General features: G+C 42.6%; 2 protein-coding genes across 3 annotated transcripts; both read right to left on the reverse strand.

Moving 5' to 3' along the window:
- Window positions 1-416: 416 nt before the first annotated feature.
- On the reverse strand, window positions 417-26,626 carry PPM1F (protein phosphatase, Mg2+/Mn2+ dependent 1F). 2 transcript variants are annotated; one of them, XM_082066318.1, is made up of 7 exons: window positions 26,355-26,626; window positions 15,894-16,024; window positions 12,328-12,527; window positions 11,522-11,710; window positions 10,218-10,361; window positions 9,658-9,751; window positions 417-8,548 (listed from the first exon to the last, which is right to left on the reverse strand). In XM_082066318.1, exons 1-7 carry the CDS (start codon window positions 26,528-26,530, stop codon window positions 8,175-8,177), a joined length of 1,308 nt encoding a protein of 435 aa, XP_081922444.1. In that variant the 5' UTR covers window positions 26,531-26,626; the 3' UTR covers window positions 417-8,174. The 2 variants fall into 2 exon arrangements, with proteins under 2 accessions (XP_081922444.1, XP_081922443.1); XM_082066317.1 differs by having other exon boundaries at window positions 15,894-16,027.
- A 1,469-nt stretch (window positions 26,627-28,095) lies between these two features.
- TOP3B (DNA topoisomerase III beta) lies at window positions 28,096-42,485 on the reverse strand. The gene is made up of 18 exons (XM_082066615.1): window positions 42,441-42,485; window positions 41,982-42,155; window positions 40,596-40,727; window positions 39,469-39,575; window positions 39,024-39,098; window positions 37,956-38,152; window positions 37,366-37,522; window positions 36,178-36,291; window positions 35,208-35,298; window positions 34,744-34,898; window positions 34,399-34,504; window positions 33,615-33,761; window positions 33,017-33,190; window positions 32,107-32,235; window positions 31,711-31,860; window positions 31,145-31,245; window positions 30,696-30,897; window positions 28,096-29,839 (listed from the first exon to the last, which is right to left on the reverse strand). Exons 2-18 carry the CDS (start codon window positions 42,049-42,051, stop codon window positions 29,358-29,360), a joined length of 2,589 nt encoding a protein of 862 aa, XP_081922741.1. The 5' UTR covers window positions 42,052-42,155; window positions 42,441-42,485; the 3' UTR covers window positions 28,096-29,357.
- Window positions 42,486-72,089: the final 29,604 nt, after the last annotated feature.

The raw sequence follows: 72,089 nt of genomic DNA on the forward strand, positions 1-72,089 counted from the left end.
CCAAGGAAAATCAATAGTGATGTCCACTCCTGTTCTCAAATGCAGCTGGAATGGGCTCAGATCTACAGGAAGACAACACCTTTGTGAGGAGGTGCCCAAGATGCTACAAGACTGATTTGGTTCAGCTCTGTGCTGTTATCAGCAAAGAGCAGCTGTATTTGCCTTCGGATTGTGGAGGTACCTGGACAATGGATTCCCATAGTTGCTTTCCACAGTCATGAAAAAGCAGCAGCAGTTAGTTGGTCATTGTGCTCCCTGGTGAGCTAAGTACTGTACTTTCTCAGAAAGGCCCTATGGAGGAAAGTAATATTTGATGACAGGGTAACCACTCAAAGATGTGCAATATGACCACTGTGGATCCAGCTACTTGTAGTATTAGAATGAAAAAGACATTTAAGAAAAGAAACGAACAATGCTTCAACTCACTATACTTTATTAATACTTCAGAAACATCAGATCCTACAGTGGAGAGTTCTCATCCCCACCTGTTTCCAGTCACTGCTTTGAAACAACTTCTTGCAATATGCAAATAGATACATGAGGCACTGTGTGAATACAAAAGTGACAATACAAAAAAATCCCAACAATTAAACCTCATGCAATACATACATACATATATATAAAAATATGGTAATGTAGCATAATACACACAAGCACTATTAGAACAATCCGTGTAAATGAATGTACAATATGCACAGCATTTAATGATCAATGACAACAGGTTTCTGACCTGTGCACAAAACCAGTCAGCTTAAATAAGAGTTTTAAGATACTAGATAACTGGTTAAGCCACAGCTTATAAAACCTGCTGTACTGCAGCTTTTCTGCTCAGGGTCACAAGTGCAGATTAGCATACAAAATAAATAAGGACTACGATTCTACAACACTTGGCTAACAGTTCCTATTTCAAAGTCACTGGCCCTCTTACTTTCATTCAAGGTTCATTAGCCAACACAGTGGCAAGAAATGTGCCTAAAGCAACAGTTCTGCTCTTGTACTATTTTAATACTGATAAGAACACATACTTTTAAGTCAGCAGGAGTAGTTATGGAGATCTAACTTAGCACTAAATAAGCACAGGATTGAAGTTATCGTACAGAGCAGACACTGCAGAATGACAGACTGAGGGTGAGGAGCCCCATGGTGAGCTGCCCTACCAACCTGTCTGTTCAGCCTACCAGGGCAAGAAAGAGAGAGAACTGAAGAGGTGAAGGAAGTCAGAACGCGTTTTTCCCCACTCTAAACAGTGTAAATGTTTGAAAACACAAACAATCTGCAAGAACAAGGAAATACAGAGACAAGAATATTTCTGAAGTCCTGCATTCAGGATGAGAGCTACTGTTACCTGAAATAAGCATAAGTATTCCTATGGAATAACATGCAACTAACAGGATTTTCTTCTTAGACATCCAATATTGGTCAATGCCAAAGACACAACAGGAAATCAAACACCAGCAACATTAATCATCCAGTATTAAGCAGAATGCTTTTTAATGAAGTTAGAAAGGGCAACGTGAAAAAGAGGAAGTCATAGTATTTAATTGCCCTGAGAAGGTCCCCATAGGATCTCTCTAGTTTCCTAGTGATTATCTCTTTATCCTTAGACATCCAAAAGGAACCATCATTCCTTAGATAAAAGGATAAATACTTCCTGTGGGGACTGGTGGTCACACCTTCCAGCTCCATTTGCCAAAGCGACAAACCTTCCACATGCCTAATGTATTGCCACACAAATGATAATAAACTTCAAGAAGTGATCCGCTAGATCAGGAAAGACCGTGGAAGTTCTTGTCCATGGAAATCCAAAAGCATTTAATCATTAATAAGTTCAGTACTTGCTATATTAATATCTCCTGGGAATCAGTAAGCAAGCTTAACAGTTGAGAGACAATTCGATAATCATAATCTAACTAGTCACAAAGCCCAGATACATTCAGTTCCTTAACACGTTAAATGTATCTTCTATCTTTAGACTAAAAAGCACGTATCAACAAGAAGACACAAAACCCTGACTGAGAGGAATTTGTTAACAAAATAAAACAGACATTACAAAGCAGCCAAATTAATTTGCTTAAAACAGTGGTTTTAAGCTGACAGTGCACTGCCAATTCTTCTAGGTTGCCTTTTTTTTTTTTTTATTATTATTCCATTGTTTGCATTCCAAAAAGCTTGAAAACATTTCTTTTCCTATTGATTTTGTCCTCTTCTGTTTGACAAAAGCTGCATCTTGCTAAATTTTCTGTGCTGCCAACACAGCTGCCTTTTGTTTATTTTTGTACACACCAGCAGCAGCGTGCGCAGCCTGGAAAACACAGCAAACCAGCAACAGCAAACGGCTTGTGGGAAAGGATTCTGAGTGCTCAGGTTCTGACGGGTCACAACACAACAAAGGTTTAAGTGATACTTTGTAAGATTTTGCTTTCCTGCTCTATTCAGAGATAAGGTTATCACAAGAGCCTACCAGCCCATTTTACGGTAGTATTTTAAGAACTGTCTATGACAGATCAGATCCTGCTCAGATCCACTCACTCCCTCATGTCTCCATTTGATTACTTTTCAGCTGACATGACTGAAATCAATAGACATAACTTTAGATAAAGTAAAATCCAATAAATATATTTAAACCAACCAAAGCATATGCAGAAAGCGGCTGGCTTAGCCCTTAGAGCTGTCAGCGCTGCAGAACACTCACCAGGGCTCCTGTGTTAGTGGCCAGTTCAGGAGGGCAGGCAGGACCAGCCTCTCGGGTTTGGTGCCGTCAGTTTTACAGGTCATGACCGGCTTGGCAGAAAACCCACTGCGTTCCAGCACAACTATTCAAATGCAATTGAACCTGCTATAAACATGCGTTTAGACAGAACACATAACTTAGCATAGATTAGGAAGTTTTGCACTCATTTGAAAGCTCATTTTTCTCCCTCTCCACTCCTGTCTGAACAACATTTTGTCCATCAGGAGTTGTTTGCTCCTCAAAAAAAAGGGAATAGACCATTATTTCCTAGTAGGATTTTGCTTGAAGGCACAGGCTCAATTGTAAAAGGGACAGTAATAGAATTAAGCAGGGAAATTTAATTCAGGCCTAACTAGAGCTCAATCACATGTGAATCATCTGCAGTCTGCTCTGTTGTGGCTAACATTTCCCTACCTGCTCCCTAAAGCATTTGATTGATACTTCACTGTAAGAACAGAACTAGCCCGTGGCTGGTGCTGTGCAGTAAGTACCTGCATTCACAGGAATCTGCTAACCGGAGTATCACTTACACAAAGAGTGAAGCTGCAATCTTAATTTAGACTTTAAGGTGCTCAACTGTCTGTGCCCTTTACACATTGAGGGTCGTTGCAATTCCTTAAAGCTATGGCCTTTTGTGGAATGCCATTTAGAAACAGCTGCCTTCCTCGGCCCTTGTTTTGGAAGCCCCTTTTTGTTGGTTTTTAAAGGACTGCCTGGGAGGGAAGTTTCAAACCTCAAACAGTGGTTTTAAACTATCAACTGAAAATGGGTTTTCCAGTGCAGACAGCCAACTTTTCTTGCTTTCTGAATTCTGGAGATAAGCACTTTTCCCAACACCCAACAAAAAAATGGAAATTTTAGTGGCTTTTCATGACAGAAAGCTAATAACACTGGAAATGCTTTTTAAAAAGAGCAGTATCTCATCTGACTTTGAATTCAGATAAGTGTCTATTAAATGCTATTAAAGTCATCACTGTGATTAACACTATTCAACTGCCAACTCTGCTGTAACCACTCGGTGCCCAATTACTCATCTTCTGAGAGCTCACCAGCCGGATCGATTCATTAACGCGCTTCACGGCATTTGCTCACGGCAGCAGTTGCACAGTGACCAGTAACTGTGTATTCTGAACGCTCCCCCGCTTAGCACTACCTTATACATAAGGACATTTAGAAAAATCCATTTAGTAGCATTAGCTTCCAAGAGAGTGTTGAGGGGTCACATTAAGTCACCTCAGATGCTTTTACTGTGATTCCTTCCTTGGCTGCTTGAAGACTTATCTGAGTTTTGCCTTTTTAATGGGTGTGTTTCTAATTCTTTCAAGCACTGGTATTTCACTCTAAAGAACTGACATTTGTAGCGCTATTTTCCAGCCCACTTGCCTTTTAAAATAGGCGTTAATAATACTTAAATGCATTCCTGTCTCTCTCTTTCACTCCTCCATCACTCGAGAGGGTGGATTTTACTTAATCTCCCTCTGTTATAAAAATTTTCCTACATTTCTATCCTCTGTATTCTCAAAAAACCCAAAACCTCAAAAAATATTATTTGTAAAATTGTAACCTTGTCTCTGTCAGACCCAGAAGACTTCACTGTCTTAGGTATGTTTCATTGTAGGAGAGGGTGGGTAGGGAAAGAAAGGCAGAAGTATGAATTACCCTTAAGTAAAAGAGATGTTGGATACCCACTAAGCAGCATGACTGAAGCTAGTTTTCAGTGACGCACAATGTAAGGATTTAAGCGTGCTCTGTTTTAAAAATGCAGGCTCCTTTAAAGAACAATTTTGCTGACACTGGGTGGTGGTAAAATGCAGTAGCAAATATTCATTTGGAGTTTAGTAAAATATGAAAACACTTTCATTTGTCCTGGATCCTCCAGCTAACTTCTACAGCTTCGAAGATTTTGGCTGGACTACAGAATTGATTTTGCTGCAGGCCCCTGAGAAAGGCAACAATTAAACAGGCAAATTAGTCAATTTGACATAGGTAGACCAACGTTAATATATGGCACTGAGAAGGCCCAGAGAGGCAAGATGATTCTCTCACCAAAATTACATATTATTTTTAACCAAAGGAGGGAAGGAAAACAGAACAACCAACACAAGAAAGCCAGGAAGTTTTAAAGAGGAAAGATAAGAAAAGCTAATGCAGCACATTAGTATTGCAAATTCAAAATATAGCACCACTCCATATTTTGGACTATTTAGTTGAACTTCATAACGTTCTGCTGGAGCCCCTTCCCCCCCCTCCCCACCACCCGCACTGGTGACACTTGTAACAGTGTTATGCATTGTAGCTCGTGGCTTCTAAAAGTAATATCCAGGTCATGAGTGAAACTGAATTTGGAGGCTGCCTTGCCATCCCCAGGGTAAGACCATCCTGATGACCATTTTCAACTGAACGCTCAAAGTGCACTTAACATCTATTCTTGCATCCTGTGTCATGACTGATGTAACTTCAAAGTTGAAATGTTGGGGTTTAAGTTTAAAAAATGGAAATTTTGAGGATAAGACATCTCCAAAACAATTTTTTCCCCAAAATCGTACTTGAAATTTTACTGTAGATGACACATTAAGATTTATTTATTCCACTGAGAGGATACAAACTGCTGGTTTTGACCTAGTTACAACTCTTATAGACCTGACTAAATTTTTTAAAGCTAGTAAGAGGGTCTTGGAAAATTAGAGAAATATTTTGTATCTCCCCTGAAATCTGTACAAGTTCCCAAAGACTATTCCTCTCTACTTCCACCTCTAAGAAATGAGGCACTAGGTCATTCAGAATGAAAACATCTATGCAGAATTTCTTCCCTACAGTATACCTATCAAATTTGAAACAAATAAGGATATTCTCACACAGCTGTAAATATTCATTGAAAGGCTTAAGACTTTTTTTCCTCCATAATACAAATCTGCCACAGAAAGGTTGAAGTAAAAGACCATTACCAGGAATTTGGCTCATTCAGTTCCCTCCATGTTTCAGGAAGTTTGGCAAATTTCAGAAACTAAACCATACTACAAATTTACCAACATTTCAAACTTCAGGAATACAATAGCTTCCCCCTCTCCCAATAAACCTCAGATAGCAGAAATCAAACAATTTTGTATGATTCTTACTATATTAATAATGAGAACTCTTTCCAAGACACAAAGAGGCACTAGTGGTTATAAGAATTTAGCACGACACTGAATATCTGGGTTAGAAATCAAAGAGATGGGTGATGGTAAATCGAAAGGGATTACTTGGCAAGTCTGAAGGCTTCCTTAGCTGAAGTAGGTTCACTACAAAAATTAACCAGGTTGCCATCACTGAAAGATCTCCACAAATACTTTTGGACAGCAAAATAAAGGGTAGAAAAGTGCTTGCAACCTTCTCAGAGGAAAAGCTCCCATTGTTGCACAGCAAAACAAGGGAATCACTGTCCGAGCTGCTGTGTAATGAGATGGCAGCTCACTGAGGAGTTTCTATGTCAAACCGCACAATCAACCATAGTAATCCAGAAAAAAGAAATTAAAAAATCAAGTTGCTCGGGTAAGTGCATTGCTGCACACCAGCTAGCGGTTCAGAGACACTATGGACAGAAACAATCCTGCTCTGCTCTTCCTTCTAGCCATCTCGTCTCTTTTACCTAAATCTTCTCCCTAAGCAACATTAGCACTCAACACATTTTAATCAACAGGACTGACATATTGCAATCCCATGTGCTTCTAAATCAGGCATACAATCTTGCTGCCACATGTAAAGCACTTTTTGTTTAGGTACAAAAATTACTAACACATTTACCACTGAGCCTTCAGATCTTGCTGAGTCCTGTGGGGCAGGTCAGCAGAGCAAGACAAAACACCACCAGAGGCTCCAGCATGTAATGGACATAACAGTCACACAACAACATACATGTTCATTAAGATTCTTTCATCCTCACCTTAGTTTCACATCTCCTTAGAAAGTTATTCACAAAGTATGGCCCAATTAACCATCTATTAATCAAAAACTGTTACTAAACTGTTTCTAGTTTGTGTTATTAAATTTTCTTGTGAAGGTCAGATGTGTATTTGTTTTTAAATGAAAGTCATGATGACTCATTGTTACTTCACGATTAAGTAACTCGTGCTTTATGCATGGGGCAGGGGGTAAGTCACAGTAAGTGTTGTGAAGCTTTTACTACAAGCCACAAGATTTGGCAACAATGAACAAGATGTTTTCTTGAAACCTAGTTCCCACTAAAATAATTCACAAAAATGAAACATTTAAGTGCATTAAACATTAGTATCAATGAAATTAAAAAGTCACATTCTAAAAACGCTATAAACTGGCTCACCAGAACACAACAGGAAGCCAGCAATCCTTGGGTGAAATATTTAAGGCACTTGAGGGTAGTCAGTTTTAAAAATCAGATAATAAAGACACAACTACTTCAAAATTCTAATTTAAATAAAAACCACAACAAAATAAAGTAACACTGCAAAACATTACTCCAACTGTAAATTCAGTAAATAAACAGGTAAACCCTTAGAATAAAAAATAACATTCTCCTTTTGTTATAGTACACAAAAAAGTGGCAGAAACAGAGCATATTTAACTGCTGGAGCATACATACTGTAAGCATCTCTGTCAAATACAACACTAAGGGTCCTTTCTTTTCGGGTTGCCAAATAGCCAATAAAGAATGTTTGTTAGGGAGAAATAATTCAGTGCAGTTAAATATTGGATTCCAGTTTATAAACCAGAACATTCCCCCAAAGCAGCTGATTTTGTATCAGTTTTGCCTGGGATATTTCTAGTTAGCTCTCTTGCTCTTTTTCTGGAGCATTCAGCTTCATTTTCTCCACTCCATACACACAAAACTAAATGCCTCTGAATAAAGAGACCACACCATCCTTGTAATATTATCTTTGGTACAAAACTGAAGCAAGTTACACAGCATAATGGCATCAGCCAGTCTCTCGCACACCAAGCCTGTTCCTACAGACCACACGCAGCAAGAAGCTTTTCTGCGATGGCGACAGCTTCTCTCCTCTCAGTCTCCAAAGTAACATCACTATTAAATACAACATACAGCATTCTTTTTAAGCACTAATTTAAATTTTCACGCAGAATTCACAAATGGGTATTCTCGCCCGTTAGCTTATACATCTTACGGTTTCTTACCACCTCCAGGGCAGAGGGATATGACCAGCAGCCCCAGGACACACTTTAGAAGTCTGCTCCCAGAGACGAAATTGCTGTACAAATCCCAACATCTGCTCAGTGTTTTTTGAAGGGAGGGGGATGGAAGGAAAAGACAAATAGGAACTCAGTAAAAGGAGTCTTGCCTTTCTGTTAACAGTATGTCCATTTGTCATTTTTTTCCTAATATGTTTTGCCTGTTGCATTAGAGGCTTCTTCAGTGGAAAGCAGTTCCTTATGTGAACTTACTTGAACGTTTGGGACTAGGCAGATTTTGTCACTGTGTGGCCGCTGCCTCACAGCTAAGGAAATTAAAGGGTGAGCTCCGAGCATCCTCACCGGCCCCATGGTTCTTAGGGTCTCTGAGACAGTCTGCCAAGATGTCCTGAGGATCCCTCAAGAACACCACTAGAACAGTGATGTTATCACTGGATCCGTTTTCCTTCGCAGCAGCCACCAGTCTTTCTGCTGCTTTGAGACCCACTCCTTTGGTTTGCATTAAATGATCTAGGACCAAGTCTACAACCTCATATGGCTTGATCACGTCAAAGAATCCATCGCAGGCTAGGAGCAAGTAATCTTCAGAACCAGTCAGCTCAAATGAGTCTCCATCTGCATCACCAGAGATGTAGGGTTTCTGACATATGTCACCTAAGACAAACAATCAAAACAAAGGCTTTATTACTTCAAATGTAAACAGTTACTTCACCCACCACTTGCTCTTAGCATCCTCGAGGGCAGCCAGACCATATTCCAGAGGCATCTGATGCAGGACAAGAGGAGTGAAAAGCTACGGAATAAACATGGAAGGCCTTTGTTTCTTTAAGAATGTTTGAAACCTACCTAAATCCAGTGAGTTCCTAAGGAGTCACTCTAATTTATGCTTTCCTAATTTTGCTGGGAAACTAAGGAAATTCTTTTGAAGGTTTTTTTCCTCTCTGAAATACATTTGTGCAAGGAGATAGTCAGGCCTTCATTTTGCAAGCGTGCCTCTTGTACAGCCTTCAGAATGCTATGAAAATGTACAATAATACAATGCCAGAAAAATCTGCTCATTGTGTTTAGTTAATCAGCTTCATATGGACATACTTAGTAAACATGGGTTGCTATTGATCCAAATAGTATTTACACTCATTTGCTTCCGTGCATACATTACAGTTATCTACTGTACTTGCCCAGGATCTTTTCTTTTTTTTGCCCTGATGGGCCAGTAGTAAAGTAAGCTCATTTAATAACATTCTGGAATACTACAATTAAAATGCCCTAATTTGCTGGATATGTGTGACTTGAAAGAGGATGCAGCAATTTGACTTAAGAACTGCAGTCAGGAGAAAGATATATTAATATTAAAGTGGACAAAAAACCCCATAATATAACCACATAAAGGCTAGATGAAAATTTATTACTTCCTCCACTTATTACAAATTAAATACTCTACATTTGTTACTGTAGGACACCACAGTACCAAAGACATTTATAAGAAGTAAAAGACTTAGAAGTATAAAATAATTAGGACTGTTATGGCTAGTATATAAAATAAAACAATATTCTATGCTTACGGTAAAACCAGTGAGATTATGTACCTGCAAGCTATGTGAGTTATCTAGCTGTAAGCTAGACTTATGGCAAAGACAGTAAGAGTAGTTTAATATTTGATTGATGCTGAGCTAAATGTCATTTATAGTAAACCTACAATTCCAGGTGGTGTGTTTTAAATCAAATTTAATCTGAACAATACTTATTCTGATGGTTTGTCTTACCAATTGCTCTGGAAACGCCCAAGGTACCATTAACCCGCCAGCAGTCCATATAGGTTACGCAACCACCCAGAGTCTCAATACGTGCTCTCTCATCCTGCAAAACAGTAGAATACAAATAAAATAATAAAATACCTGACTATTTAAAATATATAGAAAGTGCTGTATGCTTTAAGCCAGTTAGGATACTAGATCACCATTAGCTTTTGAATGACAGTAATCTCAAATTAATAAATTAATTTATAGCAGGCAGTTTTAAATTCACACACACAAAAAGTGCTGTGAAAGCCTTTAGTTACTACAAATTTTGAAAAGCCAGTCTGGGCAGGGACTGAAGTCAGGACTGCCAGTACCACCAGTACTTTCAAAGGGGCACAGTTGGAGGGAGAACCTTTTCAAGATACAGGAGCAGATGGAAAAAAATAAACTGTTAATTCTCCGAATCCTACCATCCAATAGATGTGATTGTGTAAAGCACCAAACACTTAAGAAGGCTTGATTCCAAAAGGTTTCAAGCGAGATTCTTACAGCACGCACAAGATGAAAAAACAAGTCAGACTTACTTCTCTTTCTGGTTTGTGAGGCTCCATTAATGTCACAGCTTTTCCTTGCTGCACAAGCATTATCTGTGAGTCCCCTAGCCACGCTATGTGTAGCTTGTTCCCTACAATCAACGCAGTTACACCCGTGGTACCACTCCGCAGCTTCTACAGAACAAAGCAGGTATGTTAGGTGAACATTCAACAAGCCCTACTAGGTTACATGGCAATATTCTAAACCTAGGTTTAATCACACTTAAATGCAGCAGAGTAGACCTGCCAATCATAATTCAAGTACCTGAAAAAAGGTACAAGATTAGAGAGACTTGAAATAAAGTATTTACACATTCTAACACATGCAGGGCTAGTACTGCCTCTCCTATATCCTTCCTTCTCTGCTATTAATTCCACAATTGATCTCGGAGTCTAAGATGTGTCTCTGTGTTTTGGAAAGAGGATCTGAATTTCAGTAGTATGAACATTTCACAAACAAACACAGGTCTCCCCAAACCTTTCGCATTCTCCACTCTACCACTAGCAACTACAGACACCTTGCACTGCGTACATCCCCTTATCGTCGGTTATTTAAAAGAGGATGTCAAAGGCAGGAACCTGACTGTCCTAGATTTCCTGTAAAGATTAGTGAGAGTCAGACCTCGTGAAGATGCTGGTCTCTCTTTTGTACCTCATTGACAGAAATGAAGATATTAACAACGACTACTTCTATATTCTGTTACTGCTATAATAAGAGTTATCATTAAACTGTACAATAAACCATCCTCCCATTATGTAACACTTGAAGAAAGAACGCTCATCATACCAACTTGATTCAAAGCTGATCAATAAGCTTAAGCTTAATAAACTGAGGAGTCTGATTTAAATAGATTAGATAGAATACATTTTTCATCTTACAACCACCTGTGACACGAATGGTGGAACAAGAAAGAGGAACATCGTGACCGTATTATCAGGAAGAGAGAAACATCTTTTCTAGGTAAGAGGTAGGACAACAGAACATCTAGAGGCTGCCTAATTTAGGCAAAGAGGCAACAGAGCGTTCTCTCAAATAATTGTTATGTCAGGATCATTTAAATCACTTAACGCTTCTTCTCAGTCACTCATCTTGAATTTGCAAGTACTGTCATCTTGTTTTTCCTCACAAAAAAAGAAATAATTTGATCAAAGAACACCTTTACATGCAGCATTATTTCATAAATAAGCCAGTGATTCAAAGAAACTGTACTGCTAGAATTTTCTGGATAATATAATGTTGTCCAACAGTTCTCAGTGTTATTTAAATAGCATGGAATTAATCTGTACCCACTCACCTCTCTTTTGGCTTTGAAAAGAAACATTTCATCTGTCTTCTGGAAAGAGCATTTCAAGGCCTCAGCTGGATTCTTAACAATGTCTTCATGCAGCCCAACATTTACATGTAAGTGGGTTGCTGAATAATTGGCAGCATCCACTCCACCATGGCCATCAAATACCGCAAAGTAAGCGCGATCAACGTCATCCTTTTGTGGGAAGGGAGAGAGAGAAAGACATATCCATGTTCAAAACCAAAACAACCCAGAGACTGGTACCAGCAAGCAAAGATTGCTTATTCTGGGCTTTCTTCTACATGTTGCATAGGTAAGGATAATTTAAGTCAATTAACCTGTGTGCAAAATGGATGAAAGGGATGCTTTGCAAGGGAATTACTTTTCTTTGTTTGCTGTTAGTCATTTAATATCCTTGAAAATAAACTGGAATTGAAACAACACACAGCAAGTTACATAGTCCCACTGCAGCTTCATTAATTGGCACTTGCCCTTGTTCAACTGCTGTTATCCTCCCTTATTTTCTTAATATATCAGTTACCTCAGTCACAAGAACATTATAACTCCAGCAACATCCGTCTCCCTATATAACATACGACACGAAACTCAAGGTCACAAGATCTTTCTTTATCAGAGCAGTAGTTAGCCCTGAGCAATCTGAGCCAGTACGTCCTTGCTCCAGCACAGAAATTATAGATAACTTGTGGCAACAAATTCTTACCATTTCACTGATCACCCATCACTAGGTCACTGTGTTCATGGGAATGCTGAAATGTTAACAAACTGGCCTCCCCGAGTTTGTACAGACTTACGGATAATCCAAACAGCTGATTGAACTCTGGGAGCAGAACGTGCCTGTCCTCCATTTTCCGCCGAGTGTTACGGATGGCGTGGATGGAAACGAGCAGGAATCGCTTCCCTGGTCGCAGCGGTGGCAACTGCTTCTGCCACTCAAAGCAGACATCCCGAAGCTTGTTAAAGAAGCAGCGCTGCAATGACTCTCCATCTAGCACTGACAGCACAAAAACAAAACAATAAGCTTTGTTTTAGCCCATCTTTTGGCTTATGCTTCCTTCAAGTTTCTTTCCTCAGAGCTACATACACACATTCAGCATTCTGCCTTTACAGGTTCTGCAAGAATTAAAATAAGCTCCTGAGAATAACGTGGAGAGAAAGCTGCAACGTAAAACAGTATGACATTAAGGATAAGGGCAGCTTCTTTACTTACTAGTTCCCTTTCAAACCAGAGGCTTATCAAGTGGGTGATTACATTACAAACAATCATAACAAAACCCCCCAAAATCTGTCTGGAATATCAGACAGAAATGTTATGTAAAATACAGAAGATGCAGTGGTAGGAGTGCATCCCTACTAAAGAAGGTTAAATAAATAAATAGATAAGAGACTGCCGCTGTATTGGACACAAGGGCTGGAAAAGCAGTAGCCTCACTTTGGGTCAGGTTATGTCCCACTGAACCACTTACACTGAAGTAACAAGGAAGTCTGAGAATGTTTGGCTGAGGTCAATAGCTCAACTCAGAGCTGAGCTGAACAGATTAGAATTTTAAGCTGTAGTCTTTATCTTTTTAAATACACATGGTTGTAGGAGCTGGAGGGACAGAAGAACATTTCCGTCACTTTCCTGCTTTCTCATTACAGAGCAGAATTGTAAACACCCATTGAGCATAGTGTGAAAAGCTCCGGCCAGACACTCAAATCCTGTTTTTGGATAGGTCCCAAAGATCAATTAATCCAAACGTATTGTTCATCAGACTGAACGGTTTGGTTTGACATCGTGTCTAGCTTTGCAATACAGTCTCTCTCAGAATAGGTAATAATTGAAAGTTTTGTTACTTGAGTAAGAATCCTGCCTCCATGCTAAATAAACTAACTTCAAAAGGCACTGAAAAGATCATCTATACAACAAAAATAATTTGCTGGCCACTGACATGTTTCCTATAAAACCGCAATGCATGAACTATTTTTCCTACTTTATCCTGACTCCTGCTGACACTGTTAGCATTAAAGCTTCCTCAGAATTCCTTTCTATAACTCCTGGTTCTCAAGCACTTATTTTCCTCAGCAACAGTGGACGGCCAGCTTCAGATGCACCTGTGGGCCTGGAGAACTGAAAGCTCAGATTTAAACATAGATCTTTGATTAGCAGTCACTACATATTAGCCAAAATTACTTTTGGTTTGCTTAATACGTGGGTGTGAATGGGCAAGATTTTAAGACTTTCAAATATTAAGTCATCCCATATGCAAATATGATGAAATAGGACAGCATCTTAGCCTTGTTTACGGGTATTAGTTTACATATTCATGACTGTCTTGACTGTTACTGAACAGAAGACTTGGACACACATCATTGTTTAAATATTAAGCTTGTGAAATCTGACATAAGGCTCAGTACCTTAACACCAGAAATTCTTCTGCAGTTTACCACATCAAACGGTGGTACTCATATAGGCACACATACATACCTTGCTGTTATATAATCATTTCCTCTTTCATTCATGCGTCCCTTCCAACTCAGGACATTCTATGATTCCAAGAATGCTTTTTTTTTGCCAGAGAATTATTATTGCAATGCAGGGAGTGTCCATACTGTGCTGTAGCACAAGGAACATCTTTCTTCCTAGTTGCACAGTTAAAGTGATGTAATAGCAATTACAAAATAGAGAAAACAAATACAGTCCAAACGTGCAGAGAAATTCACGCCTATAAAGTAGATATTCCTTGCTGAGGTGAGGCAATGCAAGAACCAGAATAGTATGCAGATTTCCATAACATTTGACAGGGCAACAGTGAATAGCCGCTTGATCTAAATGACAATGGTGACACAAGAACAAACAACTGGAAGAGACACCCTGGAGAATCGCTGAAGGCCTCTGCAGAATGTCCTCACAAGCTGTTCTAGACCCAGGTGCTGGGAGGCTCCATCCCAGTGGGGCTGGGCCCACCTGTAGCTCTGTCAAGGGGCAGCAGAGGGTGTGATCTGGCCCCTGCCATGCCTGGAGGCCGGTTCACTCATGTCCCAGGGGCCACTGCTCATGCTGTCCTGAACAGCCAACACAGAACCATTTCTCCTGCGCCAGAGGAGGAGAGCCAGGGCGTGTTGTTCAGACCCTGGCCAAGCTGATATGAAGCCAACTCTACCCATGCAAAATGCTGGAAACTTGCTACATCTCTTGGGACATATGAGGGCTACAAACATGAAGGCAAGGGTTGAAAGATTCAGGGGGCAACAAGACTTAATTTTGTTGACCCTCCTCCAATTTCAGACTTGTAGATGAATACTGAAATAGTCTTCAGGAAAAGTGTCACATCTTGGCCATTCCCAGAGCTCTGCTTGGAGATGAATCCTCTAGGGCACGCTGAATGGCCTTCCAAGTCATCCCAGTGAAATGGAATGGTAAGCATTTCCCCTTACAGGACAGACTAGTTTGCCTAAGACACCTCTACTCCACTTTTATCTTCAACTGCCTGCATCCCGCTCCATTTAAATTCTTGGCACTGGGAGTGAAGGTTTGGTGAAGTCTAATGTGAAACACTTCAGCGTGTAAATGCAACAGGACCATCCGCTACATGAGGCTCAAACCCATTACTCAGTCACCAGGGTCTGCTCTCTCAGATTCGCTCAGATAAGGGAACATGCAGGCTTCAAGCAGAACGCACATGCATCAGGTTTTTCATCCTCAAGCATCCCACCTTTATGGGGGAGGGTGGGAAGAGAAGAAATAGTCAATAAAGACAGAGATGACTGAGAAACTTGCCAAGAGAAAGATCTTGAGTTTCAAGATATTCAGGTTGCAGAAGGCCCACAGGTCCCAAAATCTGTTCCTCAAGAACAGACATAAGCAAGATGGATTATATGGATGAATTTAAGGTGTCAGCATGGTTGCACAACAGCAATTGTGACGATGTCAATGTCAAAACATAGTAATTAGCTAAGGTCAGTCTACCAAAGAGAAAAGGGCACTTTGGAAATATAAAAGTTTATCAACTTAAGACAGGAACAGAACCAGTTCAATTTAAGTGAAATTATCAAATGAGGAAGAGTTCTCAAGCAGTTCAATTCAGGAAGCACAGTGGACACAGTCATTAAGAATTTTTGGGAAGAGAAACTCTCTTCCCTTTCCAGAAAGCCAACCCACGCGCTCGGTCCAGGGCTCCAGACACCACGTTTCCATCTTGCCTGCAAAACCAGCACAGCTACCTGTCATCCCACAGATACCCAGCAGGAGCAAATAAAGTTCTGAGTGCTGCTGACTGCCAGACAGCCTAACCAAATATTCTGGGAAACATTTCAAAACACTGAATATTCCAACAGACAGCCTCTGGGAAAACCACAGAAAGAAAAGAAATATACTTACAGGTGAACCTTTCTTCATCTCCTTCTCCCTCTGTTTCCACATTTTGCTGCTCAAATTCAGTCAAGTCTGTTTGGAGAACTTCATCAACTGCAGCATGGATTAACGAAGCTGCAAGAAGTGGTGAAACACCTCTGCTGGTAAGAAAAGGAAGGGAAAGCAAAATAGACTGCATTAGTTTAAATTGAGCTACAACCTCACTGTTTATGGTTGGTGACCTCAGAATTAGAAAGCAATAAACACAATAATTTCAGCTTCATTAGTAAATCAGTACAAGAAACCATATGTTCAATATTTATCCATACAAATCTTTAGTAAGATCTTCAGTTAGACAACCGCTTTCTCAAAAATGCAAAGAGGAAGACACGTATGAATCATGTTTTCAAACTGCTGCCTCACACTCCAGTCACAGATGGTACCTCCTTCTCTTGAGCTATCTGATGGGAACTGCTACCTTCAAATCTACCTTCTGAATGCAAACATTTTGTTTCTACTCACTACACAACATTTCCTGCTTGTAGTCAACTGTCTCACCACCACAGACAGTATCAGGATCTCTGCAGTGTGGTACACACAAATCTCAAAAAAGGTTACTGAAGACTCCAGTGTCCCTGCACACGCAAAAAACTCATGTTCAGTACTAACCTGCAGCCCTTTAACACCCAGTTTCTCCTGACTGAAGTTCCCCAAAGAAATCGCCCAGGAAGAAGGTGCAAAGAGTTGGCATGGGGAAGTAGGCTAAGAAAAGACTCCAAGACCTGTGATTCAACTGAAGTTTTTAGGTAAGCATCTAGAAGACAATAATGCTACACGATCTACACACCCTCTCCTTTTTACTCAACACTTTATGCAAGTTCCATGTTTATAGGAAGCACATGCTTGCTATACTGCTTTTGAATCTGTAAACAAATCAGCCTCATCCAAATTTAAAATGGGGCTACTAGAAAATAACTCTTTTATAGCCACTATATTTCCACAGCAGGTACTAACAATTACTGTAAATAACACACATTCCAGACATTTTCTGTGAGCACAATGAAAAATAAGCGTGGATGCCTGTAAAAAGAATTTTATCCATTGTTCATTGAGTGTTTGATACCCACAAAGCATCAAATTATGCAACCAAAGCAAATAACACATTAAGGCACCTGCAGCAAGTCAAGGACAAGATTTGTTTTGCCAAGAAACATTTAGAAAGCCTTGCATAAAACTGCTGGCTACAGAGTAAGAAATGGTGGAAGCAACTGGTCTCTGCAGAGGTTCAACAGAGACGACTGGTTTTGTGGGTACAGAAGACTGGGGAGTGGAGGATAGTGAGGTTTTAGGTCCCAGTGACAACAAGCCAAAATGCATTTGCCATTGTGTTTCTGACAGAGAGGCCTTGTCGTGCTCTCCCAGCCATGTCCGAGTAGCTCCTGCAGTGGCAAACAGCGAGCATTGTGTTAGTCAGCAGGCTGCGAACAGAAGCGTGTTTTATGCTACGCATTCTGTGGCGGTGATGGGCTCCTTTAATGAGTCGCTTTGGTACTTCAAACAGACGGCAGTGTGCCTGCAGCCCTTTCAGTGCTAGCTGCAGTCCTACCGCATCAAGGGGAGCCAGAAATTGGCTTTTTACTTCTTTTTGAGGCTAATATGTTTAGGGGAGTTGGTTCCTTTCCTATCCAAGTTAAAAGGAACAATGCCTGCTTATAATCACTCTGACACTAACAGACAACCTTTTAAAAGGTCAGGCAAGAAAGAAATCCAAAACGGATATGGCAGCTCCCCCCAGTCCTGCTTCCTGTTTGTGTTTGTATAGGTCGAAGAGAAAGGAGTAAGAAAATACAAGCCACATAAACAATGTCAGATGTGTAGCTGATGCTGCTGAAAGTCAGAAGCTTTAGTTAAAGTAGGTTTCAGCCCCACAAACAGAGACAAAAAGTAGTAAGTGAAACCACTATGCACTTAAACACACAGCGAGAGCCACAGCTTCAGTCATCTTCAGAATTTCTCTGCTGTGCTGGAGGAAAAATTCAAATCTAGCCTGGGTTTCCAGCTCGCCATCAGAAGAGGGCTTAATCCTTTGATTAGGAACTTGGCAGACTTCTGCTTTCTAGAGCTCTGACTTGCTGAAATAGGTCTGTAAAAAGAAGCTCAAACAAAAGGCAATAAGCTAAGTGCTATAACTCACAAGTCCTATACAAACCTCTGCTTACAGGATGCCTGTAACAAAGAAAGGGTTTACAAGTTATTATGTCACATCCTTCAACTTTTTCCAGTTGCCACCCAGTTCCTAAAAAGGAAATTCAGAGATTCCTCAGGACCGATCTGCTTCATTCAGCTTTGCTTCCTGTGCATTTCCTTCCTCTCCACATTTTTCAAATCTATACAAAGAAAATGGTTGCTTATTGGGACTTTATTTGTTATGCAGCCAGCAACAACAACATTGAGTAGTTGATTCTGTCACATTGACAAAGATAAAATAAAAGCCATTTTTTAAATGACCCTACCTATTCAGTTCAACATCAGTTCCAAACAGAACATTCTGTCAATTACTTTACAAACTCTTAATACTAGTACTACCATATCAGTAAACCTGTTTTTTTCACTCAAGCTGAGGTAAATGGACGTCCAAGGCAATGGCATCTTTCATTCAGTTTAGATGTCTACTGGTTCTAATTTCATCCTCTAGAACAGAGGCTTCAAGAGTTAACAAAATACATGGTTAAAGAGTAAGAACTGCTTCTTTAGTTGAGAGTTACAAGGCCTCACTTGGCTAGAAAGTATCTGGAAGCAGGCACAGTACCTATGGCAACCAGTGTAAAAGTAGAAGCCCACTGCAGTTACTGTAACACATTTCAAACCTTTTCTGCAAGCAAAGAATGTCACTTATTGTTAAAATCTTCCTTCCAAAGAAGCCCAAGACACCCTGCTGACAGGCTGAACCAAACATAATTTAATCTTCATGCATCAGAAGAAATACTGTAGTTGTTTCCTAAGCAGGAAAACAGCCGTGTTAGGAAGAAGAAGGAAGCTGGTGGGGTGTGTTTCCTGAAAAGGATGTTACATTCTCTTAACAGAGCCTTAGAAGAACCGTGTCAGCCCCATTTCTATGACACATGCAACACTAATTACCTAGCGTCAACATACACAGATGAGTAGCAAACAGACTTAACATTTATTTGCTACAGACTATTTCTTTGCTAACAAAAAGGTTGTGTTTTGACCACAATAAAAATATTTAAAATGAATTAATGTGTGTTGTTACAGTGCAGATGAGGCATTGCAGCTTCACCACCAGCCGAAGTCAGATCACCAGTGGCTGGAGCACGGAGTTCATATCCTCCAGACACTTCGTGGTAAAATACAAGCCTCATTTTAAAAACTTGAGTATAGATAAAAGTGGTAACTTCAAGAGCAAAGCAATACTTGTGCTAATAAAGAACACATTTAAATGTTTTTTTCACCCTTCTCCTTGAAAAATTCAGGACCACTGGACACATACAATATTGTTAAAAGGAGCTATGCAAAGCTTCTGTACATATACATACCTGTGGGCCAAAATAAAGCTACTCACAGATGCAGAAAGCAATTATGATATTTTGCATATTTCAGATTTAGCATAGGTTACAGAGCAGAAATTACTTCTCGTTCACCTCGTTTCTCTTCTACAATACAATTCAGTTCTCTATTTTATCTCGCATTAAAAGCCCAGCTGGCATGCCATCACAGCCACAGTGTATCCATATGTCGGATCAATCACAACACTGTTACTGACACCTTAAGTATCAGCTTTCAGAAAGAAAAGAGAATATATACAAGTTTCTTCAGGGAGCAGAAACACTAGTAAGATCACTTAGTATTTGGTTTTATTTGGGGCATTAAATCCCCAGTACACTTGCATTGAGTGTTGCAAACAGTGTCACCAGTTCAAAGATGCCCCCATCTCTTCTTTCCTTCAAATTTAAGAGGGTATATTCAGAATTAAACAGCTTTGTGGACAAGGAGGAAGCATCCAGATCAGAGGTCGAACCACCACATCTTGTCCAGAGCCTCAACTATGACTACACTTCTTTCCAAAGGCTTGAAAACAGATTACACACTTTGTGTTGTGCTCTATGTCCACAGCAGCTCCGAGAAAGCAGAGCAGTGCAGGAGATGGCAGACTCAGAACACCCGCTCTTGAGCAGAGAGAAGCAAGCGCAGTGTAACTTGGTGGAGAGTGGCACAAAGACTCACTGGGACATACCAAACACCTGGTGTTTATGCAAAGCCTTCTGAATTTTTAAATTTTTATTTACCTTTTTTTTTTTTTAAGGAAAATAATTCCCATCCCCCCACCCCAAACACACACATCCTCCCATAGTACTGTCAGGAAATCTGTTTGTATCAAGAGAAGAGTGTTTACTAACTATATTGGCCAAATTGTTGATCACTTGTCACCTTTCAAATTAAAAAGGTTACATGATATTATTTCTAAATATTATTACTAAAGTCACGGCAATAAGGCAGCAGTTGCAGGTCAGAGGACCACTGTACAATCCTCTTTTCCTTTCAGAGTATAGACAGATATAGATCTAGATCTAGATCTAGATCTAGATACACACACATATATGTTGGGAAACAAAGAGGTGCTATAAGTACTAGCAAAAGCTTCTAGCTAAGTCAGCTGCAGCTCACTTATATCAAGAGGGAAGACATATTTCTGCACTTATTTGCTACCCAGGCTCTGTAACACCAGATCGCACCCAGCACAGCTTTGCCAGTAAAGCAAAGTTTGTGGACTCAGAGTGTGTTTCTAGCACGTTACAGCTATATCAGCAAAGTGGGTTTAGTGCAGATCTGCAAACGCCAGCAGTTCTCCAGCAAGTGAAAGATCCTCTCGTACTGCCAAAACGAGAGCAGGTCACAAGTTTCCTCATAAACAAAAGCTGCTTGTATTCAGTATTTTCTCCCCAGTCTGTTACTTTTCTTTCCCACCCCCCTTTTTATTCTTGTAATCAACTACAGAATGTTTCCACTCAAGTGGCTCTGAGCATTAATATTTATTACAGCAGCACCCAGAGTTCCCAGGGTGACAGCGACCGAAAAGTACAAATTATATACCTGTTGAGAACATCTGACATCCTACAATGCACAGAAGTTGTTTCTTTGGTTAATGACATCAGATCTTTACAAGTAGATAAACAACATGGAATCAAAACCAATATATAAACAATGCCACACACAGAATTCCAAACTTTTATCTTTCCATCTTTACACGAAGCAGCTTTTTCCAGATTTTCTTCTGAAACTATCAGAAGCAGCAGCTTCAGACCCAGAATCCATCTGTTGAGGCCCTTCAGCCACCATCAAACAATTTGTACAGAAAATGTGCAATGTAGAGTCACCTGCTACTTCCATTTCATTCTCAGCAGGAAGAAAAACCACACAGCAGAACAGGAGAGGCTTAATTCCACAAAAAGCCACTTTTCAATTGAGCCCTAAACCTGTTGTTTCAAAATCGAGTATTTCTTATCTTGATGCCAAATTCAAACAGCAATAGAAAGGGTGTTTCTCACAGATTATGAGAGAAAAATATGCAATTCTGGGGAAAGAGAATTTTAGTTTTCCAAGCAGAACCAAAGCAACTGATACAAACACCAGCAAGCCAGCTCTAAAAGTTTCCTCATCACTTTGATATTTGATATGATTTGATTTTTTTTTCAGTGTTTCATCAAGTTTTTTCTCTCTTGTATTGCAGGTGTCCCTGTTCATACACTTCCTTTTCAAAAGCAAAGTGATTCTTTCCCAAAATTACTACTGAGAGTATCTTTTAACAGGGGAAACTCCCTGGGAGTTTCAAACTAGAAATATCTTCTGAAAAGCAATTTACTGGTCACAAAATCAGCAGTTTGTCCAGCCTCTAAATACTGTTGGAGGCAGGTCAGAACTACCAAAACCTTTATTATCCAGACATGCGTACAGTGTGAGCTGCACATCATTTCCCTCAAGCTGCACATTGTCCTCCATCAGCTCCAGAAGCAGCAGTGGACAAACCACACACAACAGGCAACAGAGCAGTTTTGGCCACCACCAAAAATTACCAGAGTCAGTTTGTTAACCATTTGCTAAATTAACTAGTAAAAAGCAGAAGTGCCACTTTCCTCTTGTGCGCTAACTTAATCAATGCTTCTAATTCCACGATTATTAATCATAAACCAATGGGAACACTGGTGTTCCTGAAGGAGTGAACTGTTGCTGCTAATCCCACACTTGCTTTGCTACCAAGCACAACTGGGCCCATGAAAGCTGGAAAGTTTGTTTCCAAATTCACCGATGGATCACTGATGCTATAAGCATGTTCCTAGCAATGAGAAGTACTAGTGCATTACAATAACATACACTAAATGGTACAAATTAGCAATAAGGGAGTAAATTCTATGGAATTTATTAAAAGGAGAGGTCATGGTAGTCTGGGTATTAGTAGCTTTCACACATGAAGGAAACCAAAAGGAATTTTAAGAAGAGACTGGGTAAACCAAAGGCAAGATAAGATTTTTTTTTTCCCCCTCTTCATGCTTACATCACATAAAAACATCAAAATATCAGAACTGCTGAATTAACTATTCTAAAAGCAGGGAAATGCTGAAAATAAAGCTGCCAGGGCCACACCTTGGCTGCGAGCATTACAGTGTAAAACAGACACAAAACAGGATGCTGAGGCAACTGAACCACAGGGAATCGTTTGGGAGGGGGCACAACAGGAAGCCCAAGTCTCACTACTGTTATTGTCGTAAAGCCTCTTCAAACAGGAAGGCTGCTGGAATTTCACATTGTTCTATGGCTGTGTCACAGGATGGTCACACAAGTTTTAGCTCCTAGGAAAGGGGAAATTTCCGCATTTGGGGGTCTGATCTCATCTCATGTTCTGTTACAGTACGAGTTAGTAAAATCTCAGGGTAATTTCTAAAGCTTTGGAAGTAACTAATGGACTCTTTGTTCACATTGACCCATTTACACAGATTGTTGGAACACACAAGCTCTAACCCAAAAGCGTATCTTTATTAAAATTCTGCAAAGCAAGATTACTTAAGCCTGCCCCAATTCTTCACAACTTCATGTAAGTATTTAGCTTTATACAACTCAGGCAGTTCCACTGATTTAAATTAATTGTTCAAAGTAGAAACATCTGCAAAACTTCCCCGGATTAGGAATTTAAGTGCAAGTCCTGCCAGGAAGCGAGAGTGGCTGGCCGCCCCAGCTAGTGTTTGCCTATGCTAGCTGTATTTGCGGGTTGTCAAAATAGTTCATTTTAGACATTCAAGGGCAGTAGCCTGAGGTATCCAACTGCTTCCATGTAAGAGAAGTGTGGAGCCTTAGAGAAGCAATAGCATTCAGAAACTCCTTGTTGGACCTAACAAGTGTTATTCCTTACCCCATTCTCTTCTCAACAGCAAAGCTGATTGGTGGTGGAGGAAGAATGTTTCTCTTTGCAAAGACACAAAGGTTTATGCCTCCGAGCAAATCGAAGGACAAGCTAAACATCACCACATGTCTTCTCATGAGCCAAGAATATTACTGGACCTTTGCTGGCTTGTGCCCCTCAAGGCATGACACACGCATCTGTGTGGGTGTGGATTAAGTATCTCATAATGCAGAAATGAGAAGCAGAACTGCGTGCCACTCGATTCCCAATAACACTTTGATCTGTAGAGAAATCCTTCATCATTACTAATCATCGTATAAAATAGGTTCTGTGATGCCGGAGTGTTAGAGAAGTCTCAAACTAAGGAAATGCAGAACAAGCATCAATGCCAGAAGTCAGCAAGGTACATCCAAATAACAACTTCATAGCGTTAAACCTAGTTATACTGACACTGTCATATTTGAATCTGCATATTTTCCACTGAGCTGCCACCTGTGTGTTGGGGATGTCACCGTGACAGTTTAACCTTCAAAACTGCACTTCGAGTTGATTCGCAGTAGTGAATGCAGGAAAGAAAGCATAATTGACCATTTCTCACACCAAGACTCTAGTTCTGGTCCTTAGTTACATGGACCATGAGAAGAGAGCCTGCGCTTTCAAAATACTACATTCCTGTCTTGGCTTTAGGCTCTACCACTCTTCTCCTCCACATGCACAAACTCAGCCTACCCAACAGGAAACTGCAGCCTGTTTGCAGCTGCAAAATGAGGTTTCTGTTCACCACAGGTGTCCAAGACTGAGCTGTAAGTCTGCTGGGATCCCTAACAGTGGACACTTCAGGTGTGCTGCACTATACCCAAGCACACAACCTCACGCATAGGCTTCACTGGTTTGCCTGTGAGCAGCCACAAGAGTTAATAAAAACGCTTTCCTTATGTATTTCTGTTTTCCAAGTACATTTTGTGAAAAGAAGCATAAATAAGTTGATTACTGCACTTTTATTCTGCTTTGCTTTCTTTAGCTATCTTTCCCTTCCTTTGTATTTATTTTTGCCAGCTCAGGCCTCAGGAAGCTCCGCAAAGCAGGCTGTCTAATCAGAACTGGCTGCGGGGCAGGTATGTGAAAAATGCAGCTTCTGACAGGGGAGGCTCCTTTCTGTGTAAACACCAGAAGTGACAGGTGAGATGAAAGCATTGCAGAACCAGCACTCCTGCTTCCACTTGTTCATCCGCCCACTAGAGAACAACAGAATGTTAGCAGATTTGTTACCCAGAAAAACACTGTTTTAAAAATCACTACAGTTTGAAGAACCTCTCCCAAATCCCTACAGCTTCATACTTTCATCTCCAAAACAACTTTAGAAAACATCATTCTGGCCCACGTGTCAGATGGGTTGCCATATGATAGGTTTTTGTTCAAGGCTGGCATTACTCTGTTGTTTAAAGCGCTCATGCAGAACCACTCTTGCTCCAAAGAGCTCAGAGATTCAGTGCACATTTACAATCTTTTAGGAATGCAGCAGCTGTGTTTTGTTCAAGAGCAATTTAGTCAAAGCACAACTAAGTAATGCAATGATCATCTGCATCTTTTTCAACTACAGCCTAAAAAACTAGGGGGTTTTGGTACGCGTTCCTCAGCTTTAGTTTTAGGCACACCATTTAAGTGAACGACGTTATGTCCAAGAGCATCTACGTAATATAAAGCACAGAAGTAACTTGATCTTTAAGGCAATTTAAGTACATAAAAATCAGCCATACACTTTTGACAACAACAAAATCTATTAAGTGTTCATAAACTCACCAGACAGTAACTAGAGAGAGACAAGTAATTCAAACTGCTTTCTGTGTCTTTATGAAATTCCTCTAGAAACCAGGTAATATTCAACACAGACCTAAACAGAACCAGTCCCTTTAACTTGCTTTCTTCACTAGTTACCCCCAGTACCAGAGCACAAAGTCAGAGCTCTCTGCTTAGATTTTTTTCTTTTTAGACCATCCAGAATCCTTGTTCGTGACTTATGGTAACAAACACCTTAACGAGGCAGACCATGGTAGGAACTCTGTAACACCCAGAACCCGCAGGCCCTAACGCTGAAGTGCGTCAGGAAGCAGACATGGAGAGAGAAGAGCATCGAGACACCAGAGGTTAGACCAAGGCAACTTGCTCCTGGTGAAGCACTAACTTGCCAAAACAAGTCACATCCAAATTCTTAGCAGCGTTAATGAGGAAATTTAAACTGATAAGGATGCAGGTTGTAAGATGTCTCTCCTGAACTCAGGGGATGACAGAAACATCACTGAAAGAGGAGCTGTGTTTTCCAATGGTGTTGTGACTACACTCTCAAAGTTTTGAGAGAAACATCAACTTGAGAAACCCACACAAGCACATCCTGCTCACCAGGACAACTCCAGAGGGCTGGGAACAGTGGCAAAGGAGCTGAATTCTTTTCTAGGCGGCTTGCTGCTTACACCTGAGAGCCCTCACAGGCAGGCTGCAAACTCACCGACTCCCTCCCCCTCTCCTCAGACTTCCAAGTGGATCCGCACAGGTGCCCTTAGGGACTTGAATTCAAACTATTGGCACTTTACCACAAGAATCGCCCTATCAGGCTAATTACAGGATTGTAATTTAATCTCTCACGCACCGAGAGCGGGAGAGAAATGTTTTTGAGAGCACACAAACATTACTATAAAGGCACAGAGCTCGCCAGGAGGCCTGTGACAGAAGCACTGTGTTGAAAGCCCTACTCCCACGACAGTACTCGCAAAAACGATTATGAAAGGGGAAAAAATAATTTAGAAAGCTAAAATCGCCCAGGAGAGGTTGAGTGGATCTCGCCGGTGCAGCCCTGGCCGGCAGCGGCCGGCACGTCCAGGCCCCGCGGGCCCTGCCCAGGCCGGGCGGTCTCCTCAGGAGGCAGCGCCGCCCGCACCTGCCCCGGCCCCGCGCGGCGGGCAGGGGAGCGGCCCCGCTCCCCCCAGCCCCGCTCCCCGCGCCGCCCGCTGTCAGCGCGGGGCCGTCCCTCACGGCGGGGCGCCGACAGCCCCCTGCCCGCCCGCCCGCCCCCGGGCTCTCACCTGCCGTCCAGGAGGCTCCTCGCCCGCTCGGCCAGCGCGCCCGGCACCTCGGCCTTGCTCAGGGCGCCGCTCCCCGCGGAGCTCCACGGCAGCGGCTCCCCGGGGCCCAGCGGAGACGGGAAGTCCTTCAGGAAAGAGTTCAGGGGAGCCGCGGACGCCTCCACTTCCAGCGCCATGGCGACGCCGCGCTGCCCGGCGGCCGCCTCGCCGGGAGCGGGCCAGGCGCCGGCGGGGACGGGCGCGGAAAGGCCGGCCGGGGAGGGGAAAGCGGAGGGAAGGATGCGGGGTGACGGCTCCTTTAAGCGAAGCGCAGGGGCGGGGGCAGGTGGGGGTGTGGCCTGCGGGGAGGGGGCGGAGCCAGAAACAATGTCTGGAATGCGGGGGCGGGGCCGATGGCCACGTGGCCGGATGGGCGGGGCGGAGGGCGGGGCCACCTCCCCGGCAGCGCGGACAGAGCCCCGGGGGGACCCGAGGGCAGATTCTGCCGCTTTTCCCCACCCTCTGCACCCAGAAACGGAGCGATCGGGACAGAAACGTGTTCACGAGGGACATCTTTACACCGAGCTCTCCCGGTGCTCAACGCTCCCCCAGCACAACCTTTGCATCCTAAAATAAACACTGACCCGTCCTACTCCACGTTATAAAGAACTACACGCCCTGACCGGTCACACACGGGGGTACCTGCAGCTGGCAGGTGCACAGGCACCCAAACTTATTCTCTGAGACAATCCCCCACTTCGTTACTCATAATGCCTTTACATTTTCATTCCCTCTGAAATGCCCATTATAAAAAAAGCAGCACAAGTCCCCATTCTCTAGCCATGCTAGTTTGGTGGGTTTGTTTTGTTTTTTTACTATGCATAATTTACTGCAAAACACCTTACAAAACCTTATCACAGACAAAAAACCAAGATAATCTCACTTCAATAGGCTGTTGGCTCATGATCCATCCCTACTCTACTGAAATACTAGCAAACACGATATACTTCCCACTTTTTTAATATTACAAGACATCTCTGAAAAGAAAGGGGAAACATGGTGAATGCTTTCTAAACTTGCTTATTTTTTATACTGAGATAACTTATTTTATGGGATCCTCTGTGAGGCATCTATGACAAAGAGAGGGCCACTATTACACTGTTTTAGCAGGCTTTTAATTCAGTGGTTGGATGCTCACTTACCTGAAGAATCTGAGTGTTCCCAACTCCTGCTGAACCCCGTACGAGTTTAGGATTCATGACAGATTGACACATCAAGCACAAAATTAACTGTGTTCAGCAACAGACACTGCTGAGGTTTCTAGAGATTTCTAATGCATTGAAGTTAAGGAGATTCTTATCCCAGCTCTGCCCTTTACATCCCCATGCTCAACCACAGCAGCCTGTATCCTGCAACATCCCTGCTGTGATCACTCCCTACCAGCAGTTCCAGTAACAAAAAGTTTTAAAATAGTTGAATGATTTAGGAGAACAAGCGAGATCACCCCTTCAGTATTATCCATCCATCCATCCTAGTGTACCACTGCAGGCTACAAAGGTAAGAGAGGATTAAAAAGACTGAATCAATGCAAGCACCCTAAAAGCTGTTACAGTTGATGCTAAGATCTGTGGCTCTGAGACACTGCAGCAAGACCATCTTTAAAACATGAAAAGCTACTCACTCCAGGCTATGTGAAATGCAAAGATTGTTTGTTTTTACCAGAAAAAACATTTAATATTTAGAAGAAAACAACCAAACAAGAATTACAGAAAGAAACTTCGACCTATGGCTGTGTCCTTTAAGCAACACTATTAAAACATAGTTCATGTTTGAGCTGTAACTGCATAAACATCTGATCAGAGGAACAGCCTTGGGGCTGTGGTGTTTTGACTGTGTTCTCTTGTTCAGTAAATGCACACACTGTGCCAAATAAAACAGCAGAGCTGTACGTTACCTTTTGTAGGGACTTGTCTTTCCTTCACGTTGCCAAGTTGCTTTCTGTATATTCTGTTCACTGCGGCAGCCTTTGTACCACATACAACTGCAATGGCACCTTCCCATCCAACCGCGGGTGCTGAAACTGTGCTGAGGGTTTAGATGACACAAACTGTACTGGATCAGATGGCCAGACATGACCAGCTACGTGCACATGGAAGGAAAGGAGAGAGAATTATATATTTGTACAATTAAATTTTGTAATGTGGCACCCAGCGGTTAGATACAGCTCCATATAAAAACAAGAGGAAACCCTCCTTTTGACAACTTAGCAACACTGAAATGACAACTTGTGGTACAGACAGCACAAACTATATTTGATCGGGTACGATCCTCTAAGTGACTACAGAGGAAAAGAAGAGCACAGGTACTCTGTCTGACCTCCAACTGCAGAAGGTCACACATAACCAGGGCCAATGGACCAAAAGACACTAACTTGGCTGCACAGACCGTAATTTGGAAATCACTGCTCAAGGCAGATATTCCCCTTCACATTTATAATTTCCATTTTGTATGTCACTAGGCATTATTCTCTTACGCAGCAGAGTGACAGATTTGAGTTAGTGCTCTTGCTATTGCAGATGTAATTTTAAAAATCTGACAGCTACTAATCATTTATTATTTTTGAAGATTCAAAGTCAAATGAAACAAGTCCCATTCCACACCTAAAGACTACAGCAGCATAACAGTGATCTTAATCAGCTCTTATATTCCTGGTACTTGTATTGCTAACAAAGGCCCCAGAAATGGCAGAAAAGGGAAACTTCATTTCTATCAGCCACAGGTAACAGCCTAGGTAGACTTCTTGAGTCTCCCCACTGTTTGTGAGCTCTACTTGCACTTCGAAGCTTAAAGGCTTGCTCAGTTATTTTTCCAAAAGAAACTGTTTTGTGATTAAATCAAGGCATACAACAATCTAAGGTGTTAAACTTTTCTAATAGGAAAGCAATGAAGATCAAAAAATACTTTAAAATGAACTTGAAGGGAAATGATTTTTTATAAGAAGTTTATTTTTCCGTTGTACGACCGTTATACAAAGTAAGCAGCCAGAGCTGCCATTTTGTCCTTGGGTTTCTTTGGATTGAGCCTTCCTCCAGGCCTCCGGCCTTTCCCTCTTCCTCGGCCTTGCCTTTTTCCTTGTCCCCCGCGGTGCATGGGGTGCCTCATGGCTGCGTGTTTCAGCTCCACCAGATCCTGAAACACAGGATCACAGAACACGCAGCCCGAATGCTGGGTCTCATCGCCAGGCAGAGGAGATTTGGCTTTGTTAAAATCTACGTCCACAAGGGCCGCGTCACACAAGTCGCAGGTCTCAGGTGACACGCGGACTTTGTGGGCGTTCTCGAAGAAGTGCACGATCACGTTGCATTTGTTGCAGGCCATCTTCCACTTGGGACCCGACGTGGAGTCCAGCACCAGCACCCCATTCTCACACTCAACGCACTGCCCGATTCCAAGCATGCTCAGGGAATGCTGGCACGTGGGGTGGGTGCACTCGTTACAGCCCATTCCTGGTGGAGGAAAAGTGAAACCATAGCATGAGGAACCCTTTGGATTTCCACCCGCACAACCCAGTTTGGAGGAGGTGAGACACTGAACGCAAAGACAGTTTAGTATATTACAGGTTTTCTAAATCACTAAAGAATGGAACCGCTCCCCAAATGGCACCTTGCATTTTCACAGACTCAGAATAATCCCTTGCTCAAAACTTCTTCTGTAATGGCTTTCAGAATTGCCAGATACTGTCACTGTACATTACAGGCAGTTTGGACACACTAGTGATGAAATCCAGTCACGTTTTCAATTAAATGTATGGCACCTAACTTACTGCTATTCTATACTTGCACTATACACTGTTAGTACAAAACATCTTAAATAAAAAAATCCTAATAAAAATATGCCAAAAAGCTCCTGATACTCAAAGCTTCAAAGCGCTACTTTAAGTTTTGGTCCCACAGCTAACAAACTAAATGCAACTTTTACCCCTTCTTATATCCTTCAACAGCTTTTGACACACCATCTCAGTATCCAAACACTCCCAAGACCTGGTCTTAATCTATAGTCCTGTCCATACCAAGTACACTCCAGTTTGCAACATGTCAGAATCTCAAGTGTCTTTTACTGCATGCTGCTAGGAAGGTCACCTTCTTGCATGCACATAAGTAATTTCTTACTTATTTTATAAAACAAAAAAAAAAGTATTCAGAAATGAGGTAACTAATAAATCTTGGTCGGCAAGTTTGATGTTAATTTTAGGTATCTGTAATCTAATTTGAACAGCACTGTATACTAAGAAACACAGCTGTATAGACTGCACCTAATTTATTTCAAGTGAGGCTGGTCCCTGCATGTTTACAGAATTCCTACCTTTTTTCATGTCCCGGAAGGGAGGATGGTTGTAACAGTATGGACAGAGTGGGTAGCTCTTTCCTCTGGATCCAGATGACCACAGGACCAGCTCAAAGTCATCTAGGGGGCAACGCAATTCTTTGTAGAGTTTAATGGTACCATTCTGTGGGAGACTGTAGGTGTCATCACAGTGAGAGCAGTGCAGACGACTTGGTTTGGCCTAGAAATAGAATACAAATCTCCAGAAAAAACTGTAGTGTCAATAGGGTTCAAAACCTGCAGGAAATCTAACTATGACTGCTCTCTGGTTTGTTCCCTATGGAAAAAAAAACTCCATCAGGCTTTTTTTTTTATAAGTGCACTCTTGACAACCACATACGATATCCAAATTCAGTGATGGAAAAGGGGTTTCTACTCAATGCCCCCCAGAAACTGAAATTTAAATTACAAGCATTAGGTGAACTTACCTGAATATACTTCATGAAACGATGGCATTTGCCACAGCGGGAAAGAGGTTTACCTGTGGCAGCTAAGGGTGAAAACGACACTTCCATCAGCTCATCCATACCTGCAGAAGAGACAACCACATTGATGTTAGAATTCTACTTCTTAAGGGGAAACCTTCCACAAAATCATATGCAGGACCTGTGAAGAAGTGGGAATGAAAATATTTTATTCACAACATGCTTCCTTGTCTACAAAGAGTTTTTAAACACACAGCATTTTGCAGTCAGCATGCACAAGCACACAAGGGTAAGTACTTCAACTAGCCTGAAGTTTTCGAGAACTCATCACTATACGTTCACAAAGTAAATCTGAAGTAGAGTTTTGGAGCTACGAATTAGTCCGTCTCCTTTCAGAAAGCGACGTAATTTGACTGGAAACTTCCAGTCCTGACACAACTTTTCAGTAAGCCTAAACCTCTGAAAGGCACCTAATATACAAGTATTTTCTACTGGCATCTTTGCAACAATTAAATAATCGTAGGGAACTCCACATGTAAAAAAAAATTAAAAAAATAAAAAATAAATACCTGCAATAGAATCAACAAAATAGTGAAATTTCCTCTTGAAAATGTCAAGGGTGTGCTCCAGGACCTGATGGTAATTCGCTTTACCCAGAGCTATCAAGTTGAGTTGCTTCTCTACAGCACTGCGAATCGTGGGAAGAACCAATTCTGCATCTAACCAGAGACAACAGCAACAGAGAAGCAGCAATGAAAGATCAAAAAATGGGGGTAGGAAACTCTCCATACACAAGCTGACATCAAAATAAACAAACAAGATTTAATTATTACAGTATTTGGAATTAGTAATATTTTCCTAGATGCATTATTTCAGACAGAAATGCTACTTATGCAGTGATAATAGCCCTTGACATATTGAAGGGTAAAGGTAAGAGCACGGAAAGGGAAGAACATTGAACTGACCTATTTTGTAATAACCATGAACCAGAACAATGCCAAGGTTTGTAGGCTTTAGTCTCCGACCACTCTCCACTGTGACATAGTTTCGCTGGCAAATGTTGTTAATGTGGACTGGAATACTTGCATCAGTTCCTGCCACACAAAGCAAAACAATACACCCATCCTCAACAAAAAGTTTTCACCAGATTACTCATTTCTGACTTCTCTGGTTTTATGTCAGATTATAGTGCTCCTGAGACTGTTTAAAATTCAGATACTTTTTTACTGTTAACCAACTTCCAGCAGATAACTTATCTCTCTAGTAACTCTTGTGTCCTTTGCAGTTCTGAGAAAAGTCTGAAACAATTTAATTTAACAATTATTTCAATTCTTCCAATGAATTACTATTGGGAAGACACCTATTCTCACAATCACTTATTCTGGAGAGACACGGTGGTGCAAGAGACTACGTTTGTTTTGACTGGACAAATTTATGAAAATGCACCACAGGAAACAAGTCAGATTAAAAAAGAAAAGTTGCATTGTGGTAAATTCCATAATAAGATACATAAGGACTACTGGAGGTAGCAAAGCTGAAGCAAGCTGCAAAGGAAATCATTCCTAAGAATGGGGAGGCACATTCTTCCACACATCATCTCTTTCTGATAGAGGATGTGTTACGGAAGGATACTGCTTTGGCCAGAAACCAGGCACAAGGTTAAAAAAGGCAAATAAATGTGAAGGAAGAAACAATCCACCACCTAAGAGGTGCTACAGGCTCTGTGGTTTGAACAGAAAAAACAGAGATTGTTACTGTACCTATTCAAATGAATTCTGAAAGGTTGTTACCAGAGATAGTGCAGAGGAACAATTCAGACTCTTTGCACTCTTGCTGGATGTATTACAGGATAATGTAAATTAAGCAAGTTCCTACCAATGCCATGTTTTTCCATCAGAGTGATAAGTTCTGCTTCTGTCAGGTAATCAGGAGGACTGGTTTGCTTTTCCAACAGTTTTATTTCACCGATTGGAAAAAGATCTCCTTTCTCACAGTGAGGCAGGCTCTCTTCTAATGCGATGCTGTGCCAGGGCATAATTTCTGTGAATCCTGGAGGTAAAGAAACAAACAAACAAAAATAATGAGAGCTTATCTTCACAGCTTTCAACAGGCCATGGTTTACCTTTCTAATTTTAACACGGGCCGCATTATACAGATCAAAGTTAAGGAGCTGTCTGCCATACCATGCAGAAAATATCTGATACTAGGAGTACTGAGGCAATCTCGTATCACAAGACGGTATCTCCCACTACACTGCATCAGATCTATTTTGTGCGCAACTTGAGTCAGGCTGATCTATGAAAAAGAGTAAATACTCTCCTTGAATGAAAGCACAGTGTCAGAATGGATAGGAAGAGGTTCTTAAAACAGAAATACAAATAGCAAGTGATATTATTCACTTTTGTACCATTCAATGTATTAATGGGGAAAAAAATAATCTGTAGGTATCAAGTTACCCCCTGGTTAGTCTTACCTGGTGAAGTTACCACTTTTCCAACACAAGTGAAACGTTCAGGGCCAATACTGAACGCAATGGTGGTCTGTAGGTACTTGCAGTCAGCGCTGACAGTGGCAATGAAATGCCTGGTTATATACTCATACAGTCGCCATCCATCTCCACCTGAGGACAAACAACATCTTACACACAAAACTCAAGTCCTGCAGCTCTACGTAAAATCTGCACTAAAAGGCACCAGGTTTCCACAGGTATCACAGGAAAAACTGGTACCTAAAAGAAAGCAACATTCCAAAGTCCATCCCCTTTAAAATTTCCTGTCTGTAGAATCACCATGTCATACAGGCATGAACCGCATGCAGACGCTTTTGGAGAAGGACTGTCAGTTTAGCCAGCCTGTCTCCCAGTTTCGCAATGTGTTTGAATGAGAGAATAAAGTAGAGAAGACTTTTCTTTTTTTCCTTAAAAAAGAGGCAGATGAACACAAATAAAATGTTATACTGCTTAGTGCTGCTGGAGACCACACGCTAATCTAAACCCTCGAACTGGACACAAACCATAGAGACTAAATTAAAACGCAGCTGAAGCTCGACTTTCAAGTACAGAAATATAGTAACATGTCAATACTTGGAAGCTCCTGTTACGGGGCAAATTTCTCCCAGAGAAAGTAGGCATTAACTTGTTAAGTTGGCTATTCCTTTTTCTTAGGAGTACCATGGTCCCTAGAACCAAATACTGAATAGCAGACCAACTCTGAACTTCACTGTCACCAGAAGTTTAAGTTGGGATAGTTTGCCTCTACCTAGTTCTGCTTCCGTCGCAGCTCTCATTGGCGTGATGGGAGGATGGTCTCCTGCATCGTGGCCTTTCCTCGGACGATTAATGCCTTCTGATAGCAATGCTTTTACCTAGGTGAAGGAAGAGAGAGAAAATAGGCTGGCTGAAGTGGGTAACATGTCTCTCTTCATAGGTTAAGCAGCTTTTCAGATCAAACCCATAACAATAAAACATTCATAAATAAAAGAAAGTGCATATATTTATTGTTTCTCAAGACCGATAGATCATAATATACCAAGTAAGATATGTTCTAAAACACAAACTAGAGAGTGGTCTGTTAAGCAGTACAGGTATTGCTTTGTGTACTCACAGTTTCTGCCCAATAAGGATTATTGGCTTGTTGTCTCAAGCATCCTTTCAAGTCAAAATTTTCTGGATAATGAGTAGTTTCTGTTCGAGGGTAGCTAATATAACCTTGAGTATAAAGACGCTCTGCTATTTGCATGGCATGTTGTGGACCCATTCCTAAGATGGGATAGGAGAAAACAAAAATCAACTACACATCACTGACTGATTTTTTTGCTGCATCTGAAAGTATATCATATCAAAGCATTTAAATAAATCATAGCTTGTCCCTTCCATAAGACTTTCATCACCTTGACCTTATCCAACGTCACTTTTTACAAGCTTTCTAAACTTGATCCTTCCCTCAAATGATATATTATAGGGAGAGAAAGGTATCAAACCATATTTGACACATCCTTGATTATTTCACCTGAGAAGCCAAAATACTTTGCTTTAAAATGGTGTGAAAATCTGAACTTTTACACATACCTAAAGCAGCACTGGCCACTCGTAGCATTTCTACCGTGTTCAGAGCCAGTGGTCTCTGCTTCACCTTCTCTTTTTTACTCACAGATTCTACCTAAAAAACAGCATTTTCCCAGTAAGTTTTGAAGTTGGGTAACTGGTAAACACATAATTTCCGTTATGCCTATGAACACGTGACTACCTAACATTATCCATTCTTCTCATGGCTGTTTTGTTTTCTTAAAGCAGTAACCACCACTATATTTTTACTTTAGGAAATGTGACTGGAGATAATTTTACCAAATTCTAAAGTTATAGTGCTAAGGTCCCTTTGTGCTAAGGACCAGATCGGGCCTCCAGCCGGGAACGCAGCAAGATAACTTACTGCGACCTTCACTTCCCATCTACCTCACGTAGTTTCAGTGCTACAAGGATTTAGCACTTATTCCAAGTAACGGTCTTAACTATAAGGATCCAGATTTTTAAAAGCTTCATGCAGTGTTTGAATCTTGATGGCTATAAGCACTTGAACCCAAACATACTGTCAAACAAGTATTGAACACAGCAGAATTAGAAGTTAATTTGCTATAAAGACTGTACCATACACAGGATTGAAAATTTAACTACAGCAATATTGCCACATAAGTAATTAAATTCTGATTTATGCAATGTCTCATGGGAAATAAGAAGTCTGTTTGGAGAGATCTAAACAGTATTTCTTAGTAATGAAGACTTTCTATCACAAGTCACGACCATTTCCAATGTGAACATTAAGAAGTGGCTTCTGCTGAGATGACCACACTGGCACAACATGAACTACAATTAAAAATTCTCTTGTCCTTTATTCTCATTTACACAAAGCTGAATGGAGTAAAAAGCAAGAAATAGATATTCTACACCCTTCTTTAATAAACAAAGTGCAGCAAATGAAATATTAAATGGTATTTCCTGTATATGAAATATGCCTCTACTGACACTTAGTGAACATTCCTACCTTTGCTTCTTTTGCAGTCTTTGTTATATTCAGGAACATCTGAGCAATCTCACGATCGAACACCCTCACTCTGTCCCAATCCAAAGTGAGAGAACTTTCCTTCTCAGGGTTCACCTAATGGACAAAAATAAATCCCACCAACTCTCTTAATAGAAGCACGAGAATGCACATTTCCAACCATAATCCAGCAAGCAGATCCTAACAACACCTGTAGTAGGACACAAATGCCTCAAACATGCAGTGTTACTCTTTTTCACAGGGGCTTTTGAGAAAGATGGAGTACTTTGAGTTCTGGGGTCAGGGGAATGACTGGAATTATTCCTGTAGTTAACTGAAATACTTTTCTTATTTTAGTACTGAGAACAATAAAGGCTGAAATGGGCAGAACTTCAAAGTTTAGCATTTTGATTTAGCAAAATCAATAATTTTTATTAAACTGTAATTAGGTTGTGTTTTAAGACCCATGTACAAAAATAAATATGAAGCAAGCAATACAAAAGAGCACAAAACTCTGAAAACAGGCACCAATTATTTCCTAGTATGGCACACAAGATGCATCAGAAAACAGATGACAGTAGACACCAGATTTCATATTTTTCTCATTTTAGAATCTAAAAATGGCAACTTTTTACCATCTATCCCATATTTGTTTAAAAAACTCCTTGTGATCACAAGCAGCAAAACCACGTTGGTTTCCTCTCAGAGCGTGGACAGCAGCAAAGCTGCAAAACTGCCATAAGCCGCCAAAGGATTCAGAGGATTCAACTGCCAATTAACACAATGAGCATTTTATTTGCTTTAGAACTCCAATACTTAGCAATGCCAATGTTTGTTGGCAGCCTAATTAATTCCTGGATTCAAATTAACAACACAGTCAGTCCAAGAACCCCAGGGAACAAAAGAATACCATGTTAAGTAGTCTTTTTGGCTGAGTCTAAGCTTAGATGGTTAGCACTGAAGAATTCTCCTAAGCAGCAGACAATAACCACTTTAACACAAAACTGACATCCTGGAATCTGTTCTTGAGAGCAGTGACATCCATGGGAACTGAATGGGAACACATGGGTAAATTGTAGCCATTGTCAATTCTTGTCAGCAGCTACAAATTTATGAATGAACAAAATGTAAATGCATTTCTTTGGTAAAAATATATGTTCCTCATATACAAACAAGCATTGTAAAACTTACTTTAGCTTGCAGCACCCAGTAAGTCTCAGGCTTAAATGACTGGATTTTGTCATGTCTTTCAACACAGAATCCAAGTGTTGGGGTCTGACACGGCCCAAAGGAGATGAGGGAGCTGTCTAAATTCCCGTATTTCCCCTGGAAATATTTAGTCTGAAACCTTAGAGAGGGAAAAAAAACCAAACAGGAACAGTACATTAATATCCTCATTCCCAAGAAAAGCAAGTTTTTCATTAACTTACACACACAGATATGAGTAATCTATTAAATCATTCAAGCATTAGGGAAAAAAAGCATTCTGAGAAGTCTCTCTTAAAGCTAATTAAGCCACAGTTACTTTGCCCCACTGAATGCTGTTTATTCCCAAAGAAATGTGGGAGAACATCATAAATAAAATCATACCATAGTTGCTGATAGTACTTTGGCTAGCTCAAAGCCATAACACAATTTTTTATTTCTTATTCTTTGTCTGTGCATCAAATTGTTCAGTTTGGTGCTAAGCAGAATTAGCCACTAGAGTTCCGAGGCATATTTTGCAGACACAGCAGTATTCCTGAACCTTTCACAAAATGGTCTGTAATCTATGCTGTCACCTTGTAAACGCGCAGCCAATTCTTAGATCCAGCTCCTGGCGGGCATCCACTGAAAGAGCTTCGTTGCGATTGGGTTCTCCCAAGTGATTCATGGCATTGCAGATGTCTGTGTCAGTAATAGAACTGAATTTAGCTCTATAAATCGTCCTTTCGGTGCTACGAGGTTTGTTCATAACAGGAAGAACAGCATCAAGAACCTGGTGAAGACAAGAAGCATATTTTAAGAGTATTTGAAAGGGCTGAAGTCAGTTTTTCTAAAGAAAATAATCTTACTTGTCACAAAATATTTGCTGATAGGTTACTACTTTCCTAATTCAGTACGATGTCATGTCAATATACTAACTGATAAGCAAGAGCAGTATTTGTCCATCCACTCAGAAGCATGTTAAGAATTAGCAAACCTGAAGGATTTATTTATTAAACAGCAACTGGTGGAAGTGAAGTGCTATTCACCAGCACAGCTGCAGAAGCTTTTGGTGAATATGTATCAGCTTCTGGGGCCCAGTTATTATACAGGGGAGTTTTAAAGAACTTAAAACCATTACTTGATTAAAAGTGCTTCTTTAAACAAACAAATAATAAAATACTCTTTATGTAGACTTCTGAAAATAGGATGTTAAAAAAATCACATCTTTGCACACCAGATGTTTAGTTCTATACCTTTTATGTGCAGAGTCCAAATTTCTGCAGTAAATCTGCACTTAAAAGCAGCCTCTATGCTAAAAAATGTCTAATTGCTTAATATACAAAAGATAATAGAGATCAAGTTTGATAAGAACAGCAAAATAATTGCTCCAGCTGTGAAATACTCAAAGCACTGGAATGTCTGAACATTTAAGAGACCTTATTGTTCATCTGGGATGAACAACAGCTGCAAAACTGATTTATACTCAAACTGACCTGTTAGGAGTTCAAAAGCACAAGTTTTTCCACCAAGGCCCTCCATGCCTTTAAAACTTCATTCAACTTCGTTTGAATGCTACTGTTTATCCACAAAACAATACGTTGACAGTATTGTATGTCACAAATACACTGTGGTATTATAAGTCTTAAAAATGGAAACCTTACTTCAAAACAGATGTTTTCTCCTTCCTTATCACAATCCAACCACAAGACAATGCAATCGCAGCCTCTTCCTTCCACCTGTGAGAAAAAATACCACAGTTCTTCAGCAACTCAAAAAACTCCCACCTATCTCCTCACTAACTGTATACTTTTTGTTTCTATCTTCAAGTACTAGAGATAATTTATTTGGTGCAAAAAGGATTGGAACAGTACAGCAGAAGTGATGGGATGGCTGCAGGTACTTAAACAATGGTTGAAAAGAGAAAGAAGCAGAATAATTTCGCTTATTTTTCTTGATGGGATAAAAGTACGTCTCCTTGCTTCCTCCAACACAGGAAGAATAGGAACAATGAATCTGTGAAGACGGAATATGCTCCAGATGAAATAAAAAGAATGCCAATGAGAAAAGAAAATATACGCCTCAAAGAAATTTCAGAAGACAGAATACCTGTAAAAACTTCACCATGGTTAGTTTGGGATTAGCTTCTTTCTTCTCTGTGGGAGCTTTGCTAAACAGTTCTGCTGGATCCACTTTGTCCCAGCTGTTATATTTCCCTGAAAAACAGAAGTATATTAACTAGAGCTCTACATATACATTAAAAACAACATCAATAACACCCAAACAACAGAAAACAATATTACTCTGGAAAACATTTGGCTTTTAAGATATGCCTTGAAAAGCTTTCTACCACAACACAACTTATTTACTGTATATCAAGGGACCCCTTAGCATTACGTGAATTATGGTAACACTTCGAAATGTATGAAGGAAAAAAAAATACGACACGCCTTTCAAAAATTGTAACATGAGCTATTAAAACATCTTCTGTTTGTGCAACTGATTGAACAGGTGGAGGCAAGGGAGCTATTTTTCCTTGTTTTCACAGTGCACATGTAATGTGCACATTGCAGTCTGCTTTACTGTTCATACTTAGAGCCAGTTATGCCATGGAGCACCCTCTGTCACCTTCTCATGCCAACATATTTGTTCGTTTCCATTTTTGTGAAGTAACTGTGAGTAATATTGCTTAGCAATTACACAAAAAAATGTTTCTCCTCAAAGCACTGTGTAAATAACTCAAAATTCAGTCCTCAAAAAACTTGTGAGGTTGTTATTGTTAGAAGTACAGCAGTCACACATCCAATTCCACATTTCAAAGCCAGTAAGTGGCAGGGTTCCTTACACATGATCCATTTGCCATGGCTCTGTTTTGCAGTAATACGCTACAGTGCTTCAGAGAATATCCCTTCAGACTGCGCGCTCCTTAAACACTCTCCAATCAAAGCACCGAGACACTCTTACAAGCTAGCAAACTGAGTCTCTTCTCCCCTCACTTTCCAGGGACATAATTCAGGCACAGAAAACATAAATTGCATATGCCCAAAGTTGTGCAAGAGATCAGCCAGAGAACTAGCAACAGAAATCAAGAACTGCTGACCACAAGTGATCTTTTCACCCTCCTTTCCCCCATAGTTCTAACACTCTTCCTGAATTATTTCCACGAGTATTTTTCTATTGGAAGTCCTTCACAAATTTACAACCTGCATCAGTTAAAATATTTTGTGAACAAATACCTATGAAATCCAAAGTCATGACGTGACCACACACAGATGTCATCTTGAAATGGGCACTCTGACCTATAAATGATCCCGTGTACTCATGCACAGAGCAGGCGCCATTCAGTCCCTTGCGAGAGGACATGTTTCCTGTGAAAATAAGATCATAGATATCAACGGGATAAAAAAAAGAATTGAAATAAGATATTTGGTATGAAATGACATGCCATCTTCTTAGAGCTTAGAGACAGGAGCTTCCTGATCACAAAATTCGCCTTACTGATCAAGTTTTTACTTCAGCTAATTATCACTTTAGAGCTTTCTTAAAGCACAGTTCATTTTCAATTAAAACAACCCATCATCTCTTCCACCCTTTCCCTCCCACCAAGAAATCCTTATGAAAATACAGCTAGTTTTCTAGACCAGTACAGTTATAATTAACTCATTCTGTTTTCCACATGATTTAAGAAATACATACTATCGCTTCAAAAAATCTTCAAAACGACAACTTGCTACCTGATTGGCACTTTCTAGAAACCATGTGCACTCCAGCTACATAAAATATCAAAACCAGATTCCTTTATTCCTGAACTGAATAGGCATCAGCACATTAAAAATAACCAAAAAAAAGCACCATCCAGTTATTTTACAAACTAAGACACCATTCCCAGGTGGCAGCTGCTCCAGGACAACCAAGTAACTGACCAGGGTGTTTCTCAACCTCACTTCACCCGCAGCAAAGTCTGGCAACCTCCACATCCCACACCTGCCCCTGTGACCAACAGTGTCTCCCCAGCCGGGCTGTGCACTCCGGAGCACTTCACAGAATGTCAGAATGTCAGGGATTGGAAGGGACCTCAAAAGCTCATCCAGTCCAATCCCCCCGCCGGTGCAGGAACATCCAGATGAGGTTACACAGGAAGGTGTCCAGGCGGGTTTGAATGTTTGCAGAGCAGGAGGCTCCACAACCTCCCTGGGCAGCCTGGGCCAGTGTCTGTCACCCTCACTGAGAAGAAGTTTCTTCTCAAATTTAAGTGGAACCTTTTGTGTTCCAGTTTGAATCCATTACCCCTTGTCCTATAATTGGCTGTCACTGAGAAGAGCCTGGCTCCATCCTCCTGACACTCACCCTGTATATATTTGTAAACATGATTAGGGTCACCCCTCAGTCTCCTCTTCTCCAAGCTCCAGAGCCCCAGCTCCCTCAGCCTTTCCTCACACGGGAGATGCTCCACTCCATCATCTTTGTTGCCCTGTGCTGGACTCTCTCCAGCAGTTCCCTGTCCCGCTGGAACTGAGGGGCCACAACTGGACACAATATTCCAGATGTGGTCTCACCAGGGCAGATGTGCCCCTGGCAGAACAACGAGCACAAGCACCAAACCACCACAATTCTTTTCCTACCCCTGGACAGGATCTTGGCGATGGACTGCGCCAGAGAAGGCTTCTCCGCCACCATCAGAACAGTCTTCATCTTGGGCCGGTGGGACCCGGGGCACGGGGACAGCGGTGCCGTTCGGGTTCGCGGGAGCCCCGGCGCGGAGCTGCAGAGCTGCTGAGCCGAAGCCGGTCCGCAGCCTGGAGAGAGAGCACAGAACAGCTTTACCGCAAAACCGCGTCCAGCAGCAGTAACTACGAAAACCAGACGGGCGGTGACCGACTCCGCAGCTGCCGCCGCCCGGGAGCGCAGCGGGGCCGAGAGGCGGCCCGGGAACCGCTGCGACCGGGGCGGGAAACAACACCCGGGGCCCGCCGGCAGAGACAGGCCGAGCGGAGCCCCCGCCTCGGCGCTCCCTGAGGGGCGAGAGAGCCGCCCGGCGCGCCGAGGGAGAGCGGGAAGCACCGCCCGGCCCCGCTCCGCACCTCAGCGGGCGGCCATGCCCCGCCGCACTGCCGGGTCACCCGGCCGGAAACCGCGGGCAGGGGGCGGGCGGCACCGCCACCTTGAACCGGCGGCCGCCTGCGGGAGCGCCCCCTGGCGGCGCGGAGGAACGGCGGCGAGCAGGCGGAGGCGCGGGCGCGTCCCCGCGTGTTTTATTCCAAGGGTTTTAACAAAGCCGGAGTGCAGGGTAGGAATTTATATTAGATACGTCACCGAACACAGGAACATCAGCAAAAGCTACCGGCACAGCTCCCTGACGAAAGCCCATGCACAAAGTTCCACCGCTGGAAGCACTGGACACGTTTTGCGCTCACTGCCCCACATCAGGCCAGCTGTGCACATACCTCCTCTTGCTTTAGGTTTGGTTATTGTCAAAGGTGCACACAAAACAGATACAATCAAATTTCTCTAAGAAAATCCATGCATGCAAATTGTATCTACTTTATTCAAGTAACTTAAAGTAGAACACCTGTGCACAGCCCCTAATTCAGTTTCTAGTTTCCATAGGCTTGAAACACTGTGACCAGTGCCTGCCACTAACAGCATCTCCTTCAATGCAAATGAATTTGTCCTGGGAGCGTCAGGAGCACATCGGGGCAGTTCCCAACCCCTCCTGCAGCCTTCAACTCTTCCACATGCCCTGAAATGTTTCTGTCAAGGAAAGTGCTGAAGAGGGAAGCCCCAGCTGATGAGTTTTATAAGCCCTTTGTGGCAGAGCTCAGCTCTCTCTTTTTCTCTCTTTTTACCCCATCAATATGCATTGATCTTTGCCAACATTTACAGCACTTCTTTTCCAAGTGCTGCTCAGGACCATGCAAACCCAATGAGAAAAGATTGGGAAGCAGCCAGGATCAGGATGTATATCAACCTCACACTGTCTGGGGAAAACAAACAAACAAACAAACAAATTCACCTTCAGTTAGATTAGTAGAAAATTATAGATATTAGAGTTACCAGTGAAAGAAAAATCAAAACAAACCCAGGGCTTTTAATTCTTTGGCAATACTGAAGTTAGAACTTGTTAAAACAAATGTGTTCTGCTGTTTCAATGCCTGGTTCCCTTTGACATCTGGGGAACATCTGGAACAATCAGGATGCAAGTTAAAACCAAGTCTTCAGATATGTCAGATACATATTTTTCAATTTCCTCTAGTAAAAGCCCTCTACAAATTCCAACCTTTCTTTTTTTTTTTTTTTTTGAATGTGCAATGTAACATGCAAATTCAGGCTCATACTCACCTGTGAAAGCACAGTCAGGTTTCTGCAATACGCAGCTGGGCACCTGGAGTCCCCATGTGCACTGTGCTGGTACCGACGCCTTTGGGGCCGGTTCATCGGGTCACACAACGATTTCCCAGCCCGAAGAAGCCCCTGCTCACTGGACAGCCCACGGACACCAGCCCTCCCCGGCCCGGTCCGTGGAGCGCCTTGGGACAGCAGGTCACTGCAGCCCCTCCGAGCGCTCACAGCCAGGAGAGGGCACTTTTGGAAAGCCCTTGGCGGCTGGGAAAGCCTCGCCCCGTTCCTAATCCTCCGGCGTGGAGCGGCAGCAGCCCCACGGCTGCCGAAGGGACCAGATCACCCAGGCGAGTGGGGACCCACGGGTGCCCACAGCCTGTGCCACCCCGCGGCGTCCCTGGGCAGGAGGCAGGAGCACTTTGCAGCGTCCCTCACTTTCTCCAGCGCAGCCCTAGGCTGTGGCTCACGACCTTCTAAATTCACTTTGTTCCAATTTGCACCATATTTTCATCCAGGACTCAGCTCCCACCCGCTGCAACAGCCCGAATTGGCCCCAGAGAGCCAGGTCCTACCGCAACCTGCTCACAAGGTTTTCTCCTCTGTGTGTTACTGCTGTTTCAGGTTTGGCCACCCTTTCTTTAGGAGCACTTGCCACTGCACTGAGGAGGCTCTGAAAATTATCTTGCTTGACCCCACCACCCCTGCAGCAAGTAACAAGGTCTGGGAGGCTCTTCATTCCCACTGGGACAAACTCTGGGGAAAAAAGACCATGTTTGCCAGAACACCAGTTACCCGCAGGGCTGGAGCAGGCTTCATCCAGGTTATTCCGGTGGATGGTTATTTAAGCAGCCAAAGCTCTCACCCTGACTGAGATGTCCATATATTCCCCCTCCAGCAGAAGAGCTTGTGCAGTGGTTAGAGCGTTGGACCTCCTTGTTCTACTACTGACTCTCTGAATCACTTTGGCAACTAACACCTTGGTGCCTCCTCTCACCTCCAGGACTTGAGTAGCAACTTCCCTCTTCAGGGATGTTTTAGAGATTGGTGTGTGTAAAGCCCAATTTAAGAGCAAGATAGAAAAAACTACAGAAATATGAACTATTGCAGGGAGCACGGTCATTCCTGTTTTGCTTCCCTGGGCTCATTCTTGACCTTAGAGTAACTTTTTCCTGTTTGTTTCCAAACATGCTTGAGAAGATTGCCATGAAATTAATAAGTATTGACAGGAGGGTCAGGCAGGCAGAAACACATCTGGAAGGACATTAGAAATCATGAAAATGCAGGTCAAATCATTAAAAACCAAATAAGAACTATGAGGCCACAAAAATGTGCCTGAAATCTTGACTACAAATCTGGGCTCCAGACACTTCAGTGCTCGGAAAAACGAGACAGAGCTCACCACATACAGAGCGACAATAGCACTTGGTGTCTTTTGAGCTGGAGTGAAAGTTATGCCTGTGCCCCTTGTAAGAAATTTTTAAAATAATCTTTGAATCATACAAGGGAGAGAAGAGGGTGAATGCTAATGAAACAGGTTACTATTAGTTGCTGAGACACAGGCATGCACATGACATATCATTAAATCTTGACTCTGTCTTCTCTTCAAGCAGTAGCGTTCTCTTCAAAGGAAAATGCAAAAGTTCACAGATAACCAACACTTTGTGTTAGAAAACATCCAGGCTTCAGTCCCATACATATCTAATGTACATCTGCCAATTAGTACAGTACTGCTTAGAAACAAAAGATCACCCACTAAACGAGAGGAGTAAATATCAAAATAAAGACTGTGGAGTTAAAGCGCTCGTTTATCACATGCAGCATTTCTTCTCACTTTAAGGTCACCTCAAATTGAAGAAGAGATGTGGAAGTGTTCAATGTGAATGGGAGTGGATCCGTAGGGATGGAACAAGAGAAACCTAACACACGCATTTTGCTCAGGTTTGGTCTTGCACCAGCCGCTGTATAATCCAGCCCAGCTTTGGCATTGACAATAGTCCACAATCCAGGTACGATAACACAGTCCATATCCAAATGAAGTCTGCTATAACAAAAAAAAAAAAGACACAAAGAAACCTGAAGGCAACTTGATGGCAACCATTTGAAACCCTCGTCCCCATGTGTATGTAATTGTACTGCAGACATATGAGTATGGCTGGGGGATGAACAGACCTCAGCTGCTTTCATGGGGTTAGTTGCAAATTAACAGCAATTTAGCAATTTAGCTGTGACCACACAAAGTCCCAACCTCCAAGCAAGTATCTGAGACTTGGTTAGCGCAGCCCACGTGGGAGCCTGAGTAGAAAGATCTGCATAAGTTGCAATCTCACCACTTGGGCATCCATGTGCCCTGAGATCACCTACCATCAACAGCCTCAGCACACTTGTCCTCCCAGCGCTCCTGGGGGAGGTGACACTGCCTTCATGTCACACATCAATGAAGCCTCTGGCACAGGGATGCTGATGTGCAAGCTTCCCAGGAGCTGAGCTAGCTCCCCAACTTCTGCACAGGGTGTCCCAGCTGTGGTTGAGCTTCACTCGAGAAAACTGGCTTTGTTCCACCTGCTCTGTGTCCAGCTTCTGATTTCCCACCCCAAGGACCTGCTGCTGCTGCCCACCCTCCCTCACAGGGGCTCAGGCAGGGCTGGCACCGAGACCAGGCCAATAACTGCCCAGCTGAACTAGATCATGCACAGAGTTGCTCGTGTCTGCTCCATGTCCCCCCACCTATCCGTACACTGTACTCCCAACTATAATATTGCAACACGGAGACACTCAGGTTGACCTGTCAGAAAACCAGCACTGGTCTGGCAAAACAGACTCAAGTGCGCTCCGGCTGTGCCCTGTCTGTTCTTGGTATTGACTGTATTTGCAGTTTTGAAGTCCTCGTTCAAATGATACAAATCTAAATAACAAAACAGCATGCCATAAGCATCCCCATTGCCAAAAATAATACCTGAATGGGAGGAAATATGTAATTTATAATTCATAACCATACAGGAAGGTTTAGACAGCCTTGTCATGTTTATTGTATACCTAATTTTTTCATGTTTTTGCTTTCTAAATGTTTGAGTTGTGTAAATTAGGGGTGAGGCAAATTCTTGGCTGTCACTATGCAGAAATCTCAGCTGGTTTTTGAACCAGAGTTTTTACTGGGTGCGGAACTTGGAATTTCTGCTTTGCATTGTGTTGAAGCCTCAGTGCTGAGAGTGATCCCCCTGGTGAATGCAGGTGGATCCAGCCAAAAACTCATCTTCACCCGAATCTCACACCTCACTTGACCCAGGAAGGGGCAGAATTCAGGACTTGAAAATTTGATCATATTTTTACATGTTGTATCCTCCTTGTTGTAACCACATTTTCTGATGGCTTTTTGCTACCCCACATCTCTAAAGTCAAAATGATCCAAACAATCGCAGCTCTGCTGCTCTTTCTTTGGGAAGTACTAGCCTGTCTCCCCTCAAGTCTAGGACCTTACCAAGGTTGAAGCCTCTCAGAATGCAGCTCACAGTCACAGTGTGTTTAAAATTATACCTACATGAGAGCCGCATATAGCTTCTTCCTTCTCTTGGCGGTCTTCGCCACCTAGCCTAATCCTAAAAATCTGTCTGTGAGTTGTGGGGTTGCTGTTTCGCTGGTTGTGGCCCTGGCCTTTGAGCTGTGAGTCAATTTTGCATTGTACATTTTGAGCTAACACCCACGCCGGTGCTGAAGTCCAAATTTGCCTTGCATCTCTGCTGTTTGGAAGTTGCTTTGGGGCTGGACCCATGTCATAGGTCCTGGCACACACAGTCCAGGGAAAAGAGCCTCACTTCTCAACCAGCTGCTTGTCAGAAAACCTTTTACCTCTCCTACAGGAGACCAGCACTTCCCTTGCTCTTTACAATTAGAAGTAAAACCAAAACCACTCGAGTAGAAATGCAGTATAGAGGAAGGAGTCTGACATTTACTGTTAGCTACTGACTCTCCTGCTTTGCAGCTCTAAGCAGGACCTTGTAGCCTACATGGGTAGGAACTGGCTTCAAAGTCCTACCAGATGCATCCTAGAGAGCTCTGCATCCTTCTCCTGGAGCATTAACCGTGATATACGCTCAGAAAAAGTCCCCAAATATTTGCTCCTTCTGTAAAACTCATGTTAGTGCCTGCTCAACTTCCCCACCTGCTCTGGGCTCTCTGCACACTTCTGCCTGGTCCCAAGGCAGCTCCAGCCATCCCCATGTCTTTGTCCCCACTTCACAACACTTCTGAACAACTGCAGCGCAGTAAAGCACCCAAATGGGAAGAGCTCTGTAATGTGAAATGCTGAGGGTTTGATTAACAAAACTGCTGCACTATGGCTCTTATATGCAGCAGCGTTGGCACCTTTGTGAAACATGTCCCATCAAGACTATTTTACTACAACAATGAAAACCTCTTTACTTGTGTTTTCTTCTACAGCTGTGACTACCTAACTCCACCTGGCTAGTAAAGGCTGTACAACCTTCATTCAGACTACCTTCAATGAGTTTATTAGCCCAGAAATAACATCAATCAGCAATTGTTTTTGAGGTAGGGAAGTAACTTGACAGATTCTTTCAAAGGAGAATTAGGTTCCTAATTATCTGTGACCTTGCGTGTTTCAGAATCATTACAGCCATTAAAGGACATCACTTGTCTTTACTTTGACTGTTCCTGCTTCCTTTGCATTCTCCGACATTTTTCCTATTGATTTTCAAAGAAACTGATGGGGTCATGCTGTGGCCCCCAGCAGAAATGAATCCTCAGTACCTCCAGCAGCTCATAATCAGAGCACAGAATGAAAAGCCATATACTGCAGGACCGGTTAAACCCTGAGCCCTGCGTTGCTGCCTGGGAGATCGAGGCAGAAACAACATCCATAGTACATTGGGGTGGACTTGCCAGTTAGGGCAACTGCCTGAAAAACAGGCTACAAACCCCCAGGAGCTGCTGGGGTAATTCAGCCTTCCTGGGACCCTCCAGACCGTGCTGCACTTAAACCGATGCCCCGCAAAAGCAACAGTCGGGCACACAGCCCATATTTTCATGGATTTCCCAGTTGCTCGCTACAGGCACTTGGCAGGAGCTGCAGCTCTTGCAACAAAACCTTAGCAAAGTGGAGAGCTCTGCGCGGCGACAAGATGGTGTGACTGGTCCTGTCTGAGCATTTTGAAACCGCAGTTGTGTTTGCAGTTTGAGAGCTCTGGAGGTATCTCAGCGCACAGCCTGCTGCATCACTGCCTCACCTGGAGTTGAGGGCAGAGAGGCTGGATGAACCAGTAGCAATGTGGTGTTATACACAGATATTAGCTATGAGGCTCAAGCTGAAATCAAAGAACAACCAGCCACCAAGAATATTTCCATGTGAGGTGCCTGAGGTCTTTTTTCCATAGTTTTCACAATTACTCAACATCTCTGCAGAATTCTCTGGAAAATAGTGTCCAAGACACTCTCCATTTTTGAGTGTCCATGGGTGGAGTGATGGAAGGGGTTAACTGGGCGAGAGAAGCATGAATTCTGGAGACATTTTCAGATACCTGGGGTACCTTTGGCTCCACAATGTTGACCTCTGACTCCCGGAGTTTATCAGCACGTTCACTAATCAGGGGTGTTTAATGGAACAGCCACACGGATTCCTGGCATTCTTGAGACGTTATGACCCTGTCAGTTGTATGAAGACTAAAAGTCTCTTGCTTTTGAACTCACTAGAGTTTGCACTGTCTTAGAAGCCTTTGATAAATACTTGCTGGATTTCTTACCTAGCTGCTTTAAATCTGCCCAAGGTCATCATTCCAGAAAAAAAGGTTTTATTTTGTGAGCATTCATCACTTAAATGGATCAAATAAATGTTTTCTCAAATTGTGAAGTGGGAAAAAAGCATTGTGTGCCATGGTTATGAAAGCCAGCAGATAAAAGATTTATTTTCATGCTACATGTGGTGTTTTTTGTGTTTGCTGTCAGTGTCTGAAGACCAGTAAAAAGCAAATGTTAAATATGTTTTCCACAAAAAACAAACACACCACCTAACATTACTTAAATATATCTCACACAAGTACACAAAGGTTTTATCAACAGAGTCCACATGGGTGTTCTTCCTTCACAGTTCACACTAAAGAGTTTGAGCACAAAGGTCTGGATTCAGTTACAATCACAGGTCCAAGCCTGTCCAGAGGAACATGTCATCCAAATCTTGTCCAGAATTTAAATGGACACAAATACAAATGGGTTGAACTCTCCATGAGTGAGGTACCCAAATCACTCTCAAAAATTACACTAAAATTTAACGGTCGCTTCAAACACTTTTTTAAATTTACCTCACGTCCAGGATATGAACATGGGACATCGGTGCCCAAGGAAAATAGCTTGACTTTTGAGCAAGAAATACTTTTGTTGAATTTCTTGTGAATAAGCTTCACACAGAGCAAGCCTCGCTGGCATGGATAAGACTGGAAAACTCATCAGTGTAAGAAGGCCTTGTAATCAAGGTACTGGCAAAAGGCAAAGAGAAGAGCCTGGAAATATCAAGAGTTAACAGGTGACTTTATATGGATGGCTGTCTCTGCTACAAGGCTTTTAAAAGCAAACAGTTCACATAATTTATGAATGGTTTCATAGGAAAGCTCACATTTACCCCAAGAGGCCATGCCTCGGCATAGCAGACCTCCCAGGAGACTTTTCAGGTGACTCTTCCTTTATCAACCTCACTTTATTACTCCTAATTCTACTCTTCTGCTGTTTCTCATGATACCTCTTGATATTTTTAAACCATTCGCCTGCTGGCAGATTGTCATTAGATTACGTTGCTCAGATGAGCTACACCCACTTATTTCAAGATGGACGACAGCAAGAGCCTGACCCTTCACAGGGCAGGAGAAAAGCACGGAAAAAGAACTGAGGAGGTCAGATCTGCACACAGCGGGAGCTGAGCTGCTGCTGCAAAGCCAGGTATCGAGTAAAAGCATCTCACTTGCAGGCTAACATAATGCTAGCCCGTTGCTCCGCATGCACCATCCTCCGTCCCACGGCTTCTACCTAATGTGGTGAAGAGTTGAGGAATTGGGACACACCGTGAACAAGATTATTTCTGCTGCCCTCAGCCTCACCAGCACCCACATGGTGCAGCAGAGACCTTGTGTTTTGTGCTGAGCCTCCTTATGTGGGCTCCAAACCTGGGAGGAATTTGGCAGCAATCCTTGGGACACCTCACTCTCCTTGTCACCTCTCCTGACCTCGCAAGTGGAGGGCAGGGTGGGAGTGATCTTTGTATCTAGGTCAGATCTTAATCTTTTTTTCCTTTATTGCAGAATCACTCCCTCCTATTTCCTCTCAGCTCTTTGTCAGGTTTGCCTTCCAACTGCTGGTTGAACACTTGTCTGTCATTCTCTCCTTCTGCCCTCTTCAGCCTAGGGCAGAATCATTTGTACTGAACAGGGTGGGACCTTTCTTCATTTTCTGTCTCTCGCTTTTCTCTTTCACCCCATCTATCATATCCCCAGATTGGGCTGATGTAGTACAATGAGATATTTAAAACCACAGAAACTGTGCAAACCAGAATTTTTTTCCCCCTCACCTAACAGCAGAGCAGAAACCAGCTGGGGAGACATTGACATAAAACTCATTTTACCAGCGAGACTCACTTATCTGTCTCCAGCCTCACGTTCCTCTGGTCAATGAGGCCATGGAGCAGGTGCAACCATTCTGTCTGCACCCCAGCAACTGCTTCACCCACTGTACAAGGCCACAGTGGGGACTGGGCATGTCACCTAAGAGTGCCTGGGCTCAGGGGCCAAGGGACCTGTTGTCTTCTGCTCCATACAGTTCTGCTGTTGGGCATATCTCTGCTGCCTGACCCCTCATCCTACTCTGCATTGCATTACCGTCAACACAACACTCAGTTACCCTTTCAAGGTGACTTGGTCCTGTGGTGGCCCACAGCCACACTTGGACTTGTTCCATACCCCACATGCAAAGCCCTGTGCAAACCTTCCCCTCGCAGCCCCAATTTTTCCCTGGGTAACTGGCAGCACAACACAGAGGCTATTGCTGATAAATCCCTGGCATGCACCACACAAAGCTTTCAGTGGAGCAAAATATAATCACTGATTTAATGAGTATCAAAATAAAACTCAAAAAAGCTACGACAATACAGGAAATTGCAGAGCAATGGCAAACGCAGGAGGAAAGCAGATTACTATGAAGACCTTGAAAGGCTGCAGTGGTCAGGCAGGGACACAGCTCTTCCTGACCTCTCTGTCCTCACAGAACGAGGAAAATGTGCCGCCTCTGCTCAGCTGAGGGCCCACCCTGCAGACAGTCACCCATTCTGGATGACAGCGCACACATTGATTCAGCCAACTAGCTAGAAGTAAAGCTTTCGAAAGAACTACCAAATAAATCATAGAAGCCCCATGTATAAGAGCAGGCAGCACAATGTGAAACCGTGGCACAGGCCGGCTGTGACCTGCGTTAACCCGTCCAGGCTCTGGCACTTGAGAAACGCCAGCGAGTAAAGTTTTAGAGATGACTGCTAACTCATACGAGAACTGCTGCTACGAGCGTCCTCTTCTGTCTACCTCTCTCAGGGAAGAAGGGGCTGGAAGGGCAATCTCAACTGCTTTTCTTCTCCTCCTCTTCTTCCATTGTGCTTGTGGACTCTGATCCACAACACGCAGCAAAGCCAGGCTGTGTGCGCACAAACTCTTCCAGCTGCCGGTGTTTCAGCTGAGAGGTAGCTCTCCTGATTTGCCCTCATTTCTCATCTCCACAGCCTCCTCCTGCCTTTTAGAGATCATTGCTATTTGAGAGCTCAGTATCTTGTGTGGCATCCAAGAGGAGATGAGTTAGTTTAAAGCAGCAGAGCTTTGCTGAGCTGACCTGGCTCTTCTAATTTAGACTACGCCATGAAGGGAGCAATCAACTCCAGCAAAATGAAGGGCAGCAAATAGATCAGAGCTGGGCAATGCCAGAAGAGGAATTAGAGGGGGGTGATTCTACAGACACAATAGCTAACAGAGCCCTGGCTGCCGGACTCAGACTCTTCAATCAGACACAAGTAAGTCCCATATTTTGACCATCTAATTCTTAGCTATTGCAGTTTTTGGAGAGTGCGTACAGGGGTGTGCCAGTGCTGAGCAGCAGGCAGGCTAGATGGTCAGCTTGGACCTCAGCCCATCACCCAAAAAATGCATGTCAGAGCAGGAAACCTGCAGACAGACAAGTCCTGGCTGGCATCAACTATCCCATCCCATCCCTCTCTTAGCTTGCCCTCTAAGAGTGAGTTCTGCTCTCCTGATAGAGGCTGTACACTGCATGCACAATAATGCTAGGAAAGTACTGAGCTTTATTCCTTCACATTTGTTCTTTCCTCCCCTGTTGTTCTTATAGGCAAGAGGCAGGAAAGCAAACTCCAGAAAGTGTTTGAAACCTGCCAGTCCCTTGGAGGCTGAAACATTTTCCACTCACACAAGTGTTACTGGTTTAAGACTATAGGGCAAATCACTCATTTATGGCAAAGCTAGTGAAACGTTAATGCGTCTGTACCCCTGCTAAGGCTGCAGGATCCTTTGGCTGATGGTGAAAGTTTAATCATCCAAGCTTAAGTGAACAATTTAGCTGAACAGTTGGTTTCATGCTTCACTTACTGAAACGCTCTGACCTGCGAGATTCTCTGCTGCAGGTTGCTGCGGCTCGTCCTCCACGTGTGCCACTTGTGTCTGCTGCTCTGATTCTTGTGTGCACTGTTAAATTGGAATGACGAGAGATTTTAAGGCAGATGAGGTGATAGCTGGGAACTCCAGTCGCTGCCCCACCAGCTGGTGCTCATGGAAAGCACTGCGATCCCTGTGGGTTCCCAGCACAGAGGATGCTCTGCCAGAGGACGGCTGGTTGGGGCCAGCTGTGCACTTGCAGGCAGAGGCTGCTTGCCACAGCTTCTCCGCACCTGCAGAGCTCTCCCTCTTTTGCCCCTTGAATGTGAAGTTATTTTTGGCTGTGTTTTGCTATATTAAATATTAGCTCTAGGCTTTCCCCTACGTACTGTGTAATCCTGTTCTGTGTGGGTTTTATGTATTGTTCTTTTGACATTGTCACTATTGCATATTAATAAATTAAACCTTCAATTCATGTTACTCTCTTGGGCCAATGTATATTGCTACAGGGTGAAAAGAAGGGATTAAACTGGCTTAAGGTGTTCTGCTCTTGTGCCACATTACAACAGATGCATAAGAAGGATCAGGGAGTTTTCTTGGCTCTGAATTTTTATATTAATAGCAGAATTGGGGAGTAATAATTTTTATTACACTCTTTTAATAAGCTATTGATGCAGACACATTTTACACCTATAGGGAAATATAATTATGCTGGAACTGTAACACTGGATGTTCTCAGCAGAATATCACAAGGTGTTAGGAGAAGAATAAGTCTTCATGTGACATTGAATGAAGTTTTAGCAAACCCGAGGGAGGAAAAGGTTCAAGATAGAAGAGTAAAAACAATTTGAATGTCTCTAGGTTTGAGTTACTAATTAGCATGGACTGAACTCCTCAATAGGAGCATATATATGCAGGTGCATGATGTGATGCTGCATATAGTCAACAAGATCAAATAATAATAATGCACTGGAGAAAATCCTCCTGGTGGGGTGCACCTTATGCTGGAGCTTCAAGACGTGCTGCATCTCTGTCTTACCAAATGCAGTGTAGAGCTGCGGAAAGGTGAAGCAGAAAATGAACTAACGTCATCTGGAAGCACCCATCAGCCAGCTCCAAAACCAGGGAGGAGCTAAAGCTGACTGAAAAATTGCCTTTGAGATGGGGCTTGATGAGGTAAATGAGATTAGATTCTCTACGAAACCTCTAATAAAAAGCAGAATGACAGGGCTGAAGGCACAGACCAGGAGAGGCAGAAAGCTCTGAGGTGGGCGGCTACTCTGTGGAGCCAACACACATCGGCTGCTCCACCAGCAGCGCCTCTGCCTCTTCACTCCATAAGGAAACCAAATGGAGCTGAAGCCCAGAAACCTCACACCCCACCAGGCTACAGCAGATTTCTTGTTTTGAACAAACTTGATCGTTCTTACAACCATTCTTACTCAGGTAACCAGCTCCACAAGCCCTTCATTCACACTGCCAAATATATTCTGTCCATGGCTTAAACACCCTCTCCAGGAGATCAGATGTTCCTGTAGCCTAAAAGTTGTACAATATCTAAATATACACGGTGCCATAAGTAGACAAATATGACTTCCGTTTACTATGACTATTGTTATTATTTTATATATCCTGTAGCGCTACAAATGTGACAGGCTTGTTACAAATATTAAAGGAAGTCAGTTCCTTGCTCTGAAAAATCTCACCAAGAAAACTATTGCTTCAACTCTCTTTTTTTTGGGGGTGTATGTGTGTGTGATTTAGCACTTGCCACCACACACCAGCTGAGATACAGGCTATTTCTACAAATAGCTTTGCATTTGCATCCCAAACAGTGACTACCGCGTTATGATGCCTGCTTGAAGTCCTGTCAAATGTATCTTAATTTGTTAACAGTTTTGCTCCATTAGGCTGACTCTGCTAAAAGGCTATAAAAAGTAATAGTCCATTTGTGAGTTTACTGCTATTAGCTACAAGTGTTAATTCATGCACACAAAAACCTATACAGCTATATACATTCAGCCAGTAATGAAGTAGAGGAGATTACATAGTGGGTAAGGAAATTATTCCCGTTGTAGATTTGGTGTGTATTCATCTGTAAACAGTCACCCCTCCTGCCTCAAGAAAAAAGTGATAACTTCTTGGTTTTAATCACACTCTGTCAGTTCTAATGGCTTCACAAACAACAGCACAGGGCAGGTAATTGGGCCCTTCAGCTGCTCAGTCATAACAGCGCAACTACTCAGGAGAGGAAAACAAATCCTCACCCATTCCAAAAGCTAAAATAAAGCAATTGATGGAGCCTTCTAATTTCTGTGCAAGTCCTGACCTACCTGTGTAAGGTAATGCTTGCATGTTAATGTTTAATTAACCAAATAAGAACACGTATCTCCCCAATGAGCTACTTGCTAGGGGACGCATAGACAAAACTATTGCATTAGGAAAAGCGCGGACCTGAGCCTGCCACTCACTTTCACAGCACGCAAAGGAAGACGAGCTCCTTGCCACCTTCCACTGTCCTGTTTGTCAGTGCTTTTCCTTTCTCCAGGACACACAGAGAGGAAAATGAAGCCGGGCAGGTGCTGGGCAGTACATTTTTCTGCAGAGGTGCCCGTTGCCTCCCCAAGCACCAGCAGAGCAGCCAACACTCTGCTGCCCGGGCACTGCTGGCCAGCACGGGGCAGAGCCCGACAGGGCCACCCAGCTGCTTTGCAGCAGATCTGCAGCACCAACAGGTCTTTCAGCGATAACCCCAGGCGGGCTGGCATCCCCAAGCACCACTTCTCTCAACTAAGCCCTTAATTGAGCCCTAAGTATCAGAGGCATCTTTTTTACTTGCAAGAACAAATTTCTGCATCAAGGATACCAATTGAACACAATGTTCACTAGACTCGTGGAGCAAAGAACTGTAGTTTTCTACAATGGTTCCTAATCATATGGCTTTTTAGGAGCCCACAGAATGAGGAAAGCCTGGCAGCTCAGCATCCCATTGCTGCAGCAAAACAGCTGCTCCAACGCATTGCAAAACTGCATCAAGGAAAAGCCCTGATCCAACCAAGTCCTGCTGTGTGTGCACAGAACTCCGCTTGTACGTATAAGCCGTGCTTCTTGAGAAGCATTTTCTGGGTACCATTCCATGAACACTGTAACGCTAAGAAATTTTTGCCTGGCTTTGAATAGGATAAATAAATGTGGCTGTGAAGATAATATGAATAGGAAAACAAGAGAACTTATCATAGTTAAAGCAAGAGTCAAGTGAGACCACATGGAATGAGACAACGGGGAAGCCGAGCAAAGAAAAATATTAGAAAAATGCAAGTCATATTTGGTGGAACAAGGTCTTGAAAATCTGAGGACGTTTGCAAAACAGTGCTCGTTCCTGTGGGATATCAAGTACTTAAAACCTGCCAAAATTTGTCATCCGGGGTTAACTAAAAACAAACAAACAAAAAGTAACAGTATTTCTAATTATTTTATTTTTTAAAAGTGGCAGCTCCTTGTACAAAGGTTTCCAGAAGAAGAAAAAAATCAGGCTGCAACTATGAGTGTCAATAAAACAAAAATAAAGCAATATGCATGCAAGACTCTCGTGCTGTATTACATAGAGCAGAAAAAGCCCAAGGGAGCTTAAGAGTACTTTGACTGCCCAATATACAGGAGCAAGAGACACTAAATCCAATTTTAGCATAAATCTGGATAAAAGTTTATCAGCCCTGGGGAAATTATTCTCACCACAGCCTAGGAGAATGGTGAAAACAGGACTAGTTTTGTGACACAGTTATCTGCAGTGACACCAGTTTCCTATGCACTAGAGCCTAGGTCATGCACATATCGACATTATGGTACCTTCTCCCATGTCAAATCTGCCCCAACTGAAACTGTTCTGGGAATACTTTGTTCAACAGTTAATCCCTGAAAACCAGCATTTGCTTGGTCTAAACTTCTTGTTAATTCTTATTTGAATTAATTTTAAGAGGGTAACTTTTAATGATGTTTTCATTGAGTTTCACCTTGTTTGCATTACGTCACACAAAAATGCACGGCAGGAAGGTTCTTCATAATGCCATTATGCTATTAGTGTTAGTGGGAGAAATTGTGATGTTTAAGTATCAACAGAAATAGCTTCGTTGCTTTTCAGAAGAGATGGGAAAGGAGAGAGAAAAGGGGACAATCAGCTGATATGTCAAACATCCACATACAAATGATGATTCAGAGTGGGGTTATAATGGTACCAAGACTAATGAGACACTACAGATAATATAAGAGACACAAAATTGAGTTCACTTTACAATCTGAGTGTATTATAGAGCTAATCAAGAGGAGGGAGGAAAACAAATCACTGCTTATAGAAGTGGAGATGGGGAAAAAAAAGCCAGCAGATGACTCAGTGCTCCTGGGTCATTCCAGTTTCAACCACCCATCGACCCACCAGGAAAAGTTTGAAGAGCACTTTAAAAAATGTTTTAAGTGTGCGCTATATTTTCTTGACTGAAAAGGCAAAACCAGGGCAAGGAAGTGGGATGTATTTCTAGAAGTGCTATTTGCAGCTGGGGAAGAAACAGAGCAGAAGAGGGAGTCTTGACAGTAGCTGATTAGAGAAATAGTCGTGCCTGCTGAGGGAAGCGTGTGTTCACATCGCCTAATACTGCTCTGCTGATCAAACTTTTTTAATAAAAAATGTTTTGCATGTACTAGTCTTTCAATAACACAAGGTATTTGGGTTTAAGTTTTAAGTTCACATCTCTTTCTTCATTGTTTTCCCTGGATGGGAATAACATTTGATGTTATTACCCTCTCTAAAGCACTGCCCTGCCAGTGGCAAACATCCAGCAGTCTGTCAGTCAGAAGATTTGAGAAACACCAACCCAGGATTCACATCTGAACACTGGGAATGAAAATAAGCCAGACTCAGGGTACATCAAACTCCCTGTACCCCTGGAAACAGAATTCAGCACAGTGAAAACCTGGTGTTTCTTATTGCCTACCTGCGTCCTGTGCTTTCCTGAAAACACGTACTTAAGTGCCAGAAGTTAGAAACTCTTTTCATGCTTTGCTTTCCAAATTTCACAGATGTAAAGAGACTGATTTGTAACTTCCATAACAAAGTAACTGATGCTGTCTGATTACATTGGGTACCAGCACTGGGAGACTTTGGGTATGAGGTTCTTCAGAGAAAACTGTTCTAAAGCTTCTGTAACAGGAACTGATTTATTCTCTATCAAGTGAAAGAGAAATTCCCTCATATATTGCAGCCTTTTGTAGACAATGCATTATATTAGCCTGTGTGTCTTGTCATAATGTATTCCAAGTGATATGTGATGATGGCAGATCTGTTATCCATTAAAAAGGTGCTGAAGACCAGCTTGTCAGAAGACACTTTTTTTCCCCCGGTTTTACTCCTCATTAGTTTTTGAAGCCTGGAAGTTGCAGAACAAGGTTCACGTTAAAGGCTACCACTAATACTATCACGCTGCTTTAGTGCTGAAGTAATCAAATATCTGAAAACTATATTCCCAATTCCTAGCACCACATTTTTATTCTAAACATTAGAAAAGCACACATATCCTGGAGAGAAAAATGTTTGCAGCTGACTGATATTTATCTGAGAAATGTGATTTCCTCAAAAGCAGCTTGATGCAGCTCCCTGCAGCGTGTCCCGCACCGCCGGGGCTGCGATTCAATCCGTGCATGCTCCGCAAGTGGACACTGCTACAGAACTTCATATTCATGTGATGCTGTAAAGTGAGGTCAGAATAAGACTCCAGGATTCGTTTAGCAATAGGATTCCCTTTTTGTGAGCTTGGAAGGTATTTTTTGTTTTGCATTTGGCTTAGGTTTTTTGTTTATTTTTTAATAAAAGCACAGGTAGATAGAATTACTTAATCAGTTTTATTCTCTAAAAAATATTTAATGGATGTTTCTTTTTTTTTAAGAGGAGGAATTGATTTATATTTACACATCAGTCATTTTCCTCTGGCTGAACTAAATCGGGTGCTTCCCACTTCAATCTCCATGCACAAGAGTGTTGGAATTAAGTTTAAGAGCTTTCTCCTTACCTCAGCTAACAAGACATCTCAGACATACCCACTTAGTCCTTTCTCAAGGAGTTCAAGATTCATAACTATAAAATTCTGTAAGTCTATCACTTGGGAAAAAAAAAAAAAAAACACTTAATGCCAAAGTTTTCCAGTCATCTTCACATGATGCTTCTACACCTTCATACACCCGATGAAAAGTCTGTTGCAGACTTCTGTAGGATCTATTTGGAGAGACAATTCAACACTATATATCAGAATTTGTGATGATTTAGAACTAGTTTATAAATCAAATGAAGACTGACCAAAAAAAAAAGTGTATCTTGGTATGGTCTTGTTCTGAATGATGCTACTGAGAAACACGGAGTAACACAGAAACGGAAACTTGTGGAACTCAAGAGTTCCCTGGCAAAGCCACAGTCCCCAGCTGCACAGAGGGCAGAACAGAGATACTGAATGGCTGATAGGAAACAGGATGAAGTTCATCTGGTAGGACTCCGAGTGGTCTCTTCCAAGTTCTTGGACAGTAAGTTTCTTAAGGTACACATGTACTCATACAGTTTAGGGGCTTTGCTTGCTGCAGATAACATTTCCCTAAAAAAATAAATCCAGAAGGTATGCTATTAAGCATTAATAGTCAGCATTATTCAGACTTCTCACCCCCAGAAATCCTCACCTACCCCATAAAGGACTGAAGCCTGCCCACGTGGCTGTGTACGGCTATAACAGGAGTGAGGTCTATCATGGTGACAGAGGAGTTGTTCTAAGAGGTTTATCTGCTTCTGTGAAAAAGACCAAGCCTTGGAAGGGACCCTCAGAGAGCTTTCCTGGTCAGACACAGCTATTCTTCGCTCCTGAAAAGCAGCTATTCAAAGACATCTCTCTGTAAGGACAGCCCTGTGAGAACACACAGCCCCTTTCCAGTAGTAACATTCATTTACTAAAGGTAAAAGAATTTAATCAAGTAGTTGGGCTTTTCTGATCCCTTAAATGATCACTTGCAAATCCCTCCAGCCATTTGTAAAGGTTTTTAAAGAGATGTCTTCAAAAAAAGTGAAGCACAATGGTAGAAGACCTCTCCATAGCAGGACTCCCAGATTTTATACTTCTGCTCCCCAGTAGTCACCCTCAGCCTTGCCCTTACCTAGAAAGTGTTGGAGACCTTGGCTCACATCTCTGAGCACAAGGAAGTTCCAGCACCGTTTTAGAGGCTGGGAGCTGACAGCAGGCACCACCTACAGATAGGACTGTTTATGCTGATGCGGGATAAATGGATGGAGATCTCCATTAATTGTAACCGCTGGAGTAAACCTGGAAGTGTTTTCTTGTTCAGAGAGATAGCAGTGCAGGCAAGGAGGCAATGGGAGCCACGCTGTAGCTGCAATTTGTTCTTTGCAAGGAAGGCTCCTGCTATTAATATCATTGCTATCATACCAGATAACTCAGTAAAAGGCAGCAGCTTGCAGAAAGGCTTAGGCTAGAGTAAACTGAGGAATACTCTTTTGATTACAGTGTGAGGTAAAGTCCACGGGGTGTTCTCATATCTCTGCAAGCTAAACATTCAGTGTACACCAGGACAGTCCTGCTATTTGTATTGCAGTAACACCTCACAGCCTGACCGGGAGTGGGGCTGACTTTGCTAGACACAGCATAAAACAGCAAGAGTCAGGCCTACACCTGCCTCAAAGAACAGGAACAAGATAAAAGCTAGGAAATTGGAAAAAAAACTGCTGTCCACCACAGAATTCCAGGACAGACCCTAATCCCTCCAGGGAAGGCAAGTGTCCTGCAATCTACCACAAAAGGCAGATGAGCATCTCCTGAGAAGACAGCAATGCTGCTTGTGGCCAGCCCCCCACCCTCTGGCAGGGCCCACCATGGCAGAGAGACGTTGCTTATCTCCACAAAGCTTTGAACCCCTGGCAGAAGTGCAGCTCTTCATGCACCAAAGTCTTTCCTGATGTACCTCCTGTTCCTGCAAAGCAGCCCTGCGCAGTATGCAAGTCAGGGACGGAGAATTTCTCCCCTTGCTTGAGCTTTTTGGAAATGGCTAATTTACTATAACCTAGAGAGAGAAAGAAAGAAGGATACTGAACGGCAGCCCAGGCTGGGCCTCAGAGCCATCTCAGGTTCAGGAGGGAAGGAAAGCACAAAGAACTGAGACCTCCCCAGTTTGGCTTTCCTGCAGGACTTCAACGTATCAAATTGAAATGGGCCTCTCCTTGCCCCTGGCTGTTCCTATAGTTTAAATGCTTTGACTTTTAAAGGTAGCATTCAGGATCCATGGTACTTCAATGTTAAAGTGAACTTGGAGTGTAGTTTTGCAAAGGGGAAGGAGTTTACAGGGCTTATACCTCCCAGACTTGCATTTCATTTTGGCACGGGTCATGTGCGGTGCTGGCTCTGTGTATAACCTGCCCATGGTCCCTCGTCTCACCAATTTCCTCAGTCTTGTCCTGAGAGGATCAACAGATTAGGAGCAAAGAGGATATAAGGCTTCTTTCACAGTGGTGCTGAGTGTCTGCTGCTCCTAGCAGTTTTGATAGGAAGGGTGCTCAGCGCTTCTGCAGGAGGCAGCAATTCATCTCCATCAGTACTGCTCTTTGCCCTGGTCTTTAAAGATTATTTGAGACACTGGACAAGAAATTAAGACAAGCCTTTACCTATCAAAAAACATCCAAACTCTCCTCAGTTTTGTTGATACCAATATCTCTAACTCCAACCCCTGTTCACCCGTTAGAGTCTCTTAGCTAAGATAATCTCAAATAGCATTGAGAAGATACATTTTGTTGTAAGGATACCTCTACATCAAGATGGAATCAGTTCTCTTCTTGCTCTGAATGCCAATAAAATAGTTAGGTTTGGGGTTTCCAAGTAATTACCTGCATTCCTTATACAACATTCATAGAGCAAAATTGCGGCAGCAATGTCCCTAGGACAGAGCAGTCACCAGACAATAGGCGGCTGCCTCTCAGCCTGCGTTGCATTTGAGAGCAGAGCAGAAAGGTGAACATCTATATGACATTACAAAACCAGGCTTCCAGTACAGCAGAGCAGCCAACAGCTTTGCAGTGTTTCCATGACTGTATAAGTGTGTTAATGAGCACGCATAGTATGCAACCAATCCCACCCTCCAGATACCCGACTTCAGCAAAGCCTCCAAGAGCAAATGTATTTCAGGTTTCTTGCTAATTCTTCTCTAAAATTGGAAAACACCACGTGATGCCTCCACTTAACCAGGCATAACAATTCAAACCTACTGCCACCAACGCTTTAGCAAAGTCCTCCTGCTCCTGTCATACCCCCATGATTTTATTTATCACTTCTCTGGGCAGAGGAAGCCAAAGCAAGAGGTTAACTTCATTAGAAGCCAAAACAAGAATTATTTGGGGGTTTTAATGGCACATGGACATAGTTTGCATGGCCCCAAAAACCACAAGACATTCTCTCCATTAATATGGTGGTGGAGCGGAGCCTACAGGTCTACCTCTTTCTCCAACCAGGAAACAGCCATTAGACTCACAAGTGAAATACAGCAGGTAAGACATATGCAAATGGCTTCTGAAATAAAAACAAAGATGTACAAAATATCCTTCTGGAAGAGCAGCCTGAGCCCCAGCTGAGTTCCAGGTTAACCAACCCCCAGGGGTCACCAGGTACCTCAAAACAGTCTGGAAGCAGCCGGGCTCTCAGGAAAGAGCAGGGGCTGGATGGACTCAGCACTGCTGAGTGACTCCAGTGCCCGAGACAAGAGCAGGTCCCGCAGCCTTGGGATCCCAAGAACACGCAGCGGTTGGCCGGAAATCAGAGCAACCTTAAAAACACATTTATTGCCTGTAGATCTGCACTAGAACACTACTAACAAGATAAATAGGTTTTCAAATCAAAGGTGGTTGACTGCTTTTGCCCATGGTTTTCCTTTCCCTCTTTTCCACCCCCCGCCCCTTTAAGTAGCTTTTCACAAAATAATCTTCATCTTTCCTAAATTATTGTTTCTCCTCTTTCTCTCTTGTTGGTGAAATCTGGGCTGATGTTTGAATGCTGTAGGACAGGGGTACGTTAGGAAATTTGATGCAAAGGACAAGAAAACAAAAATCAGAGGTATTTGATCTGAAAAGAGGCTTTGTCCAAGGCATAATTCTTGTGTGTTTAAGGACAGAGTAATAGATTTGGAAGGATAAGTCATATATCTTAGGATTTTCCTCCCTGCCCCCTTTGATTGATTAATTCCAGTCTCTTCAGATCTTTGCCTGTTCCCACAAACCTGGAATCTCAGGATTGTTTGATTAAGTCATGGTTACCATGACAATAAAAGTGCCTCTGGCCAGTTTGACCTTTGACTGGATTCAATTCACTGAGAGAAATGGACAGAGACTATAGAAAAAGCTTCAGCTTCATGTCCACTACTGCATAAAACAGGCTCTCCCGCACTTTGAGAGAGCGAGTTGGTCGTCCTTTTTAAAATATAAATTGGGCTGGAATGCTCTGGAAAGCACTTCTAAGGTTTTGGTAACCAATTTCTGGATGAATATCGCTTCAGATAGAAAATGCACACAATCAGATAGTTGGAGGATTATTTTAAAACGTGGTGTTTAGCACAAGAAAAACAAAAGCTGAAATTGGGCTTCACATGCCTGATGTATACACATACAATTTAAAATCATGTCGTATCCATAAAATATTTTATAGGTATTTACAAATATCTAGCTCTTTGTAGATACATAGACATGTATAAAAGCAGATTTCAGACTTAAGACTCATTTCTTCAGATGGCGCCCCACCCCCACGCTGCAGGCATTGTGTTGCTGTTGCTCATATAGATAATTATTCCTTTTCAAATACTTTCATTGTAAATCCATTTCAGCAAAAATAAGGGAGGGGAGAGATAGAGAGAGAGAGAGAGAGAGAGAGAGAGATTTCAAAATTAAACCTGTTATGCGATTTGTAAATGGGCCTGACAGAATGACAGCCGAGTGGCCGTTGCAAGGCAACTCATGCATGCAAGATTGCAGATCCCTGGTGGGAGAGAACGTGGCGCCCGCGCGTGGGGGGGCTCCACTTGGGCTCTTCCCCTGGCTGCTTCGGCCTGCACCGCCCCCTTTATTTTATTGCTTTTTTTTTGCAAAGGAGGGAAATCTTTCCTTCAGTCCAGCTCAGAACAATAATGAAAGACGGCCAAAACGTGGGCTTGCTTCTGAAGGCGCTGGCTCCCCAAAATGGAGCAGGTTGAGATGGTGGCAGACGGGATCGATGGCATGAGCCACTTGGGAAGAGTGGGCTTCGCTGGACGCACCGCAGATGGAGCAGCCAGCAGCCCTTCCTCGGTGTATCCAGCCAAGGTGCACGCCAGCCAACGAAATGGCACGGAGCCAAATAAAGGGAAGAAAAATAAACCCAGGCACTATAAAAACAGAGCGAAAAAGGGTGTCTGGGCTGAGGTGATAGCTGCGTTGACCTTACTTGGGTAATAGACAACACTAGTTTAAAAGAGAGTTCAGAACAGGCAAGCTGGAACTTACAACCTAATTTTCCCAGTTTAAGTCCATTTTTTTGTTTGTTGCTCATTTTCTGTCAGAAAGTTCTTCCTTCTTCCCACCTAGTTGCCTTGAATTCTGAAGTCATGGGAAATAACTGACAGGGATTATTTGAGCCCTCTCACATAGGCTCTTGGATGCAGGAGCCTCCTGCTTTCCAAGCTGACTGTCAGGGCCGTATTCTGTCAAGTGACACAATTTCAAAAAATTCAGTAGAGAGCTGCCATTGTTATAGGATTTTGGTTCCCAGAGTAAAAATTGGAAGAGGTATTTGTTTGGGAGGGAATAGGGAATGGAGGAATTTTTTTGTGTGCCTTTCCCCCGCACCACCTTTTTCGGTGAATGATAGTGGGGAAAACATCAAGAAGTGTATACAGGGCTACAACCAACCTGAAGAACATCTCTCCCTACTGGAAAAGCATCTTGCCTTCAAGGGAAGTCAAAGAACATTTTCAAAAGCACCTACCTGACTTTCAAGGAAAACAAACTTCTAGAGATCCTGTGGCTTTGGAAAAACATATCTGGATCCTTCTACTTCCATAGTTCAAAAGTGAAACGCTTTGACTTGGATGATGATGATTTCACTTCTGAAGAAATAGCAGGCACCCACCCCACTGGCTCCTTCACCATCCCTTGCTGCAAGATGGGAGAACATTATTAATGCAGAGTTTGCCTGTTCCATCTAGGCCTTTCCCTCCCCTCAGCCTGTGATGCTGAGTGCTTCCAGTTGTGCCAGTCTGTAAACTCTTGACGGTATTTTGTATTTTCCTTCAGTCTTTCTCCCTCTCTGTAAGATTTCGCCAGCCTATTAGTGTTAGAATGCGAGTGTTTATTAAATCCAGATATCTATTTATCTATTGGTCTATCTTTATGCAATTCATATACACGCATGTCTGCTGAAGCACAGTCCTGGGTATAATGTTCCATTAGAGTGAAATGTTTACCTAAAGGAAACTGAGGAGTTCAGCTATTATAAACCTGGACACTGTCAGTTTACTTACAAGAATGTCATATACAGTCCATGGACAGCCTTAAACTGAGACCCTATCACATCTCTCATATCTGTCCCTTTTTGTCTTCACTTGTGGCCCATCGCAGACATAGCATGAATTAATTCAGATGCAACAAGAATCTTAATATTAGTGAATGGCATGATTATTGGTGAGACACTGTGTCCATGCAGGGTGAGTATTAGACCATTTCTTTCTGCCCAAGGGGATACCTATCCCTATAACCTCAGAAAACCTTCACACAGACTTTTACATCTGTCTTTCCCTCAGAAATAAATCTACACACAGCTACTAGTACTTTTTTTCCCTATTGAATGAAAAACTACATGACAAGCCCCCAGTCCCCATCCATCCAAGGTGAGTAGTTATTTGAGGAGAGTGGCTGGATGAAGCAAGGATACTTACCATCAGGAAAGCAATTTGGAAATACCTGTATTTTTGCACAGGCTAGATTCTCTGCTCTAGGAAAACACAATTTATTTTTAGATCCAGTAAACAGCAGGATGTTAGGTGATCACCCAAGACAGGGACTGCTGTGTTTAAAACCCTGCCAGCTAGCTGTACTCATCTCCAGAGTAACCCTTAACATGATCACAAACAACTGGCGTGATTTTAAACATAAGTGTCTGGCCGTGGCTAGCAATGACATGAGCGGAGAGTAAAAACCAGCCTCTTTCCCTTCTAGTCCCTGTTGCCAGAGCTGCTGATCGCACGGTGGCTCTCGCTGCCGGCAGCACGGTGCTGCTGCCCCCCCATTCTGCAGCCCAGCTCCCTCCTGCCGCACCCCCCGAAAGGCAGCAGAGGTCTAATGACCTCCCATGCACTTACATCTAGCAGATACGATTTTGAAAACAGAATTGGACCTCACACATCTATGGCCACTTTAGAAGGATTCTCACTGCACCTTCTGCTCTCTGTTCTCTACACTCAAGTGGAAGAGCTGCACAAATCATCCCCTTCCCCACCCTTTTCACCCAGCTCTTCCTGACAGCAAGAAAAAATTAAAGGAGCCAAAGGAAAGCTAAAGAAACAACTCTGGGTTCTATCTGCTCAGAGAACAATTTCTGTATCTGGTTTTGCTGCTGCTGGAGGACTGAGCGCAGCTTTACTATCACTTCTTTCCCCCTGTGCCCTCTGTTTTCCATGGCTCCATATGGAGAAGGATTTTGTTTGCTGAGTCAAATCACTCAGTGAGAGAATCTTTCCATCACTGCATCCCAAAGACTGTACCTCTTTCCCTCTGATGCTCACCCATTCATGAAAAAGGGAAACAAAAAAAATAATACCAGAGTCAGTCTTGGTTCACCTCTTCTTCCTTTCTTTATTGCTCTGTTACTCCCACCCACCAGATTTATGGACTATCTTTTATTGACTGGTGTGGGTTGAGTCATATGAGGACCGATTTACAGCAATGCATTAATCTGCATGTGTCACAAACAGTGTATGATCAGAGGCTGGAGACAAACACACACATCGCTGACACGCTACTGGGGCTTGTTCACAATTACATTGGTTAGTGTGGATACTCAAAATTGTGCAAGAGCATAACAGGCTTTTTCTCCATGCTAAAATAAGTAAATAAAAACACCGTGGTATTGAGTCACAATCTCACACCTTAGCTGGTACACCCTCATACCATCTCCGTGGCAGAGAAATGAGACGATGTGATGTACCTCTGAACACTTAAATTGATAGCAGAACCCAAAGGCTAATCATTCCTTAGATAAGACAGTAATCTAGTGGAAACTACTTAGGAGGTTTTTAGCATTGGTTCAGAAAAGCCACAACCAGATAAAAATCATTGTTTTGATATAAACTCAGCCTAAGAATTCTTAATGCATAACAGTTTGACAGGGCAGCCCTCATATTGAGAAGTTTTACACCACATCTGTCTGCGCCATTTTCTTGCTTCTGTGCCAGGTGTCACACAGCAAAGACTTCGCCAAGTGCTCTGGGTAATTCCACAGGACCATGCCCAGTTTGGATAAAACCCAGGTCTGGCAGTGCACAGTGACACCTGAATTACCTTCCTTTACTTACTCTACTTGTGACTTCTTTAAATAAATAGTTGCAGTAAATTATTTTGCAAAAGTAGACCCAAAAAAGACAGCTACAAACCATTTACATTCACCTAGGAGAGCACAACACAGGTACAGCTTCCTCCATGAGCCCCTCTGCTTTGTTACAGACACCTCCTTTCCAGCAGCCACCTCCTAGGCTTTCTTTGTTCAGCATCACTTGAACCCAAATGGGTTATTGGGAAATGTTTGACCTTCCCCCAAATGAAAAGCTGAGGTTCCAGTTGCTCCTTACAGTACTTGTCTCTTCCACTAATCATTCCTCTCCACTTCCACATTACATCGCCTGCCCTTTGCTACTGTTCAGTCATTTCTTCCCTTATGCCTCTTTGGTGACTAGAAGAAAACAGCAGCAGAGGAGATGATTCATACAAACTAAACCAACGTTTGAACTTCCTTCAGTTCTGCATTTTTTTCTGAAATAGAGTGGAGAAAGTGCCAGTCCAAAGCAGAGCCTCCTCAACCAGTGCATTCCCTCACTGCCACCTCAAGGTTACCCCCATTTTTTGGAAGCAAGGAGATTTACTGTTGACAAACACCTGAAGTGATGATTTTTCTGTCATTCTGAGGCCAAGGAAAGCCTCTGGCTTGGCAGAATCCAAGGTGGCAGATTTAATTCTCTTAACTGCTTCTTCACTAAATCTACGCTGCCTGCTAATCTCCTGCATCCCTGTAGAAAAGTCACGACTGAAGACTCAAGTTGTCAAAACATCACTTGTCTTTTCCACCACCGCTGATGGAAGCATGGCTGTGCTCAGCCGGAGCAGAGTTGAGCTGGCTTTTAGAAGGTCCCTGTTTCCAATTTAGCACAGCTCCCAGGAGGTATTACATTTCCTGGTGCAGAGCAGAAAACGCTTTGAGATCCTCAAGCACAAAGCCTTGTTGTTTTATTCATTTCTACTGCTGAGCAAATTCTCTTTTCAAGGCTTCCAGTGGGGAAATCTCCTTCAGTTTCTTCATAGCAGAGTCCAGATTAAAGCTACCTTTACCCTTTTAATGTCTAGAAAACATGATTCCTTCAAAAACTGGCTTGATTTCCTGTATTCCTAGAAGATCGTTTTAATTGCAAGAAGTACTCTGTTCTAATTACAAAAGCATTTGAGCTCATCCTCTACTCTGTTGTGCTGTTGGCAAAGCCCCTGGAAGAGCTCTCCAACCTGAAACTTCCAAGGAATCTATTAGGAAACCCATCGCAGCTTCCAGATAACACGCTGCCAGCTTTATTAAAAGAGCAATGCACGAGCAGGCTCGTACTCGCATTGCAGTCATTCTTGGCGCTCCCGCCGTCTCCTCCATCCAAGTATTCTGCGCCGCTCATTCCACCGGCTGCCTCTTCCTGCCATCCCCACAACTAACGTATGCAGGCACCTTCCAGGGTCACCTGGAGCACATGTATCTCATAGCACTTCATTAATTACACCTTATGAAGACTCTCCGATGTCACCCCTACTTTTCCCAAGAGAGAAACCGAGGCAGAGCCGACCAGAGCGGGGCAGCCCGCGGGTCTGTCCCAGCGGGCCAGGGCAGCCGCTGTCTGTCAGCCCAGAACTGCATCTCACGTCTAACACAACTCTGTCCCCGAGCACCGTGTTGCCCTTAACTAACCAGATCCCACTATTTTTCTCAATTTTTCCCCAGATTACAGCCAGGCCAAGTTTGCTGCTGCTTCAGAACAATGTTTCTCTGATTACAACCTAGGCTGACAATTACAGTGATTTAAAACCAAACTAATTGTGAAGTACTTTGATCATGCTTAGAGCAACTTGTGGTTTGTAGGCTGCAAACAGTTGAAAGGAACCCTTGGGTTCACCATTTCCTTGAATATAAATTTTATTTTGATACATAAGTTACGATTTTAATATTAAAATTAACCTTGTGTTTGTTTTTCCACTCATCCCATTTCTTCTTTGAATATTATTGCGGGTATAATTTTATCTCCCTAAGCTTAATATTTACCATACAATTTGTTTTTGCTTAAATTTAACTTTCCTTAACAACCTGCTTTTATTTAGAAGAATTTTCTGAATTTTTTTTTTATTTTGGTCTCAGTCATGAAAGTTTTTGTTCATGTTTTTGGTGGTTTTTGTTCAAAGAACATGTGCTGGCAATGCAAAGCGCTTTCTTGCAGGGCAGAGAAGGCAGCTGAGCAGCAGCTCCAGGCCCAGGTTGCTGTGAGCATCTCTGCTGATGTTACAAAAGTCCTAGAAGCAATTAATTCAAGCCGCCACGCACAGTTTTTGTTAACATAGTATGAGCAATAAATCCTTCAATTTCTCTTTCCTTTCTTTGCATTGCTAAGAGTATCGGACATTTGCTTTTGCAACGGTGACAAGCTGCATCAGTTGGTTGCAGCCAAAGCTCCTCTAACTGACCCTTGCCAAGTGCTGTACGTGGATCTGCAGCTCAGATCACGTTGTTTGCGGCGTTCCTTGAGTAAAACTATTGAGGTAGCGCAGACATGGGCCCACTTCAGTGAAATTTTACGTTTCCCTCCATTATCTTCTGCTGCTTCTGCCCATTCCTGGAACCAGCCTCCATCCTGGGCTGCCCTGGACTTTTCCTGTCCCCAGCCCAGCGCTTTCAGTGCGATTTCAGGTACGAGTGGCCGGTTCAAAGGGAGGTGCACATGTTGGCCCCATCCCCGAACTGGCGCCTCTCTGCCTGGGAAACCTGAGAGTTTCTGTCCTTGCTTATGAACCGTGACATCTGCGCATTCCTCGGGCGCTGACCCCCGGGGGCCAGAGGTCACCCCAAGGTCAAGCAGTTTCCTCTTTCACCACCAATAGAGACCTTGACTAGAGGTAAATTATGTTGCAGTTTAAGGAAATAATTTGAAACACTCTTGTAATTATAATAAATTTTGCTGTTTACATTTTAATCTTCAACCCTTTCACCCTCTGGTTCTCTTGTTTAAGAGAAAAAGTGGGGAATTATATATTTAACAGAAAAACTCCTGCCATGGTGGACAGTTGAATAAATAGCTGGCGTTCCACTGACACAACAGCTTTAGGTCTTTGTCTGCCTTCAGCATGAGCGTGCACTTTTGTGCGTGCAAGATCTACTTAATCTTCAGGTAAGTACGTTCACGCAGTACGAATGGAAGCACAATATTGCGTTAGGAATGTCACGTGATTCCTAATTCTCCATGTTGAGTAACTGCAAAGTTACTCGAAGAAAAATCTCAAGCACCTTACCCAGGCAAAATTCCAGTCGACTCCAATGAAATTCTTCGGTAAACCAGACTTTGACTCACGGCTATAGAAAGAGCAGCTGTTTCACCGAGCATACATTGCCATCCGATCATTTTCTCTTGCTGCTCACAGTGCTGATGTGCCTGGAAAAATCTTCCATTCAAAGAAAAATGCTCAAATAATCAAAACTAAGTTCTGTCAATTTGCAGCTGGGTATCGTTGCTCCATCTGACATTTTCAAACAAGGCTCTGCACACATACAACCATTCCTCATTTACCCAATACACATTATCACCCGAAAACTAAATTTGGAGCAACACATGGAGAAGTAGAGCAATTACAGCACTAAGGTCCATGGTGATGTTAAGAGTCACAAGAATGAATACTTGAGAAAAACAGAAAACTACTTGGCACAAAGCATGAGTTCTCAGGACTAAAGCACAGGGCTTTCCTTGCAAGGGTACCTGAACTTCATGCATATCAGCACTGTGAATGAGAATGAACTAGAGCTGCTATGTGGTTGTATCAGGGATTTTGCAATCCTACCTCACTCCAAGGACCCTGTTTCTGTGCTACATAGCATAAGCACAACCCAATAAGGCCAAGGGAGCAAACAGGGCAAGTGCAATTGAGATCAGTGAGCTCTAATCTTTGTTCTATGACAGACAAGATGTGTCCTAGAGCCAGCAACTTAATTTTGCTTTAGCAATGACACTCACAAAGCAGATGCAACAGTCACCTTCATAAAGTACCTTGAGATTTACAATTGCAAGCTGCTGCTCTTCGCAATATCATGTCTGTGTTAGGTATTATTACAGAGTGCCATGTGTTTTGAGAGCCCTGGATAACAACAGCTTATGAAGAGATAAACATTGTCTTCAAAAACAAAAGCAGGAAATACA

The sequence above is a fragment of the Streptopelia decaocto genome (genome assembly GCF_964273445.1).
Source record: "Streptopelia decaocto genome assembly, chromosome: 15".
NCBI classification, from domain to species: domain Eukaryota; kingdom Metazoa; phylum Chordata; class Aves; order Columbiformes; family Columbidae; genus Streptopelia; species Streptopelia decaocto.

Bases quoted from the DNA above. Each gene is read 5' to 3' on its own strand.
- PPM1F (XM_082066317.1), bottom strand. From the start codon at position 26,530: ATGGCGCTGGAAGTGGAGGCGTCCGCGGCTCCCCTGAACTCTTTCCTG. The intron at 12,528-15,893 runs GTAAGTATATTT...TTGTGCTGTCAG, and splicing joins AGATGAAGAAAGGTTCACCT to TGCTAGATGGAGAGTCATTG. The intron at 8,549-9,657 runs GTAAGACAAACC...TGTTTGTCTTAG, and splicing joins GGGCGTTTCCAGAGCAATTG to GTGACATATGTCAGAAACCC.
- TOP3B (XM_082066615.1), bottom strand. From the start codon at position 42,051: ATGAAGACTGTTCTGATGGTGGCGGAGAAGCCTTCTCTGGCGCAGTCC. The intron at 33,762-34,398 runs GTAGAGGCAAAC...GTTTGTCCTCAG, and splicing joins TGCGACGGAAGCAGAACTAG to GTGGAGATGGATGGCGACTG. The intron at 29,840-30,695 runs GTAGGAATTCTG...TTCCTCCACCAG, and splicing joins CTTCCGGGACATGAAAAAAG to GAATGGGCTGTAACGAGTGC.